Consider the following 64,717-nt stretch of genomic DNA (forward strand, 5'->3'; position numbering starts at 1 on the left):
CCTAGTTAAATAAAAATAAATAACCTCCTGCATGTTTATCTTTCAAACACATTTGAAATGTATTGTGTCCTATCATCAGTTAGTCCTATTAACTATTAACAGGATTATCGTTAAAAACAGTCCTCATAATGAGTCTATTGTTACAAAATGTAATGTTATATTGGCAGGCATCCAGTACAATGCAGCCACAGAAACTGAAAGCAACACCATGACTGTGGAGTGTCACTAATGGAAAAAGGGGGAATTCCCTGCTCCAGCTCTACTGTACATAGTTCGGCAGACAGCCTCTTGTATGGACATTGGTGGTTGGTTGACAAACTGTGACTTACAGTATTCCTCATCTGTACTACTGTACATGCACCTGCTCCATCCCCTCAAGATATTACATCATAATATTTACCTACTTGGATTCTGACTGAGGACCAGTTGAGTTCAGCATTGGTACCTTTTGTGGCAATCAGTGTGTCAGACAATCAACCCAAAAGAGAACCATGAAGAGATTAATCTTGATGACCAGAAAAAGTAAGGAGGAAGGATGAGAGTCCTCTGATGAGGAACAGTACACTACCTGCAGATGGTGAGATCCAGATTCTTACTATGGTCTACCTATTGTTTGTCATTCATCATGTTTGTTCCAAAAGCAAGAAGATATGTCTACATCGCTTGGGATCAATTAGTTATTTTAATGTAATGTATTATGACCAAAACAATCACTATTCAATTTATATTGAATCAACTTAGAGTACATGTACGGTATAATAATGGTAATTCGTTTTTTGTGCCGTGAGACTCAGAAGAAGGACGATACAGACTCAGAAAACTTTCTCCAAAGGTACTTTCACCATATGGAGGCGTCTGTGGACAAAAACTTCCCTAAACTGCCAGCAGAGGACACTATGAATCAACTGGAGTGCTACCTAAAGGAGGTGCAGAGAACTATGCCGGGGGAGCTTCTGAGGTTAATACCCCTGCTCAAAGAGGCTGAGTTGCTGAGGCATTTGATTGCTTGCTATCATCTGTGTACGTTTGACTGTCTACACCGGATCTTCCAGATTGTTGGCACAATGGCGCAGCAGGTAGCCTAGTGGTTAGAGCGGTGGGCCAGTAACCAAAAGGTTGCTGGATCAAATCCCTGAGCTGGCAAGGTAAGCATCTGTTGTTCTGCTCCTGAACAAGGCAGTTCACTGGTAGGCTGTCATTGGAAATAAGAATTTGTTCTTAACTGACTTGCCTAGTAAAATAAAGGAGGTCTTTACTGTGTTCTACACAGATACTCAAGGTACTCAGTGTAACAATTACATGTTTTGGGTTATTTTTCTAGTCAGGAGCTGCTAGGACACCCTGACCTCTGGAATGAGGCTCTCCAAGCAGTTGACCTTCTTCTGACAGACTGGTTCCCACAGGCTGAGAGGCAACTACTGGCCACTGTGCAGGTGAATCACGTATAGGATCATTAATGTCATCTCAAAACTAACAAATCAGTACAGGTGTTCTACTTCTTGAGGGTTAGATTTCTAACATGTATCGATTTTTAAACATATATTTGTGATAATATTCCAAGCAGTTCCTGTGAATATAATATTTAACTCATTTCGGTCTATCAGTACACCTCCTGAGTCTCTCTCTCTTTCTTTCTGACCCACCTTAGGAAGACAGCTCTACATCACTGAGGAGGATCCTTCATAATGAATAGTCAGTTAGAGAGGTGTGTGTCTGGGGAAGATGCCTTCATCCGCCTGCATCAGGATGTCATTCAGTTACTTCAACCAGCAGGGATGTGCACAGAGATTATACAGTGTATCACTGTAAGTCTATACTAAGACATTTCTCTCCATGTCTCTTTTCTTCCTCTGCGTAGTGCATCAATTCTGTGCTCCAAAGAGCAAAGATGATGAGCCAAACTCTGATGCTCATGGCACATATAGTCTGTTGGCAAGAGCTACAGGACTTCATAAAAAGTTAGGTCTCGCTTTTTCTTAGTCCCACAACTGTTTCATGGTCTATAACTGTTTGACCAGGCACAATGTTGAATGAATGTGCTAAACTGTGCAGGTATGTCATGTCAGGTACAATGCACTTCTTCAAGACTTTCAACACCTGCAATGAACTCAAGTGAGTTTCTCTATTCTTCTTATGCTGTTTGCAATCAGTAATGATATTGTTTTTTTCATTACAATGAGCATGACATAAAATCAAATCTCATGTATCATTGTTGGATCATGGTAATCATTATGATTATAAATTATTATGTTTTGCAGGCTGTATGTTCCAACGATTGCCAGAGATGACAAGTTGACTGTGTTAAAACCATTTCAACACTCAAGGGGTATTTCCCCTTAAATCCGTATCACAACCTATTATCAAAACACTGACAGTCTTCCAGGGGAGCTAGAGACATTAACCTGGAAGAACTGGCAGCCTGACTCACTTGAAAAACTGTTAACAATGCTGTTAATGCTGTACATGCTTCCTCAATAGTATCCCAGGGGATATTATCATCAAGGTCTGGTGTTTCCCCTTAAATCCTTATCACAACATATTATCAAAACACTGACAGTCTTCCAGGGGAGCTAGAGACATTAACCTGGAAGTATTGGCAGCCTGTCCTGTTAATGCTGTTTCCTTCCTCTTTCCAAAGTAATAGGCAGCTTACTGGTAAAGTGAGCATTTACCTGGAACTGATACACAAAACAAATCACAGTCGGCTAGACAAGTACTTAGTGTGTATACTTCCCCTTGTCGTTGACAAAATAGTAACAATGACTTAGAATGGTTGACTAACCAATTTGAGGGAAATCCTTGAGTAAGGAAGAAAACACTCAAACTTGAAGTGTGAACATGAAGAAGAAATGACAGAGAACTATACAGAGGTGCCTTACAGACGTAATGCATAGTCCTTTTTATTACATAAATAATTCAACATGCAAAATACAACATACAAATCTATAAGAACACAGTATTCTCATGGAGGAAAAAACTGCAGTAACCTAAAATAACCGTATTATATCAATATATTAAATGTCTACTCTTCACAGCACCCTCAAAAGCTCATAAGGTACAGCAATGTGAAATAAGTCCCTTTAAGAATGCCCATATACAAAAGACAATCTAATACAGTACAGCTTATCATTGCATGGTTAACACTACAGACTTGACTCAAGAGTGTTCAACAATCATTTGACCTGTCGTCACTAGTTATCACAGCCACAAAATCATAAACCACACCCATTTTTACAATTTCTCGTGTTAAAATATGATTTTAAAACTCTAGCCTTAACCACACTGCTAACCTCATGCCTAACCCTAACATTAAATTAAGACCAAAATGCTAGTGGTAACTAGTGGAAATCCTATACCTTGGAGAAAAACGACGGGCCATCCTGGGAGCTGGTGGTGTTCTGGATGTCCAGGAGGGTCTTCTTTATCCTCTTCACAGCTGAGGCAGAAAGGTTGGACTTGAGGCTAAGCAGGGCGGTCACCTGGACGTCACTGCGGGTCAAAGGGGAAAAGGGTGAGCTCATCGGTTGTACAATGCAAACACAGAATCATCTGCAGTGTGTTATTGGCCTTGTGCAATGAACTTTAACTGAATTTAGCATTATAACCTGAATTATTTCTGTATCAATATCAGCCATCACTACATAGTATGCAAAGGAGATACAAAATCTCATAGCTACAGTGTTGTGTAATAACAGTTATGTGAGTAAGAAGTATGAAAGTTCAACCTGAGATCAGGGTAAGCTTGACTCAGAGTTACTATTTCCAGCTGTATGGAGGAAATGTCTTGGAGTTTCAGCACTTCAGCAATCTTGGGCAGGATGTCACTTAGCCACTCCTCCCTGGAACCCTGTGAAAACAGTCACAATGTTATTTCCAGTGTGTGTGTGTGTGTGTCTGTGTGTGTGTGTGTGTGTGTGTATGTGTATTCTCACCGCTTCAGTGAACAGTTTGTTTAGTCTCTGGCCATCCTCACACACCAACCTGGCCGCCTGCTCCTGCATCCTTTTGTCTCTCAGCTTGATCTTCCTCTTCAGTAGCCTCCTCACGTACTCCACTGTCAGCTCCAAGTGCAGCTGGCCCAGCAGCTCCTGCATAACCATCCAACCATTCATTCAATCAATCAACTTCTCAATATATCAATAAATCAGCCATTCCATCTTTCAATCGCTCTGTCAATCAATTTACCTGATGGCAGGAGTCAGTCAAGCCCCTAACATCCTGGGTGTGTTTGTTAATTCCTTCCAACAGCTTCTCAAACACCTGTTTCTTCTCCAACCATATGGGCGTACCCAGACTGCTGTACTGAGACTGTGTGTGTGTGTGTGTGTTTGTTTATGTGTGTGTGTGTGTAGAGGAGGAGGCAGATAGACAACATATCAATATCAAGACCAATGACAGGCTAGTAGGTACATTCCACTTTATATTACTTCCTTTCCTCAGATGCAAAGTCAAACTTTTCACAAAGCCTGGATTTTAGATGTGTAAGTCAGCAATACCTTGAGGTCCTTGTGTATGGAGCTTGTTAAAGATCTGTAGCCACAATTTTTCATATCAGCTACTATGGACAAACAGCATTCCTTTATATCCACTGGGAAGAGATCTGCTTTCTTCACAATATAGTCCCTGTGTGGAATCATACAGGTAGAATGGCTTAATAAGATGGTGCTGAAGAGAATGTCGGACATTTTACATGCTCCTGACCAATTGTGCTATTTTGTTAGCTTTTTTGCGTTGTTTGTAACTTATTTTAAAATTTTATTTTGTACATAATGTTGCTGCTACTGTCTCTTAGGACCGAAAATAACTTCTGGACATCAGAACAGCGATTTCTCACCACGAACTGCAAGAAGCTTTTTCCTTCAACAAGACCGACGAGAAGGATATACTGCTCTCCCGTGAACAGGCCCAAATCCCATCATTTACGTGAAGAAAACACAGAGGAAAAGAGGACGCAGATCGGGCTGCCTTCTGAGATTCCGTAGGCGAGCGAGTAAACTCCCACTGCCTTCCGTTCTACTTGCTAACATGCAATCATTGGAAAATAAAATTGATGACCTACGATTACGATTATCCTACCAACGGGACATTAAGAACTGTAAAATCTTGTGTTTCACTGAGTCGTGGCTGAAGGAAGACACGGATAATATAGAGCTAGCGGGATTTTCCATGCACCGGCAGAACAGAGATGATACGTCTGGTAAGACGAGGGGTATTTGTATTTATTATGGATCCCCATTAGCTGCTGCCAAAACATTACAATACATTCACAACACACTGTGTGCCCTCAGGCCCCTACTCCACCACTACCACATATCTACATTATTAAATCCATGTGTATGTATAGTGCGTATGTTATCGTATGTATGTGTATGTGTGTGTGTATGCATGTGTCTGTGCAAATGTTTGTGTTGCTTCACAGTCCCCGCTGTTCCATAAGGAACATGTTTTTTTATCTGGGTGGGTGTGTGTGTCTTTTTGTCAATAACAGCTGGTGCGCGATGTCTAATATTAAATAAGTCTCAAGGTATTGCTCGCCTGAGGTAGAGTACCTTATGATAAGCTGTAGACCACACTATCTACCAAGAGAGTTATCTTCTATATTATTTGTAGCTGTCCATTTACCACCACAGACCGATGCTGGCTCTAAGACCGCACTCAACCAACTCTATAAGGCCATAAGCAAACAAGAAAATGCTCATCCAGAGGCGGCGCTCCTAGTGGTCGAGGACTTTAATGCAGGCAAACTTAAATCAGTTTTAATTTTCTTTTACCAGCATGTCACATGTGCAACCTGGGGAAAAAAAACTACCTCTAGACCACCTTTACTCCACACACAGAGATGCATACAAAGCTCTCCCCCACCCTCCATTTGGCAAATCTGACCATAATTATATCCTCCTGATTCCTGTTTACAAGCAAAAACTAAAACAGGAACTGCCAGTGACTTGTTCAATACGGAAGTGGTCAGATGACATGGATGCTACACTACAGGACTGTTTTGCTAGCACAGACTGGAATATGTTCTAGGATTCATCCAATGGCATTGAGGAGTATACCACCTCAGTCATTGGCTTCATCAATAAGTGCATCGACGACGTTGTCCCCACAGTGACCGTACGTACATATCCCAACCAGAAGCCATGGATTACAGGCAACATCCGCATCGAGCTAAAGGCTAGAGCTGCCGCTTTCAAGGAGCGGGACACTAATCCGGATGCTTATAAGAAATCCCGCTATGCCCTCAGACGAACCATCAAACAAGCAAAGCGTCAATACAGGATTAAGATTGAATCCTACTACACCGGCTCTGACGCTCATCGGATGTGGCAGGGCTTGAAAACTATTACGGACTACAAAGGGAAACCCAGACTGGATCCTGGACTTCCTGACGGGCCACCCCCAGGTGGTAAGGATAGGCAACAACACGTCTGCCACTGTCACGGCTGTTGAAAGGAGAGGACCAAGGTGCAGCGTGGTGAGCGTACATGTTCTTAATTTAGACAAGACGCCGAACAAAACAATAAACACTACAAAACAAACAGTGAAGCTAAAGGCTATGTGCCCTAAACAAAGTTAACTTACCACAAAGACAGGTGGAAAAAAGGGCTACCTAAGTATGGTTCTCAATCAGAGACAACGATAGACAGCTGCCTCTGATTGAGAACCACACCCGGCCAAACACAAAGAAATAGAAAACATAGAAATAAAGAAACTAGAATTTCCACCCTAGTCACACCCTGGCCTAACCAAAATAGAGAATAAAAGCCTCTCTATGGCCAGGGCGTGACAGCCACACTGATCCTCAACACTGGGGCCCCTCAGGGGTGTGTACTTAGTACCCTCCTGTATTCCCTGTTCACCCACGACAGCGTGGCCAAACACGACTCCAACACCATCATTAAGTTTGCTGACCACACAACAGTGGTAGGCCTGATCATCGACAACGATGAGAGCTTATATGGAGGAGGTCAGAGAACTGGCAGTGTGGTGTCAGGACAACAACCTCTCCCTCAATGTGAGCAAGACAAAGGAGCTGATCGCAGACTACAGGAAAAGGCAGGCTGAACAGGCTCCCATTAACATCAACAGGGCTGTAGTGGAACGGGTCGAGAGCTTCAAGTTCCTTGGTGTCCACATCACCAATGAAATATCATGGTCCAAACACACCAAGACAGTCGTGAAGAGGGCACGACAAAACATTTTCTCCCTCAGGAGACTGAAAAGATTTGGCATGGGTCCCTAGATCCTCAAAATGTTCAACAGCTGCACCATCGGGAGCATCATGACCGGTTGCATCACCGCCTGGTATGGCAACTACTCGGCATCTGACTGTAAGGTGCTACAGAGGGTAGTGCGTACGGCCCAGTACATCACTGGGGCCAAGCTTCCTGCCATCCAGGACCTATATAGGCAGTGTCAGAGGAAAGCCCATAAAATTGTCAGAGACTCCAGTCACCCAAGTCATAGACTGTTTTCTCTGCTACTGCACGGCAAGCGGTACCGGAGTGCCAAGTCTAGGACCAAAAGGCTGCTTAACAGCTTCTACCCCCAAGCCATAACACTGCTGAACAATTAATAAAATTGCCACCAAACTATTACATTGACCCCCCTCCCCACATTTGTTTTGTACACTGCTGCTACTCGCTGTTTATTATCTATGCATAGTCACTTCACCACTACCTACATGTACAAATTACCTCAACTAATCTGTACCCCCGCACACTGACTCGGTACCAGTATCCCTTGTATTATAGTCTCGTTATTGTTATGTTATTGTGTTACTTTTAATAATTTTTTACTTTAGTTTATTTGGTAAATATTTTCTTAACTCTTCTTGAACTGCACTGTTGGTTAAGGGCTTGAAATAAGCATCTACACTTGTTTTATTCGGCGCATGTGACAAATAAAGTTTGATTTGATCAAATTAAATGACTAAATTGTCATGGTGGTCCTATCAATTTAGACATCACATCACATAAAGAGAAAATAAAACATACCTAAATTGTTCAACACAGGAAAGATTGGCCATTATCACAGTTCTGCTGTTTCTATTGTTGCTTCCCTTGAGAACTTTCTCCTGGAATTTCTTGTAGCTGGAAGTGTGTAATTTGGTACATTAGTAATAGATCATCTTGATTTGATAGTATTTGGAGTAGAATACAACACAATGCATTGTTACTTCATGATTCATAACATGCAACTCTGTCCTGCAAAAAGTTTATATTACCTATTCAAGAAGTCCTTCAACAGGCACGCAATCATCTGGACTTTGGACGTGTCTCCCAAAACTGTCTCTACTGATTCGAATGCAGCATTAACAAACTAAAGGGACAGAGAAATAGAAAGTGAGCTGGTTAAAGATGGAGAATAAGTGACCTTTCCATTTGAAATGAATCTCTGTTGAAATAAACAACGTAATTTGTGACTAACTGAATAGTAAGAGCAATAAAGGCATGAAGATGCCAAATATTTCCTATATGATGTCTACCTGAATGACATCAATGGCCAAGGGGCTAAAGTAACAGTTGTCTCTGAGCTCTGGCACAGATCCCTCCCTCCAGGCTTGCTCCTCTACATTCAGCACCTTGTTGATCAATGTCTGCACCTCTGTCTGAAAATAGAGCATAAACAAAACAATTCATTATCTAACAAGGGATATATTTATCTCTGGGATAATTACTGTATACGTAACTTTTTTATGATCTACAATCAATTATTCACATCTAGGTGGGTAAAGCTAATATTTTCCTGGTCGAAAACATTAACACATGGGTCAGAAAGCTGTGCTCCAATTTGCAGGAGACATTTTTATTTAAATCATATTTACCTCTTGGTGAGTAAGATATTGATTCTCCAGTTGTGTTGTTAACTCTTCAGTCAACAGCTTTCCCAACGCTTCAGGGTTAATCGCCTTGGTCAGTTCCAGATTTTGTAGAATCCTAAGACAAAAACCAGGAGTTACTATGTTAATCAGTCACATCTCCTAACCTCCTTATATAGTATTTGAATAAGCAAACAAAAATAAGATATCACTCACTCTGGGTAGGCAACATTCACCCAATGCAGGAGGTAAGAACAGTCAACCATGCCCAGCCCATACTCTGCAATCTTTCTCATCCCTGCACTGAAGGCTTGGTGGTAAATTCTTCCATAGAGGTTGCAGATATCCATGTCCTCTGGGTAACAGCCCTTCACATCCTTTACCACCCTCAGCAGGTCCTCCTGTAGGCGTCTGCCCTTCCCACAGATGTCCCTCTGCAGGGAGGAGCGTAGCTTGTTGCTCTGTTCAGGGGGCAATTCGGCATTGACCATACACTCCTCCACCAGGCTCTGGATGACAGTGTCGTGGTGACGTCTACACTCACTGGGCCTCCAGGAAGGCCGTTTACTCTTCTGCTTCAGCCATCGCCTATCCTGCTCCTCCTCCTGTAGGATAGCCTTCACTGCAGACTTCAGAGCTTCCAGACTGTCTTCGTCCAGACTGAGGGAACTCTTCACAGCCAGGTCTATGTGGCTGAGGAGGCCTTTGTGATCTCTGGCGAGCTGCTCTTTCTCCTTCTTCTCTCTCTCTGTGGTTGGCTGAGCTACTTCTGAGATCTGTCCATATAGATGCTCCTCTCTGTCTATCAGCTGTTGGCCAGCAGCAGACAGGCAATTTCTCTCAAGGTTCTGCTCAAAAGTCAACAACTCTGAGGGAAAAGACAACAAAAACAGTGTAGTGTTTACAGTGTCTAAACTATTTGCCATAAAACATGTACGTACGACATGTTAGAACCAGTGGTGGGAAAAGTACCCAATTGTCACACTTGAGTAAAAGTATAGATACCTTAATATAAAGTTACTCAAGTAAAAGTCCCCCAGCAAAAAAATACTTACCTACTTGAGTAAAAGTCTAAAAGTATTTGGTTTTACATATACTTAAGTATCAAAAGTAAATGTAATTGCTAAAATATACTTAGGTATCATAAGTTAAAGCTAAAGCATATATAATTTCAAAGTCCTTATATTAAGCAAAGCAGATGGCTCCATTTTCTTGTTTTTAAAATTTGTACGGATAATCAGAGGTACACTCCAACCCTCAGACATTATTTACAAACAAGGCATTTCTATCTGACAGACCAGATGACCACCTGTATTCTTGATAAGTGCGTGAATTTGACAATTTTCCTGTCCTGCAAAGCATTAATTATGTAACAAGTACTTTTGGGTGTCAGTGAAAATGTATGGAGTAAAAAGTACATTATTTTCTTTAGGAATGTAGTGAATTAAAAGTAAAAATTGTCAAAAAATATAAATAGTAAAGTAAAGTACAGCTAGCCGAAAAAACTACTTAAGTAGTACTTTAAAGTACTTTAACATCACTGGTTAGAACTATTTACAGATGTGATAAACAAAAAAATCAGTCATGAGAAAAATTTACATTTAATATCTGGGATTTTTATGATAACCTATGATAACCTAGGAATAATAAAATGTAAAAAAAGAGATGGAATTACAGATAGAAGGGGAGAACTCATTGTAGGTTTCACTCACCCTTCTGGGGGGCAGCTATAAGACAGGATGTGTTGGGTACATCTGGAAAGGAGACGTTGCTGTTACTCTTGGAATTCCGTCTAAGGATAGGGGGCAGTGTAAAATGTTTAAACTTTCTTCCAGCTGATGTTGTCTTTCCACTGTGTTCCACTGGAGATTCTGGCTTAGTGGATCCTATTTCGGAGGTGTTTCTGGTCCGCAGGGTCCTCATTGCTACAGAGAGACAGTCAGAGACAGATGGTCACTTACTGCATTTGCAATGTGTTATAAACTGATTGTGTTCAATCTGCTGCATTGTTAAATATTGTAGCGACATTAACCCAACACCTAGCAACCTCAGCAAGAGGTTTGGACCTCTTAGCATAACGGTTGAAGTATTGGCTTGACTATCGCTTGACCAGGGTTCGAGTCTTGGTCTGGCCACACCCCTCCGGGTACTCTACAATATTTAAAGGCGTTTTTATGTCACATTATCTCTATCTACCCTTAACAAAATTTGGGTAAAAGGTTAGAAATACAGTCGGCATATATATATAATTGCTAAGTATATTTTGTAAATGAAAACATTTGACATCATAAGTAAACTTTCAGTATGTAAAGGCAAAAGAAAGCATGTAATAAAGACCTACCTGCTAAAGCCAGATAGAAAAATATGTGTGAACTGAAAGGAATAGATCTACTCTCCCGACAGGACAGATCACGTTTACAAATCGTAAAAGCACTTCCATTTATAGGCTGCAGCAGGACAGGGTGGGCTCGCGTGGCAGCCTGGTCTCATAGACTAGACATAATATAGTACACTTAAATCCGGGATACTCACATCAGCATGTTATGTTTGGTATGGTTGCATAAGACCACGGCCGACCCGCTCATTAGGCAGGATTAGGCGGCCACATTTTCTGAGCTAAACTGAACAAGACGCACCTCCAACAACAAAACATAAAACCTCACATAATTCTGCCCCAAAACAATGACAATTTCTCTCAACCAGTGGCATATGGGGTTTTTAGGTGAGCGCTGATGCCGCCCTGTGATAAGCAGTGCCCACTTTGTAAAAGGCAGGGGCGCAAAATATTTTGCTTGTCCATTCCCAGTGCGCCTCTCCAGGGTGCTGTTGGAGTGTCAAAGCTAAAATACCACCTCTTCAAAATTAACAACTCAACTCGACCCTGCCTACCCAATAGCAGTCAGTTATCCCTTGTCATTAATCCCCCAGATCTGATAGATGCCGCTCTGCTTTACCACTGAGCTAGTTTACAGCTAGGGACTGTTCCTCAAACTCAACAGTAAGGGCCATATAGTAAAGTGGCCTATCCTCAGAGCCTAGTGCCTATGCTGCCTCGCTCTCGTTCCACCTGGCGCCTTCTCAGGATCGTCCAGGCCAGAGCTTCCACCATAGCCCACTATGAGAGGCCACTATTTCGTGGATTGACTAAGCCCAGAATCACCCCTCTTATGACGCTGACCAATGCACTCAGTACCTATAGTTCGGTCTCAGGTTCTTTTATCCCAGCAACTCGGGTTCACAATGGACGAATTAACCAATGCTAAAAATCCTCAATCAATGAAGTCAATCTCAGAAACCTAGAGTAAAACGACATGCACTTGTATGACTCTTTGATGACACAGGGTTTCAGAACACTAAAGCAAGTTTATTCAAAATTCCAGAAACAGGCATAAAAAGTCCCAGTTAAATCAATCAATATTGTGATAAGCAAAAGTTAAGTGGATTAGATACCTTCAGCACCCTTATACTGCCAATGCAATATTTTTTATCTATTACAATTTTATGATAAGCACAGCATTAAATTACAAGAAAAATGGTTTCTTACCGACTACAACTATAAACAGTTTTTGTCGCCCCCCTCAGGATGATCCGTCTTTCAGTCGGTGTCTAAAAGCTTTAACAGCTACTTTAAAACTTATATCAATAAGGTAACCTTAAGGATTTATTCTAGAACTTTACTTTAACACTAAGAATAAAAACTAAGTATAATTCAAATCTAAATGTATCTTAAGCTAAAAAGCTACAGCAAAATCTTTCAGCAGACAAGAGGTTCTTCAAGCAAGCCCAGAGACTCTTCTCCACAAAAACATACAGTATTTTTATATCCTAATCCTTATTCTAATCCTATCCTAATAACCTATCTGTGTTCCTAACCACACCCCTAACACTTATATTCTCGCGGACGCTTCTGCAAATCTTACACCTGCATCTGCAAACTCTCAAAGGGGCTTTTTCAGACACCTGCTAACCCCCTTTTCCCTCACCCTTTCTAAAACCACAGGCTCCTCCCCTCCCCAGGCTCAAGCAAGCCGTGATTTAATTAACCTCTTTTCACCTAAATTGGATGCGTCCCCCAATACCAAATGATACGAGCCTTGCATCCACATGATTTCCTGCCTCCTTCTAACTAGTCTAACCTTGGGTTATTCTACACTGAACATATATATAAATGCAACATGCAACAATTTCAAAGATTTTACTGAGTTATATTTCATATAACGAAATCAGTCAATTGAAATTAATTCATTAGGCCCTTATCTATGGATTTCACATGACTGAATACAGATATGCATCTGTTAGTCACAGATACCTTAAAAAAAAGGTAGCGGGGTGGATTAGAAAACCAGTCAGTATCTGGTGTGACCATTTGCCTCATGCAGCACGACACATCTCCTTCGCATACAGTTGATCAAGCTGTTGAATGTTATCCCACTCCTCTAAAATGTCTGGGCGAAACTGCTGGATATTGGCAGGAACTGGAACACGCTGTCGTACACATCATTCCAGAGCATTCCAAACGGGCTCAATGGGTGACATGTCTGGTGAGTATTTAGGCCATGGATGAACTAGGACATTTTCAGCTTCCAGGAATTGTGTACAGATCCTTGCGACATGGGGCCATGCATTATCATGCTGAAACATGAGGTGATGGCGGCGGATGAAGGACACGACAAATGGTCCTCAGGATCTCATCATGGTATCTCTATGCATTCAAATTGCCCTTGATAAAATGCAATTGTGTTCGATGTCTGTAGCTTATGCCTGCCCATACCACAACCCCGCTGCCACCATTGGGCACTCTGTTCACAACATTTACATCAACAAACCGCTTGCCCACTAGATGCCATACAGTTGAAACCGGGATTCATCCATGGGCTTCCGAGAGGCACAGTCCTTCCGAGAACAACAGTCCTTTGCTGTTGTTCTGGGATTGATTTGCACTTTTCGCACCAAAGTACATTCATCTCTAGGAGACAGAACACGTCTCCTCCCTGAGCGGTATGACGGCTGCGTGGTCCCATGGTGTTTATACTTGCGTACTATTGTTTGTACAGATGAACGTGGTACCTTCAGGTGTTTGGAGATTGCTCCCAAGGATGAACCAGACTTGTCAGGTCTTGGCTGGTTTCTTTTGATTTTCCCATGATGTCAAGCAAAGACGCACTGAGTTTGAAGGTAGGCCTTGAAATACATCCACAGGTACACCTCCAATTGACTCAAATGATGTAAATTAGCCTACCAGAAGTTTCTAAAGCCATGACATCATTTTCTGGAATTTTCCAAGCTGTTTAAAGGCACAGTCAACGTAGTGTATGTAAACTTCTGACCCACTGGAATTGTGATACAGTGAATTATTAGTGAAATAATCTCTCTGTAAACAATTGTGTGCAAAGCTGTCATCAAGGCAAAGGGTGGCTACTTTGAAGAATCTAAAATATGTTTAGATTTGTTAACACTTTTTTGATTACTACATGATTCCATGTGTTATTTCAAAGTTTTGATGTCTTTGCTATTATTCTACATTGTAGAAAATAGTAAAAATAAAGAAAAACCCTTGAATGATTAGGTGTGTCCAAACTTTTGACTGGTACTGTATATTTTTTGTTGTTGAAAATGTATTCTACAAAAAGCGGGCTGCGGGCCGCCAGTTCCCCATCCCTGCAGTTGATGTTGGATGAATTTATTGTGATCGACTTCATCTATACTCATACTAGACAGCAGACACATGAGTACAAACCTTTGTGTTGCATGCTGCCCTGTCAATGTGGCCAAAAAGTATTAGAGGGGAACAAAAACTCTCACTTCCCTAACAACGGGAGAAACTTGTATTCGTGTATTTGTTTGTGGTTAAATGACATTATCAGATATTTTGAAACCTTGTTTTGACCACAAAACAACAGGACAGTGGACTGTGGGACTTTCTAAGGGAGTCTTTTCTATGTTGACATGTAATATGTGCACTGCAGCGACACATTTGAATAGCTTGAAAATAGGTAAATCAATGGTAAAGTTCATTCAACACTGAACATACAGTTTGAGCCCGACCATGGAGTTCATTTAGCATCAGGCCCATTATTAATTATGTTCTCAGCTTTCTTTTGCAACAACAGTGGGCTAAAGTGACAATATATAAAAAAAGAAGGCTTAATCAATGAGGTGTCTTAAATAACCTCTGACTGCATGAACAAGATTTACCATGTAAAGGTCCATTCACATTTAAATAATCATTAGACTATGTTTGCTTTTTGCGTAGTGATCATACTGGTAATCCTACAGTATGTTCTTTATAAGCCTCCTCAGGCCTTCTCAGACAGCTTGGTTAGGTTACCATCTCTGTGGTAGGCTCTTGTATCTAGGCCTGTAGTTTAGCTGTCTGGCAGGAGAGAGGAGAGGCAGGAGAAAGGCATGTCAGCCAGACAGTTTGTATTGGTGATGGTGACCTGCATATCAATGAAGAGGCCTCTTTTTTTATCTCCAGTGTTCCCTGCAGTTCCTAGTTTCTTCTTCAGCTCAGTGAGACACTGCAGGATTACCCGCTTCTCCCTGCCCCGCACCAAGCCCCTGAAGTACAGCACGGACGATAGGTGCTTCTTACTGCAGACAGAGGGGAGAGAGGGTACAGAATATCACTCTTGGAGAATCAGCAGGAGAAATGAACCGTCAAATGTTTTGTGAAATGAATTGGTCTAAAATTCCATAATCTCAACACCCAGAACCAAATCAGCTAGCTACTCAATTTTGTTAATGGGGCTGTCATGACAAATAATAATATATATATATATATATATATTTTAAGATAATACAATTTAAAAAAATAAATACAAATAATAATCTGTCAATCTTGCTTTGGAGAAGTTAACTAGAGTTAAAATTAAAAAATCGAATTAAATGGTTCACAAAAACCCAGACCAGGGTAATTGCCTGGGAAAGTACAGCACTTAAAGCCCTATTCCGAGAAACCAGGCACAAGAGTTCACTTCTCATCGGGGGTCTCCCACCTCTGTCTCTCCCGGCTGGTCCTGCCCCTCCTACATCCTGCTGTTGAGATTCAACACGGCTCTCTATCATATTTGGAGCAGCACTATCTGGCTCTCAATCTGTCACTGCCTAGTCAACACCCTTCCCCTGTCTGATGAACACTGCTGACTTTATCTTCCACTGCTGTTCTTCTCAGGGCCATAACAGTCAGAGTAGAATTCATATGATCTGTTTTTACTCTGATTATATTTTGTAAAAAAAATCACCAAAATCAACAGATACAAGATGTGGCCACAGGAAGATGCAGGATTACCTGATGTCTGGGTAGTCCGCTACTAAATGTTTCAGGTGGTTCTTTATGTCTCTCTTGTTCTTTTCCCCAATTATGTTACTCAGGTGGTCTCCTACTGGGTGGAGCCAGTCATGTGTTGTCTTCTACAAGAGGAAATTATTATGAGTGTGTCTACTAGTCATGAATGGTAATAACACATGTCATTTGTTTATGACAGCACTGAATTTTCAAAGTAGCATTCCTCAAAGCACAAAGACATAACGCTGAGACAAATTTATGTACTGTAGTATTTACAATTTTAGACAATGTTGAATGAACATGAAAAGTACAATTTGTGTGGATGTAAATTGGCCACAATTCAGTTTGTAGTTCAGGATTAAGAAGTGTTACCATTTCCTCAAACAAATCATTGAGTTCATCCCACTGCACCCTCATCTTGGTGGCTGCTTTGTCATGCTTCCTGTTCTTACAGGAGTAGTTGTTTTTCATCAGCTGGGAGACATACTCTTTCACCACATAGTAGTGCAAGTTGCTCACAAACATCTGATGCAGAGGAACACAGGCCAGGCACAGTGGAGGCCAGAGAAAGGGATTACAAATAGACATGAAAGTCTTCTGTTTATTCTTTCGCTTTCAAGTGACTGCCATGACTGATCATCTGAGTGACACCCATCCTCCTCCCCCTCTTTTCCTGCCATTTACTCCTATTGCCACATCAACTCAAATAATGTTCCATTCTATGCATGGTCAAGTTCCAGTATGGTAAGGTCAGGAAATTCTCGGGTCTTTTCCAGTAACTCCAACTTCCTATGGATCATCAGGGGCATGATTTACCTCGCTTACTTGAGTGTACAGTACCGGTCAAAAGTTTGGACACATCCTACTCATTCAAGGGTTTTTCTTTATTTTTACTATTTTCTACATTGCAGAATAATAGTGAAGACATCAAAACTATGAAATAACACATATTGAATCATTTAGTAACCAAAAAAAGTGTTAACAAATTAAAATATATTTTAGATTTGAGATTCTTCAAAGTATCTACCCTTTGCCTTGATGACAGCTTTGCACACTCTTGGCATTCTCTCAACCAGCTTCACCTGCAATGCTTTTCCAACAGTCTTGAAGGAGTTCCCACATATGCTGAGCATTTATTGGCTGCTTATCTATCACTCTGCGGTCCAACTCATCCCAAACCATCTCAATAGGGTTGAGGTCGGGTGATTGTTGAGGCCAGGTCATCTGATGCAGCACTCCATCACTCTCCTTCTTGGTCAAATAGCCCTTACACAGCATGGAAGTGTGTTGGGTCATTGTCCTGTTGAAAAACAAATGATAGTCCCACAAAGCACAAACCAGATGGGATGGTGTATCGCTGCAGAATGCTGTGGTAGCCATGCTGGTTAAGTGTGCATTGAATTCTAAATAAATCACAGACAGTGTCACCAGCAAAGCACCCCCACACCATCACACCTCCATGTTTCACGGTGGGAACCACACATGCAGAGATTATCCGTTCACCTACTCTGCGTCTCACAAAGACACGGCGGTTGGAACCAAAAATCTCAAATTTGGACTCATCAGACCAAAGGACAGATTTCCACCGGTCTAATGTCCATTGCTTGTGTTTCTTGGCCTAAGCAAGTCTCTTCTTCTTAATGGTGTCCTTTACTAGTGGTTTCTTTGCAGCAATTCAACCATGAAGGACTGATTTATGCAGTCTCCGCTTAACAGTTAATGTTGAGATGTGTCTGTTACTTGAACTCTGTGAAACATTTATTTGGGCTGCAATTTCTGAGGCTGGTAACTCTAATGAACTTATCCTCTGCAGCAGAGGTAACTCTGGGTCTTCCTTTCCTGTGACGGTCCTTATGAGAGCCAGCTTCATTATAGCGCTTGATGGTTTTTGCGACTGCACTTGAAGAAACTTTCAACGTTCTTGAAATTGTCCGGATTGACTGACCTTCATGTCTTAAAGTAATGATGAACTGTTATTTCTCTTTGCTTATTTGAGCTGTTCTTGGCATAATATGGACTTGGTATTTTACCAAATAGGGTCTATCTTCTGTATACCACCCCTACCTTGTCACAACACAACTGATTGGCTCAAACGCATTAAGAAGGAAAGAAATTCCACAAATTAACTTTTAACAAGGCACACCTGTAAATTGAACTGCATTCCAGGTGTCTACCTCATGAAGCTGGTTGAGAGAATGCCAAGAGTGTGCAAAGCTGTTATCAAGGCAAAGGGTAGCTACTTTGAAGAATCTCAAATATATTTTGATTTGTTTAACACTTTTTTGGTTATTACATGATTCCATATGTGTTATTTCATAGTTTTGATGTCTTCACTATTATTCTACAATGTAGAAAATAGGGGAAAAAAGAAAATCCCTTGAATGAGTAGGTGTTCTAAAACTTGACTGGTATAGTATATCCTGCATTTAAAACAATATGAACAGCACTTCCCCATTGCTAACCTGTACATATGGATGTCTCATTTGTGAACAGCGCTGGGCCAGCTTCTCTGTCCTGCTCAACAGCTGTTGAAAGTCCTCATCTGTGGAGAGCCACTTCCTCGTCATCATTCTCCTGAGGTAAGGCTGGAAAAAGAAAACAGACACATATTAACCCATCTATTCACTCACTAATTTGTTCATTCATTAATTTATTTGTTTGTTCACCCATCCATAACATTGACAGCAGGAGCGATTGAGAGAAAGCCTTTACAGAAACGTGTGCAAAGAAATCAGTAGACTACCAAACTAAGTAACTTCCAGGTCACCTGAGACAAGTAGGAAAGATGTCAATCACCTCAACACACTGCTCAACTTAGGGGTATTTGTAGAATGAGGACAAGACCAAAGGTCAATCAAACTTCCCCCCCTCACCTACCCTGACATCATTCTTAAACTGGTCCTCCAGGCCCTGGACCAGTCTATGGACCAAGCCATCCACCTCTCTGCTGAGATGGTCCACCTGTGTCGGGCAGCTCTCTCTGTAACCCTCCATGTGCTCCCTGGAGGAAGAGAAAGAGGGAAATGAAACAGGTCTGAGGTTAGGTCAGGTTATCATGCATACACACCTACGCGACAGAGTTTCTAAACCCAGAGGCGCCACATTGCGAGACTTCCCGAACAATTGCGAAACAGACCAAGGGAATGGTTTCAACAGGGGTTGTAAGCAATGTTCACTTCATTTTTGGGGGGCACTGAGCAAATTTAATCTCTGCTGAGTGCAAACTTGAAGATTCTGTGCAAATTCCAGTGTGCGTTTACTGTGAACCCCGAGGCTGTACCCGCTTTAAGTTACAGTTTCAGACAGTAGCCAATTAGGCTACTGTGGATGATCATAATGTAGGCCTACAAGAGTGGCCTACCATCAAAAGCAATGGAGAAAATGCATCCCATAACATGGAAATAGCTGTTCTATCATTCAGCCTACAGTAGCAGCCAATGTGTGGTGTTCAATGTAGGCTTACATTCCATGAGACTTTTGAAATAAACATGCAGGGCTAACATTAACCTGTTCAACCACTTGTCCTTCGGACAAGGAGGTGACTGAAATTTAGGTGATGTTTGATGCTAGAAACCACTTTACAAAATAAAATGCATTATTTTTACCATACCATTATTACAGAGAATCAGACAAATTATGCTACCCTCTGACTAATGGCTACTTAGCTTATTGAAACCTGTCTCAAAATACAACACTGCCCTTTTAAGAAAGAAAAAAAGCTCTTGATCTGACTTGCTTTTCAAAGATGTCTAGAAATGTACACGTTTTGTGCTCTTGTAAGAAGCAATCACTCCCCCATTGCTGACTACAAATGATCTATAACTGGGCTAATAACTCACTAACTAGCAAAGAATATGTACAAATGTGCACACGTGGCTACATACTAATATTGCGTTGATTCAATCACAATTCCCACAGTAAAAGGGAAACGTTGATTGTGTTAACTAAGGGGGAAACTCCTTCAATCTCGAGCTTCTCTGCACAGGCTGTCACGTCCTGACCATAGTTCTTATGTGTGTTGCTTGTTTTAGTGTTGGTCAGGACTTGAGCTGGGTGGGCATTCTATGTTGTGTGTCTAGTTTGTCTGTTTCTGTGTTCAGCCTAATATGGTTCTCAATCAGAGGCAGCTGTCAATCGTTGTCCCTGATTGAGAATCATATATAGGTGGCTTGTTTTGTGTTGGGGATGTGGGTGTTGTCTTCTCTTCTTTGTGTTCTCGGCACCAGATAGGACTGTCTCGGTTTTCACAATTTTGTTCATTTTGTGTATAGTGTTCACTTACTTGTCTCTCTTTATGAATTCATGGTAAACACTAGACCGCGCTGCATTTTGGCTCCTCTAAACCTTCACCCCAGGAAGGAAAGCCCGCTTACCACAGGCCTGATAATTTCTTCTGCCGAGGGCCAGTCCCGGGGAAAGCTGCGCGCCGCAGCACCGTGGCGCAGTTTAGATAGGAACATGGTGCTGTAAGACCATGTTTAACAATTTCTGATCACTGTTTTGCGGTCTGCTAACTACAGTTGAAGTCGGGAAGTTTCAATACCACCCTTAGCTAATACATTTGAACTCAAGAATTCACCAATTCCTTGACATTTAATTCTCTAGTAACGGAATTCCCTGTCTTAGTGTTCAGTATAGGATCACCACTTTATTTTAAGAATGGGAAATGTCAGAATAATACGTAGAGAGAATGATTTAGTTCCAGTTTGTATTTTCTTTCATCACATTCCCCAGTGGTCAGAAGGTTTACATACACTCAATTTCAGTATGTTCGGTTAGCATTGCCTTCACATTGTTAACTATGGTGTCAAAACGTCCATGCGGGTCAGCCCTTCCAACACACCTCGTCCGCACAATAAGTTGGGTGACATTTTGGCCCATTCCTTCCTTACAGAGCTGGTGTACACTGAGTGCAGTGTGAGGCCTCCTTGCTCGCACAAGCTTTTTCATGTTCTGCCCCACAACATTTTCTATAGTGTTGAGGTCAGGCTTTGTCATGGCCACTCCAATACCTTTACTTGTTGTCCTTAACGCCATTTCCACACTTTGAAGTATGCTTGGGTCATTGTCCATTTAGAAGGACCCATTTGCGACCACAAGCTTAACTTCCTGATCATCGTCTTGAGCATGTTGCTTCAATATATCCACACATAATTTCCCTCCCTCAATCTATTTTGTTTAAGGGCAAACAGTCCACTCCTGCAAGCAAAGCACCCCCACAAACATGATGCTGCATCCCGTGCTTCACTGTTGGGATGATGTTCTTCGCTTGCAAGACTACCCCTGTTTTCCTATCCAAACCATAACGATGTTCATTATGGCCAAACATTCTATTTTTGTTCATCAGACCAGAGACATTTCTCCAAAAAGTACCATCTTTGTCCCGATGGTGCAGTTGCAACCATGGTAGTCTAGCTTTTTATGGCGGTTTTGGAGCAGTGGCTCTTCCTTGCCTGCATGGCCTTTCAGGTTATTGTCGATATAGGACTCGTTTTTACTGTGGAATAAGATACTCTTTGTACCCCCGTTTCCTCCAGCATTCTTCACAAGGTCCTTTGCTGTTGTCGGGATTGATTTTGCACTTTTCGCCACCCAAAGTACGTCATCTCTAGGAACAGAACACGTCTCCTTCTGAGCGTATTATGAACGGCCATGCGTGTCCCATTGGGTGTTCTATACTTGCGTACTATTGTTTTTACAATGCAACGGTGGACCTTCAGCGTTTGGAATTGCTCCCAATGCAGAAACCAGACTTGTGGACCGGTCTTGCTGATTCTTTTGATTTTCCCCATGATGTCAAGCAAGAGGCACTTGAGTTTGAGTTAGGCTTTGAAATACATCCAAAGTCGTACACCTGTAATTGACTCAAAATATGGCAATTAGCCTATCAGTCGAAGCTTCTAAAGCCATGGAATTTTCCAAGCTGTTTAAAGGCCACAGTCAACTTAGCTGATGTAAACTCTAACACCACTGAAATAGTGATACAGTGACATGATCAAGTGAAATAATCTGGTCTGCTAAAACAATTTGTGGAGACATTACTTGTGTCATGCCACAAAGAGACTATCCCAACCGACTTGCCAAAACTATTGTTTGTTAACAAGAAATTTGTGGAGTGGTTGAAAAACAAGTTTTAATGACTCCAACCTAAGTGTATGTAAACTTCCGACTTCAACTGTATGCGTTTTTTTTTAGGAAATAAGGATAAACAGTATAAAGTTATATCTGACCATCATTATTTTGAGTCTCCTGTCTCCTTGAATATGAATAACTAAATCTGCAGGAGAGAATTTTGACTGTTTCTGTCCATCTCTAATATTGTGTTCCTAATTTTGTTACTGACAGAGACATGCTGTTGCTTGTTTCAGTGAAATTACCAGCTCTTTGAATGTGGAGAGAGGGGGGCTTTCTATTTTTAGAGCTTGAACTACTCAGGCAATTCTCTTACACTAGCCACGTTTCCCGGAAACCATGTGGTGTTTCTCTCTTTAGACAGGCAGTGCTATACTCCAGAGATGCCTGTTGGCTGGAAACAGCTTCCCAGCTAGCACATTTGGTTCCTTGGAAGTTGTGGGAATGTACGTTTTTGGTTTCCCATTGGTTCTGGGAACGAAGCCATACATTTCTTGACCAGTAGAACTTAAGTTTTTTTTGTTGAGAATGTAATGTACATCTTTTGTTGCAGGTTGGTTTTGAGAACGTTTTTACTATGGTTCCCTGAATGTTTTTCTGGGAGATTTTATTATTCAATTCTAAGTTATTTAGAGTTTTTTAAATAACTTCCTTAACTTTTATTGAATGTTTCAATAAGACATTTAAGAACACTGCTAGCTTCGTTTGGGTTAACTGTTTTGAACTCCAAGCACAGATAGGACCCATGGAAATTAATTTGCTTAGGCATTAATCATGCAAACACATTTATTTTCATTGTGGGACAGTGTCAGTGGTCTTCTGTTCTCTATCCATTGAATTAGTCTACAGCACCAACAGGATGAAGCTAGCAAGCTTCGTTTTTTTTAACTCATACAAATCTGTTCATTTTAATCTATTCAAACAGACCCCATTTCAAAGGAAACAAGTACTTAATAAGATCAGACGTGGCCAATTAGTCGGCGCGGCCAAGAAACCTGAACACACTTAACAAGATAAAGGATAGAGAGTTTTGTTGACGCTGAGAACGGATATGTATATGTTTTTCAATAACATTTACTTATGTTACTAATGTTTTTTTGTGTTTTCTTTTATATAGATGTTTTCTTAAATGTTACTTTAAATAGTACCATGAGGAAACCTGTATTGAAATTCCCACAGGAGAACGTTGTTTCTTAACCTTCTCTGAACTATTTGAGAGCATTCCCAATGTCAAACCAGTTGGAGAATGTTCCGAAAACAATACCAAAATGTTTATTAAATTAAACCATGTTTGGATGTTTGTCAAAGTAATGAAATACCAGGCAAATAATGTTATTTTGTCAAGTTTCTTAAATGTGCTGAGAATGTTCCAAAGCCAAGCAACTATCCTGTACCATTTCCAGAACGTTGTGGGAAGTTGTATGCAAAATCAAATACAATTTTATTGGTCACATACACATGTTTAGCAGATGTTATTGGGTGTATCGAAAATAATTAGGTTTCTAGCTCCAACAGTGCAGTAATATCTAACAATTTCACAACAATACACACACATCTAAAGGAATGGAATTAAGAAAATATAAATATTTGGACGAGCAATGTCGGAGCAGCATAGACTAAAATACAGTAGAATAGAATAGAATACAGTATATACATATGAGATGAGTAATGTGAAATAGGTAAACATTATTAAAGTCACTAGTGTTCCATTATTAAAGTGGCCAGTGATTTCAAGTCATATATATATATATATATATAGGGCAGCAGCCTCTTAAGGTGCTAGTGATGGCTATTTAATAGTCTGATGGCATTGAGATAGAAGCTGTTTTTCAGTCTCTCGGTCCCAGCTTTGATACACCTGTACTGACCTCGCCTTTTGGATGATAGCGGGGTGAACAGGCAGTGGCTCGGGTGGTTGTTGTCCTTGATGATCTTTTTGGTCTTCCTGTGACATTGGGTTCTGTAGGGGTCCTGGAGGGCCGGTAGTTTGCCTCCGGTGATGCGTTGGGCAAACCGCACCACCCTCTGGAAAGCCCTGCGGTTGTGGGTGGTGCAGTTGCCGTACCAGGCAGTGATTCAGCCTGACAGGATGCTCTTAATTGTGAACTTGTAAAAGTTTGTGAGGGTTTTAGGTGCCAAGACACATTTCTTCACCCTCCTGAGGTTGAAGAGGTGCTGTTATTATTTCTTTCTTTATTTCTGATAATATGTTTTTTATTGGTATGTAACTGGTATGAAAGTTGTATTGTCAATTTTGTTTTGTATTTAAACGCCACTTTAAATGTGTACATGACACTGCAACAAAAATTCACCATGGGGACAATAAAGTCAGTAAGTAAGTTGTGCCTTCTTCACCACACTGTCTGTGTGGGTGGACCATTTCAGTTTGTCAGTGATGTGTATGCAGAGGAACTTGAAGCTTTCCATCTTCTCCACTGTGGTCCTGTCGATGTGGATAGGGGGGTGCTCCCTCTGCTGTTTCCTGAAGTCCACGACCAGCTCCTTTGTTTTGTTGACGTTAAGTGAGAGGTTATTTTCCTGGCACCACACTCCCAGGGCATTCACCTCCTCCCTGTAGGCTGTCTCATCATTGTTGGTAATCAGGACTACTACTGTTGTGTCGTCTGCAAACTTAATTATTGTGTTGGAGGCGTGCATGGCCACGGAGTCATGGGTGAACAGGGAGTACAGGAGGGGGCTGAGCAAGCACCCTTGTGGGGCCCCTGTGTTGAGGATCAGCGAAGTGGAGGTGTTGTTTCCTACCTTCACCACCTGGGGGCGGCCCGTCAGGAAGTCCAGGACCCAGAAAGCACAGGGCGGGGTTCAGAGCCAGGGCCCCAAGCTTAATGATGAGCTTGGAGGGTACTATGGTGTTGAAGGCTCAGCTGTAGTCAATGAACAGCACTCTTACATAGGTATTCCTCTTGTTCCGATGGGATAGAGCAGTGTACAGTGCATTGTCTGTGGATCTATTGGGGCGGTAAGCAAATTGAAGTGAGTCTAGGGTGTCAGTTAATGTAGAGGTGATATGATCCTTGACTAGTCTCTCAAAGCACTTCATGATGACAGAAGTGAGTGCTACAGGGTGATAGTAATTTAGTTCAGTTACTTTCTCTTTCTTGGGAACAGGAACAATGGTGGACATCTTGAAGCATTTGGGGACAGTAGAATGTGATAGGGAAAGATTGAATGTCCGTAAACAGCTGGTCTGCGCATGCTCTGAGGACGCGGCTAGGGATGCCGTCTGGGCCGTCAGCCTTGTTAGGGTTAACATACTTAAATGTCTTACTCATGTCGGCCACAGAGAAGGAGAGTCCACAGTCCTTGGTAGCTGGCCGCGTCAGTGGCACTGTGTCAACTTCAAAGCGAGCATAAAAGGTGTTTAGCTTATCCGGAAGCAAGACGTCGGTGGCAGCGACGTGGCTGGTTTTCCCTCTGTAGTCCGTGATTGTCTGTAGATCCTGCCACATACGTCTCGTGTCTGAGCCGTTGAATTGAGACGTCACTTTGTCTCTGTACTGACGTTTTGCCTGTTTGATTGTCTTACGGAGGGAATAACTACACTGTTTGTATTCAGCTATATTCCCAGTCACCTTGCCATGGTTAAAATTGCGCAAATGTATTTATTTAATTTAACTAGGCAGGACAGTTAAGAACAAATTCGTATTTACAATGACGGCCTACACTGGCCAAACCCGGACGACGCTGGGCCAATTGTGCGCCGCCCTATGGGACTCCCAATTATGGCTGGTTGTGATACAGCCTGGATTCGAACCAGGGGGTGCGAATGCTACCATATATCCATGGTTTCTGGTTTGGGTAGGTTTTAATAGTCACAGTGGGTAGAACATCTCCTATACATTTCCTGATAAACTCAGTTACCGTATCTGTGTATTCATCGATATTATTCTCAGAGGCTACCCGGAACATATCCCAGTCTGCTTAATCAAAACAATCTTGAAGCATGGAAACACATGGTTCTGAGAACGTTATGTGCTAGCTGGGTTTAGTCTTCAATAGTTTCACTGTAATTTATACAGTAATATGATATAGTGTGTCACTGTGCCTGCATGTTAGTGTGTTTGAGTATGTTTGTAAGATAGATAAGATGCATATTTAACCATAATTCAACATTTATTGGTGTGTATTTTTTTAATGTTTATCTTGCAGGCAGGCTAAATGACCTAGTATGGGATCCAGGAAATGCCTGTGAAATAGTCATTTCATAGTCCCAGTTTTCCTTTAATGCTGAGACTTTGTCTTCTGAGCCAAGACTTCTGTTCTCAGGTAAATCTTTTAGACTGCGGTCTTATTTTTTATTTATTCACACCATCCTTTGGTAAATGTACCCCAAAGTGTCTGGAAAGCTGAACTGACTGTCTATCAACTGTTGTCCAGGACATTCCCGTCTACAGTGTGTTGAGGGCAGAGGAAAGGGCAGGGTCGTTGACCAGATGTAGTGAAGAGAGGAATCTGACTTACTTAAGAGCTTTAAAGCTGTTGATGTAGGTTATCTGATAGTCAGCCCAAAGTGAAGGGTTTTCCATACTGTTACAGCAGTACCTAAATTCGTTCTCAAATCTATGGAGATGTAGAGAGAGTGAAGGAGAGATAATGTCATGGAGTTATTAACAAACAAAGGACAAGGTCCAGTTTTATGTTCCAGTGAATAATGGTTAGGATAGAGATAGAAAGAGCAGACTCTGGACTGTTGCAGAGCATACCGCTTGGGAAACTGCTGTAACTCTTCTAGGCAGGAACAGACTATTCTCATCTCCAGGTCTGCATCAATCCTCTTGGAGTTTACAGCATTGCTCTTAACTTTCTACACAAAGAACAACATCAGTTTCAAGTCCTACAGAGTTATAGTAGCCTTAGTAGCCTGCCGCTATAATTAAAATGTAACTAAGTAGGCAATGTTGCCCTCTAACGGAGATATGATGCTATTGCATTATATAAAATCATGACAAAACAATACCGTCCAGATATCCATGTGTATGTCAGATTTAAAAAAGTGTTCATCGTCAGTCTCTGGTGCCTGTTTCTTTATCCACATGTCCTCATTTTCAATCTCTAATATTTTATCCAGTGAAGCTCTCATGTCCTCCTGGAAAAGACATGGAAAGCAAAAGAATAAAGGCTAAAGTACTAGAAGAGTTTTACAAAAACTTATATTTTGCTCATCAGTGTGGTACCTGCATTCAACCTGAATTCTTCCTAAACATCTATCCATCTGTCTCTTAGTGGAGTGTTCAATCCCTCACCTTTGCCCGCATGCAGTATTTCCCCTTGAGCTGGTCCAGGAAACCCTCCTCCAGGGAGAGGCCTATGTTCTCAGCTTCCATCTCTGGTCTCAATGAAGGACTACTCATTACCTTCTCACTGTTCAACAGGGATGGTGTCTCTCAGATACAATACTACTCATCATCTTGAGTCATATTTTTGTATATATATATATATATATATACAGTGGGGCAAAAAAGTATTTAGTCAGCCACCAATTGTGCAAGTTCTCCCACTTAAAAAGATGAGAGAGGCCTGTAATTTTATCATAGGTACACTTCAACTATGACAGACAAAATGAGAAAAAAAAATCCAGAAAATCACATTGTAGGATTTTATGAATTTATTTGCAAATTATGGTGGAAAATAAGTATTTGGTCACCTACAAACAAGCAAGATTTCTGGCTCTCACAGACCTGTAACTTATTCTTTAAGAGGCTCCTCTGTCCTCCACTCGTCCTGTATTAATTGCACCTGTTTGAACTTGTTATCAGTTATAAAAAGACACCTGTCCACAACCTCAAACAGCACACTCCAAACTCCACTATGGCCAAGAACAAAGAGCTGTCAAAGGACACCAGAAACAAAAATTGTAGACCTGCACCAGGCTGGGAAGACTGAATCTGCAATAGGTAAGCAGCTTGGTTTGAAAGTAAATTAACTGTGGGAGCAGTATTAGGAAATGGAAGACATACAAGCACTGATAATCTCCCTTGATCTGGGGCTCCACGCAAGATCTCCCCCCGTTGGGTCAAAATGATCACCAAGAACGGTGAGCAAAAATCCCAGAACCACATGGGGGACCTAGTGAATGACCTGCAGAGAGCTGGGACCAAAGTAAAAAGCCTACCATCATAAACACACTACGCCGCAGGGACTTCAAATCCTGCAGTGCCAGACGTGTCCCCTGCTTAAGCCAGTACATGTCCAGGCCCGTCTGAAGTTTGCTAGAGAGCTTTGGATGATCCAGAAGAAGGATTGGGAGAAGTCATATGGTCAGAGATGCAAACCAAAATAGAACTTTTTGGTTAAAAACTCCAATCTCGTCGTGTTTGGAGGACAAAAGAATGCTGAGTTGCATCCAAAGAACACCATACCTACTGTGAAGCATGGGGTGTGAGAACTCATGTTTGGGCTGTTTTTCTGCAAAGGGACACAGGACGACTTGATCCATGGAAAGGGGAAAAGATGAGGGGCCATTTATCGTGGAGATTTTGAGTGAAAACTCCCTCCATCAGCAAGGCATTGAAGATGAAACGTGGTGTGGTCCTTTTCAGCATGACAATGATCCCAAAACACACCGCCCGGACAACGAAGGAGTGGCTTCTAAGAAGCATTTCAAGGTCCTGGAGTGGCCTAGCCAGTCTCCAGATCTCAACCCCATAGAAAATTTTGGAGGAGTTGAAAGTCCGTGTTGCCCAGCAACAGCCCCAAAACATCACTGCTCTAGAGGAGATCTGCATGGAGGAATGGGCCAAAATACCAGCAACAGTGTGTGAAAACCTTGTGAAGACTTACAGAAAACGTTTGACCTCTGTCATTGCCAACAAGAGGTATATAACAAACTATTGAGATAAACTTTTGTTATTGACCAAATACTTATTTTCCACCATAATTTGCAAATAAATTCATAAAAAATCCTACAATGTGATTTTCTGGATTTTTTTTCCTAATTTTGTCTGTCATAGTTGACGTGTACCTATGATGAAAATTACAGGCCTCTCTCATCTTTTTAAGTGGGAGAACTTGCACAATTGGTGGCTGACTAAATACTTTTTTGCCCCACTGTATATATATATATATATACACACACACTTCTTACTCAAGACAATGACTTTAAGTCTTCCTCACCTCTCATAGTGATTGATGATCCAGTCCAGCAGGGTGTAGTAGTCCTTCAGATCTGTCACCTGCTGCTGAAGCCTCTTCAGGTGCTGGCTGACAGCACCATGGTAACAGCTCACATAGGTGCTGAACACATTGAAGCTGGGTGGGTAAGAGCCTTGCAGCTCTCCCTTCACCTTCTTCAAGTCCTCCACGATGGCCTTGCCCAGCATACCCAGGTGGATAGCCAGCCAGGAGGTATTCTGCTCGGGCCTGTCCAAGTGAACACTCTTCAGTGTGGCCTGTACACCCTCGCTCACAGCCTCTCTCCAGGCCCCCCGCCAACCCCCAGGCCCAACCATGCCCGCGACCCCAGGCTCTGCCTCCCTCTTCTCCTCCTCCTGGATGACATGGGCCACATGCACCAAGAGATCCTTGTTGCGAGAGGGAAAGGAGTTGGAGTCCCGCACTATTTCCTTCACCTTGTCCAGCAGGGCATTGTAAAGGAGCCTCAGGTCCTTCTCCTTCTTGGCCAGCTCCATAGAGGAGGCCTCCTCCGTGCACTCCTCCCTCTCCTGCTGGAACTCCTGGCACAGGGAGAGGAGGTTCAGATAGGCCTCCTCCAGCACCTCCATCCCAATCAGCTTATTGATCTGCATCACTGGAGTGTAAGAGCAAACAGAGTAAAGGCATTAATGCATAGAAGCTTATGCGGTTATACCTAATACACACATACTGCACAGACACAGCCATAGTGATCTACATCACAAATTATATATTTTGTGATCTCTACTGCTAAAACAAATAAAAATGGACAAGAGGATGAGTGAGAGAGAACGAACCTCACCTGAGAGGGGTGTGAGGGGTATCTCTGGGAGTATGTATGACTCTTTTATCTCTACCCTCTCCTTCTCTCTCTTCTCATCCACAGTGATCTCAGTGACAGGCTGGAGCTGCTCCTGTTTGAGGGCCTTGTCCTTCTTATTCCCCACAAGTCGCAAACTCCGTCGAATGGAAGCCCCCTTCTTTAGAAGAGAGTCCCCAATTGCCGATGGGTCTATAGATGGACAAGACAGATTACGGATTACGAAGACTTTACAAAGACTCAGAATATCCCAACGAGCGCTCTAGAATTCTCTCAGTAAATGATATGTATTTGTGCTTGTCTTTGAACAGTATTTATTGTCAACCATTGATTGAACAAGCTCTGGTTGGTTGGGTAAACAGTGGTGTACCTGAGCGTGTTCTGGTGTGCTTTTTCTGGAGTGAATCTTCTGCACTCTCTCCTCCCTCCCCACCTAGACCCTTCAGGGGAGAGGCCATAGGAGACCCAGCACTCAAACCTGAGCAAGAGAAAGTTCTCTATGACATTGAATAATGCTAGTAATTAAACAACTTTGCAGTGTAATAGTAGGTGTGCTGACCGTACACACACAATCACACGGACAGTCGCACAGTCACACAAACGCATACGCACACACAGAAGAAGTCACACAACCTTGACAACTAGTTAAGCAGCTTCTGTCAGATTCGTCATTAAAAAAATCTGTGTTATTGTACAAAGGTTAATTATGTTAGTGTATATCCTGCTTGGTTGGCAGCTGTTTCCGAGTTTTGTATAAACTTCATTAAGATAGGAATGTCAGTAATTGAGTAATGATGAAAGCCCCCTGCTCAGACTGGCTCATGTCCAGCTGAAATTCCCAATTAGAGAGTCCTTCCTGCCATTTCTACTGTCATTCTGTGTCTCCTGAGACGTCCTTTTCCCATGACCTTGAGAAGCCATTTCTTGACTCAAGAGCATATTTCATAACTCACTTAATTAGACAGAGGGACAAATCTGAGGAAAACTTACATGGTGAGGGAGGGGGTGGCAGCTGATGGGTTGGTGAGGTCACTTCAGGGTCAATACCATGTCCCCCCTGTTCTGAATTGGATTTGTCCTTTGACTCTTGGCTGTTTGAGGCCAGAGGACCCCTCTCTCCAACCCGCTTGATGCTCTCCCTGAATTGCTTCATCATCCCCAGTTTCTTCTCCTTCACCGGGCCGTCAGGTTGTGTCTTCACGTTCCTCTCCATAGTGGATTTGAGGGAGGATCTGTCCCCCTCTAGACCCTGAGCTTCATTCACCTCCTCCATGTCCCCAGGTTCCCCAATCCCTGCCATCTGATCTCTGCTTGGCATTGAATGTCCCTTGTTTCAGGCAAGGAGTTGTCTGTTGAATGTGTTGTTAAAAGTGCCTTTAACTTTTGGTGCCTGTCACAGCAGTCAGCAGGAACAGGAGCAAAGCTTATGTTTACAGCCAACATGCCATTTTCTATGGAAGGTAAGGGGGAAAGGGTGTGCCGTCGCGGTAACCAACCCGACCTGGCAAAGTACCTCAAGTTAAAAATAAGGGTAGCATTCCTACATGCATAAGAATCATATTATGGATACATTGTGTATAACCTGTAATTACCATGAGTCACTGATAAGAATGGATTTTCCACTTCTGACGTGAATGTGTAAGAGAGGTACAGATGTAGGATCTTAATTCGATCACCCTGTTGCAGGAGAACTTTCCTGCAATGCAGAAAATATCAAATGTGTAGTGTATTTGAGTTTTAAAAGGTTTCTGAAGTTTGTAATTTCCACTTTGACATTTCAGACTTAATTTTTCCTTACGAAAATTATAATTTAATTATAATCCACATAATAATTCACATTTCCTGTACCTGCAGGAATATTTTCCTGCTGTAGCAAACTGGTTAAAATTAAGTTCCTACATCTGTAAACTGAGAATAAAAACCTAAAAAACAACCTATACCCTGTGAGAGGGACTAGCTGTTGGGTCCAGTGGTGGTTTGTTTTGAAGGACTGAGTACAGACAACCAGGGTTGGATTACAGTTTGTTTACACTAAAATACCATTGTTATTGGTATGCACTGGTCCGAGGGCCTCTAACAGAAACAGGAAGGTACTGTCCAGAGGAAGAAGTGACAGACAGTGTGACAAGGGCAAAGAACAATCAAATGAGGCAGCAGGCAATGGTTAATTAGTAAAACACATGAAGGCCTACTCACTCTCTAATATAAATGTCTTTGTCTGTAAACAGTAGACACATGTAAATGTCTGTATAGAATTATGCTGTAATGGTAATCATTGAATATTTTCTGTACCACCTAATTGATTTGGCTTTTGAATATTCATAACAAACTAATGAATAAAACAAACTTACATTTTCCTGAGAGAGCCTATTTGTTGATATTTGCAGTAACATGCTCAAATTGCCTGTATTTTTTTAAAGGGAAGTTAACTTTATCTATTGAAATATGTCTCTGCTTAGCCCTATACATCACCATTTTTAGAGCAATACTTAGCACGCAGAGGCTAAACAATTGCATGACAAATGCACCATGAAGCATGAAGCCTAGTCTGTAAAAACAATCTGCCATAGCATAATCCTCTGCTCTTATTTTAGACATATAGACAGACACATTTAGTTTACAAGAATATACCCTTTCACAATTCAAAAGACACCACAAGATTTCAGGTAATATAGCCTCACTCACCTGAGCAACTCTACTGTCTGGAGCAGTGAGTGAGTAGCCTACCAGCCCAGGGGTTTTCACATGGGTTTACAGCTGTTTTCACTTTCATGTTCACCTCGCCAGGTATCTAAAGAGCAATCATGTGGTCACGAGACAACCTGCGCGAGGTTGGAAGTTGATACGACCTCAAGAAACATGAAAAATAAAATCCCTTTTAGGCAGCGTGCCAAGCAGCATGAGAGAAGCAAAAATCACCATGTGACTCAGAGACTCGAGCGGTTTATTGTTAGAAAATAAGTTAATCATTACACTGTATTTGTTGGTGTAAAATATTTGGTGTAGGCCTACGTCCATGGCAAATAAAATGACACCGATGCTGATAAACCGGACTGCACTATTTTCAGTCATAGTTTTGAGACATTTCAACGTCTACACTACGCAAAATAGGCGACAGGTCTATCTCTAAATAGCAAAACAATACTTAGAAAAGAGAACTAGCCAAGCAATATTCGCCTGTCATTCCTGTTGCTTGTCACTGGAGGGCGACTGTAGACAATATTTAGACAACTTCCCCAATGACCACATGTCAATTAGGCCTACTTGTTTGTTGATCTCATCAAGGCTGGAAATTACAGTATATATGGTATCATACTTGTTGCTGACCTTAAGGCTCAGGGGTGATAACTATTTAGCTTACTTTAGGTGGAATTCTCCTAATTGTTCGACATCTATCTATGATTGCCCCTATAGCAGGGATCATCACCTACATTCAGCCACGGAACGATTATTTCTTGAATGGATGGTCAGGGGGCCGGAACATAATTACGAAAAATTTGAGGACTGCAAATTGAACGCAATAAGCCCAAACAGACATAATATTGCATCTTGCCTATGCCGCTCTGTCATTGCTCATCCATATATTTATATGGATATATTCTTATTCCATTCCTTTACTAAAATGTGTGTGTATAAGGTAGTTGTTGTGGAATTGTTAGATTACATGTTAGATATTGCTGCATTGTCGGATCTAGAAGCACAACCATTTCTCTACACTCGCAATAACATCTGCTAACCATGAGTATGTGACCAATATAATTTGATTTGATCTTTGACTAAAACATAATACTTTTAAACATTGCATACATTTGTATACGTTGACATTATGCGTGGGAATACTTTTTAACAGATTTCCAAAATTAAAACCACATGAAGCTGATTTGCTGGTGTTTTTACAGTCTTTTATGTCCAACAATCAAAATAAAAGTGTTTTATTTATTTTTGCAAGTTGGGGAACCCTGCCCTATAGCCTTGGTATTTGCTCTGATAGGGTGAAGTGTATCCTATTCTATGCCTTTAACACAACACGTAAATATAGCATGAATCTTTTACCCCCCCCAAAAAATATATATATATTCCACATTTTGTTACGTTACAGTTACAGCTACCTGCCCGAATGCATAGTGCCAACTGCAGTCCCTGGTTCGAATCCAGGCGGTATCACATCCGGCTGTGATTGGGAGTCCCATAGGCACACAATTGGCCCAACGTCGTCCAGGTTTGGCCGGGGTAGGCCGTCATTGTAAATAAGAATTTGTTCTGAACTGACTTGCCTAGTTAAATAAAGGTTAAATAAAAAATATATACAAAAAAAATGTCAAGTTTAGTGGAGGAGGAATAATGGTCTGTGATTGTTTGTTCATTGTTGGGGCTCCTTGGTTCCATTGAAGGGAAATCTTAGCGCTACAGCATACAATGACATTCTAGTTGATTCTGTGCTTCCAACTGTGTGTCAGAGATTGGGGAAGGCCCTTTCCTACATAAGGGACTCAGCATGACAATGCCCCCTGTGTACAAAGCAAGGTCCATAATGGTTTGTCAAGATCGGTGTGGAAGAACTTGACTGGCCTGCACAGAGCCCTGACCTCAACCCCATTGAATACCTTTGGGATCAATTGGATCGCCCAACATCAGTGCCCGACCTCACTAATGCTCTTGTGGCTGAATGGAAGCAAGTGCCTGCAGCAATGTTCCAACATGTAGTGGAAAGCCTTCCCAGAAGAGTGGAGACTGTTATAGCAGCAAAGGGGGTACCAACTCCATATTAATGCCCATGAGTTTGGAATGAGATGTGCCACATACATTTGGCCATGTAGTGTATATTTTCAAATAATTTGTTATCATAGGCAAAAGGTTTTGTCCTACAGCCAAGGACATAAGTAAACATTTCTAGTCAAGATGTGGAATAGAGGGATATATAGTCAGTTGTACAACTGAAATGTGTCTCCTGCATTTAACCCAACCCCTCTAATTCAGAGAAGAGCATCCAAGGTTTTGGCATGCAGGGAACAGTGGGTTAACTGCCTTGCACAGGGGCAGACTGACATATTTTTAGTTTGTCAGCTCAGGGATTCAAACCAGCAACCTTTTGGTTACTGGACCAACGCTCTAACCACTAGGCTACCTGCCGACTCATGTAGAGTCAACAACTGTGTGTTCGTGGACATACAATGTTATCACTCAACTGTGTGTGTGTGTGTGTGTGTGTGTGTGTGTGTGTGTTGTAGTGTGTTGTGGTGTGAGCGAGCGAGCGAGCGAGCGAGAGAGAGAGAGAGAGAGAGAGAGAGAGGAGAGAGAGGAGAGAGAGAGAGAGAGAGAGAGAGAGAGAGAGAGAGAGAGAGAGAGAGAGAGGATTACACTTATCCGAAGCACTGTTCTTGAAGTTGGATTTAGCGTCAACAGCTTAACATAACTCATGGAATCACAGACTAACACTCCCATCTTCTCACTCATGCCTAAAACTTCCATACCTTTTTTGTTACAGTTAGCTAGGCTGGAGCACAGAAGGATCCTTGATAGGACCCATTTTGGTGCGTTTCCCCTTCACTATAGATGGCTATAACAGTAATATAAGGAGATTATGCTAAATCATATTCATTTTCACTCTGTCTTGTATGTTTTGTTAAGAGGATATCATTTACTGATTTCAGGCAGATGTGCTATTATTAGACTTACAAATTACCAAACCCAGTCTCAGGCTTGGATAACATTGGAGGCCACTTCGGTCTCCACAGAGTTATCGTAGTAACGATCAGAGACCTCTGTGTTGATACATTTTCTTTATTTTCTTTTTCTTAATATGCTTTGTAATTTTGTATATACAGTGTCTTCGGGAAAGTATTCAGACCCCTTGACTTTTTCCACATTTTGTTACGCTACAGCCTTATTCTAAAATGGATTAAATAAATACAAATTCTCAGCAATCTACACACAATACACCATAATGACAAAGCGAAAACAGGTTTTTAGATATAAAAACCAGAAATACCTTATTTACATAAGTATTCAGATCCTTTGCTATAATATTCTAAATTGAGCTCAGGTGCATCCTCTTTCTGTTGAGATGTTTCTACAAGTCCACCTGTGTTAAATTAAATTGATTGAACATGATTTGGGAAGTCACACACCTGACTATATAAGGTTCCACAGTTGACAGTGCATGTCAGATAAAAAACCAAGCTATGAGGTCGAAGGAATTGTCCGTAGTGCTCCGAGACAGGACTGTGTCGAGGCACAGATCTGGGGGAGGGTACCAAAACAATTCTGCACTATTGAAGGTCCCCAACAACACAGTGGCCTCCACCATTCTTAAATTAAATACGTTTGGAACCACTAAGACTCTTCTTAGAGCTGGCTGCCCAGCCAAACTGAGCAATTGGGGGAGAAATACCTTGGTCAGGGAGGTGACCAAGAACCTGATGGTCACTCTGACAGAGCTCTAGAGTTCCTCTGTGAAGATGGGAGAACCTTCCAGAAGGACAACCCTCTTTGCAGCACTCCACCAATCAGGCCTTTATGGTAGAGTGTCCAGACGGAAGCCACTTCTCAGTAAAAGGCACATGACAGCCCGCTTGGACTTTGCCAAAAGGCACCTAAAGACTCTCAGACCATGAGAAACAAAATTCTCTGGTCTGATGAAAGCAAGATTGAACTCTTTGGCCTGAATGGCAAGCGTCACGTCTGGAGGAGGCCTGGCACCATCCCTACGGTGAAGCATGGTGATGGTAGCATCATGCAGTGGGGATTTTTTTCAGCGGCAGTGTCATGTTTTGTCATTGATCATCATGTCTTGTCCCTGTGCTTCCCTCTGCTGGTCTTATTAGGTTCTTTCCCTCTTTCTATCCCTCTCTCTCCCCCTCCCTCTCTCCCTCTCTCGCTCTCTCTCTCTATCGTTCCGTTCCTGCTCCCAGCTGTTTCTCATTCTCCTAACTACCTCATTTACTCTTTCACACCTGTCCCCTATTTTGCCCTCTGATTAGAGTCCCTATTTCTCCCTTGTTTTCACGCTCTGTCCTGGTCGGATCTTGTTTGATGTTGGCTGTTCTGTGTCCTTGTTCCGCCCTGTCGTGTTTTTTTGCCTTCTTCAGATGCTGCGTGTGAGCAGGTGTCTATGTCAGCTACGGCCTGTGCCTTCCTGAAGCGACTGCAGTCTGTGGTCGCGTCTCCAGTCGTTCCTCTCTACTGACGAGAGGATTTCAGTTTCCTGTTTTGGATTTACCTTTGATAATATCCAGGAGTATCATTGTTTGTTTAAGACTGGAATAAAGACTCTGTTTCTATTACTCGCTTTTGGGTCCTCATTCACCAGCATAACAGAAGAATCCGACCAAGAATGACCCAGCGACTACGGATTCTCGCTACACTGCCGTCGAGATCCAGGGAGCAATGCTCGGCAGACACGAGCAGGAATTGTCTGCTGCTCGTCATGCCGTTGAAGCCCTGGCCGCTCAGGTCTCCGATCTCTCAGGACAGTTTCAGAGTCTTCGTCTCGTGCCACCAGCTACTTCCTGGTCTTCCGAGTCTCCGGAACCTAGGGTTAATAACCCACCATGTTACTCTGGGCAGCCCACTGAGTGTCGCTCCTTTTCCACCCATGGTGATATTGTGTTCTCTCCCAGCCCAACACATACTCAAGAGAGAGCTCGGATCGCTTACGTCATATCACTCCTTACTGGTCGGGCTCGGGAGTGGGGCACAGCTATCTGGGGCAAGGGCTGAGTGTTCTAACGTTTATCAGAACTTTAAAGAGGAAGATGATACGGGTTTTTGATCGTTCAGTTTTTGGAAGGAGGCTTCCAGGGCCTGGCTTCCTATGTCAAGGTGATCGATCCATAACGGATTACTCTATAGAGTTTCGCACTCTTGCTGCATCCAGTGACTGGAACGAGCCGGCGTTGCTCGCTCGTTTTCTGGAGGGACTCCACGCTGAGGTTAAGGATGAGATTTCTCCCGGGAGGTTCCTTCCAGCGTGGACTCTTTGATTGCACTCGCCATCCGCATAGAACGACGGGTAGATCTTCGTCACCGAGCTCGTGGAAGAGAGCTCGCGTTAGCGGTGTTTCCCCTCTCCGCATCTCAACCATCTCCTCCCACCGGCTCAGAGACTGAGCCCATGCAGCTGGGAGGTATTCGCATCTCGACTAAGGAGAGGGAACGGAGAATCACCAACCGCCTTTGCCTCTATTGCGGTTCTGCTGGACATTTTGTCATGTCATGTCCAGTAAAAGCCAGAGCTCATCAGTAAGCGGAGGGCTACTGGTGAGCGCTACTACTCAGGTCTCTCCATCAAGATCCTGTACTACCTTGTCGGTCCATCTACGCTGGACCGGTTCGGCTGCTCCTGCAGTGCCTTGATAGACTCTGGGGCTGAGGTTTGTTTTATGGACGAAGCATGGGCTCGGAAACATGACATTCCTCTCAGACAGTTAGGGAAGCCCACGCCCATTGTTCGCTTAGATGGTAGTCTTCTCCCCAGTATCAGATGTGAGACACTACCTTTAACCCCACAGTATCTGGTAACCACAGTGAGACCATTTCCTTTTTGATTTTTCGTTCACCTTTTACACCTGTTGTTTTGGGTCATCCCTGGCTAGTATGTCATAATCCTTCTATTAATGTGGCTAGTAATTCTATCCTATCCTGGAACGTTTCTTGTCATGTGAAGTGTTTAATGTCTGCTATCCTCCTGTTTCTTCTGTCCCCTCTACTCAGGAGGAACCTGGTGATTTGACAGGAGTGCCGGAGGAATATCATGATCTGCGCACGTCTTCAGTCGGCCAGAGCCAACTCTCTTCCTCCTCACCGGTCGTATGATTTGTTGTATTGATCTCCTTCCGAGGACCACTCCCCTCGGGTAGACTTATACTCTCTGTCGGCTCCCGAACGTAAGGCTCTCGAGGATTATCTGTCTGTTTCTCTCGACGCCGGTACCGTGTGCCTTCTTCCTCTCCCGCCGGAGCGGGGTTTTTTTTGTTAAAGAAAACAGGACGTACTCTGCGCCCCGTGCGTGATTATCGAGGCTGAATGACATAACGGTTAAGAATCGTTATCCGTTCCCCTTATGTCGTCAGCCTTCGAGATTCTGCAGGGAGCCAGGTTCTTTACTAAGTTGGACCTTCGTAACGCTTACCATCTCGTGCGCATCAGAGAGGGGACGAGTGGAAAACGGCGTTTAACACTCCGTTAGGGATTTTGAATACCGGGTTCTGCCGTTCGGTCGTGCTAATGCTCCAGCTGTCTTTCAGGCATTAGTTAATGATGTACTGAGAGACATGCTGAACATCTTTGTTTTCGTTTACCTGACGATATCCTGATTTTTTCACCGTCACTCGAGATTCATGTTCAGCACGATACTCGACGTGTACTCCAGCGCCTTTTAGAGAATTGTCTCTACGTGAAAGGCTGAGAAGTGCGCCTTTCATGTTCTCTGTCACATTTCTCGTTCTGTTATTCCGCTGAAGGCATTCAGATGATCCCGCTAAGGTCCAGGCTGTCAGCGATTGGCCCGTCCTAAGTCACGTGTCGAGTTGCAGCGCTTTCTCGGTTTCGCTAATTTTCTATCGGCGTTTCATTCGTAATTTCGGTCAAGTGCTGCCCCTCTCACAGCTCTGACTTCTGTCAAGACTTGCTTTAAAGTGGTCGGTGCCGCCAGGGCTTTGATCTCCTCAGAGAAGCGATTACATCCGCTCCTATCCTGTTACTCCTGAGTCACTAACAACTTCATTGTCGAGTTGACGCTTCAGAGGTGGGCGTGGGAGCCATTCTGTCCCAGCGCTTCCATTCTGACGATAAGGTCCATCCTTGCGCTTACTTTCTCATCGCCTGTCGCCATGAACGCAACTTATGATGTGGGTAACCGCGAACTGCTCGCCATCCGCTTAGCCATAGGCGAATGGCGACAGTGGTTGGAGGGGGCGACCGTCCTTTTGTCGTTTGGACTGACCATAAGAACCTTGAGTACATCCGTTCTGCCAAACGACTTAATGCACGTCAAGCTCGTTGGGCGTTGTTTTCGCTCGTTTCGAGTTCGTGATTTCTTATCGCCCGGGAGATAAGAACACCAAGCCTGATGCCTTATCCTCTCTTTAGTTCTTTCTGTGGCTTCTACCGACCGAGGAGGGGATTCTCCTGAAGGGCGTGTTGTCGGGTTGACTGTCTGGGGAATTGAGAGACAGGTAAAGCAAGCACTCACTCACACTGCGTCGCCGCGCGCTTGTCCTAGTAACCTTCTGTTCGTTCCTGTCTCTACCGTCTGGCTGTTCTTCAGTGGGCTCACTCTGCCAAGTTAGCTGCCACCCCGGCGTTCGGGGTACGCTTGCTTCTATTCGCCAGCGGTTTGGTGGCCTACTCAGGAGCGTGACACGGCCGTTTCGTGGCTGCTTGTTCGACTGCGCGCAGACATAAGTCAGGTAACTCTCCTCCTGCCGGTCGTCTCAGACCGTTCCCATTCCTTCTCGACCATGGTCTCACATCGCCTTAGACTTTATTACCGGTCTGCCTTCGTCTGCGGGAAGACTGTGATTCTTACGGTTATCGATAGGTTCTCTAAGGCGCACATTTCATTCCCCTCGCTAAGCTTCCTTCCGCTAAGGAGACGGCACAAATCATCATTGAGAATGTGTTCAGAATTCATGGTCTCCCGTTAGACGCCGTTTCAGACAGAGGCCCGCAATTCACGTCACAGTTTTGGAGGAGTTCTGTTCGTTTGATTGGTTCCGTCAGTCCTCTCCCGGGTTTCATCCCCAGTCTAACGGTCAAGCAGAAAGGCCAATCAGTCGATTGGTCGCATATTACGCAGCCTTTCTTTTCGAAACCCTGCTTTGGCAGAACCAGCTCCCTGGGGCAGAATACGCTCACAATCGCTTCCTTCGTCTGCTACCGGGCTATCTCCGTTTCAGAGTAGTCTTGGTACCAGCCTCCTCTGTTCTCGTCAGCTCGCGAGTCCAGCGTTCCCTCCGCTCAGGCTTTGTTCCAACGTTGTGGCGCACCTGGAGGAGGGTCAGGTCTGCACTTTGCCGTACAGGGCGCAGACTGTGAGAGCCGCCAATAAACGTAGGATTAAGAGTCCTAGGTATTGTCGCGGTCAGAAGAGTGTGGCTTTCCACTCGTAACCTTCCCTACGACAGCTTCTCGCAAGTTGACTCCGCGGTTCATTGGTCCGTTCCGTGTCTCTCAGGTCGTCAATCCTGTCGCTGTGCGACTGCTTCTTCCGCGACATCTTCGTCGCGTCCACCCTGTCTTCCATGTCTCCTGTGTCAAGCCTTTTCTTCGCGCCCCCGTTCGTCTTCCCTCCCCCCCCCCGTCTTCGAGGGCGCGCCTATTACAAGGTACGGAAGATCATGGACATGCGTTCTCGGGACGTGGTCACCAGTACTAGTGGATTGGGAGGGTACGGTCTGAGGAGAGGAGTTGGTTCCATCTCGGAGGTGCTGGACGTTCGTTGATTGATGATTTCCTTCGTTGCCGCCAGGGTTCCTCCTCGAGTGCGCCAGGAGCGCCTCGTGATGGGGGGGACTGTCATGTTTTGTCATTGATCATCTGTCTTGTCCCTGTGCTTCCCTCTGCTGGTCTTTTTATTAGGTTTTTCCCTCTCTTCTATCCCTCTCTCTCCCCCTCCTCTCTCCCTCTCTCGCTCTCTCTCTCTATCGTTCCGTTCCTGCTCCCAGCTGTTTCTCATTCTCCTAACTACCTCATTTACTCTTTCACACTGTCCCCTATTTTGCCCTCTGATTAGAGTCCCTATTTCTCCCTCTGTTTTCCGCTTCTGTCCTTGTCGGATTCTGTGTTGATGTTTGCTGCTGTGTCCTTGTTCCGCCCTGTCGTGTTTTTTGCCTTCTTCAGATGCTGCGTGTGAGCAGGTGTCTATGTCAGCTACGGCCTGTGCCTTCCTGAAGCGACCTGCAGTCTGTGGTCGCGTCTCCAGTCGTTCCTCTCTACTGACGAGAGGATTTCAGTTTCCTGTTTTGGATTTACCTTTGATAATATCCAGGAGTATCATTGTTTGTTTAAGACTGGAATAAAGACTCTGTTTCTATTACGTCGCTTTTGGGTCCTCATTCACCAGCATAACAGGCAGGGACTGGGAGACTAGTTAGGATCGAGAGGAAAGATAAACAGAGCAAAGTACAGAGAGATCTTTGATGAAAGGGGAGAAGGTTCAACTTCCAACAGGACAATGACCCTAAGCACACAGCAAAGACATCGCAGGAGTGGCTTTGGGACAAGTCTCTAAATGTCTTTGAGTGGCCCAGCCAGAGCCCGGACTTGAACCCGATCGAACATCTCTGGAGAGACCTGAAAATAGCTGTGCAGCGACGCTCCCCATCCAACCTGACAGAGCTTGAGAGGATCTGCAGAGAAGAATGTGAGAAACACCCCAAATACAGGTGTGCCAAGCTTGTAGCGCCATACCCAAGAAGACTCAATGCTGTAGTCGCTACCAAAGGTGCTTCAACAAAGTACTGAGTAAAGGGTCTGAATACTTATGTACATGTAATATTTTTATTTTTAAGAAGTTAGCAACAATTTCTAAAAAGCTGTTTTTGCTTTGTCACTATGGGGTATTGTGTGTAGATTGATGAATGGATAAAACTATTTAATCAATTTTAAAATAAGGCTGTAACGTTAGAAAATGTGGAAAAATTCAAGGGGACTGAATACTTTCCGAAGGAACTGTATAGGGTGGTGCGGTCTACCCAACGCATCACCGGGGGCGCACTGCCTGCCCTCCAGGACACCTACAGCACCCGATGTCACAGGAAGGCCAAAAAGATCGTCAAGGACATCAATCACCTGAGCCACGGCCTGTTCACCCCACTATCATCCTGAAGGCAAGGTCAGTACAGGTGCATCAAAGCCGGGACCGAGAGACTGAAAAACAGCTTCTATCTCAAGGCCATCAGACTGTTAAATAGCCATCACTAGCCGGCCTCCACCCAGTGTCCTGCCCTGAACTTAGTCACGTCACTAGCCGGCTACCATTCGGTTACTCAACCCTGCAACTTAGAGGCTGCTGCCCTATGTACATGGAATCACTGGTCACTTTAATAATGGAACACTGGTCTCTTTAATAATGTTAACATACTGTTTTACTCATTTCATATGTACAGTATATACTGTATTCTAGTCAATGTCACTTATTAGGACATTGCTCGTCCTAATATTTATATATATCTTAATTCCATTTGTTTTACTTTGAGATTTGTGTGTATTTTTGTGAATTGTTTTGTGTTTGATGTATTTGATACCATTGCACTTACACTGCTCAAAAAAATAAAGGGAACACTTAAACAACACAATGTAACTCCAAGTCAATCACACTTCTGTGAAATCAAACTGTCCACTTAGGAAGCAACCTGATTGACAATAAATTTCACATGCTGTTGTGCAATGGAATAGACAAAAGGTGGAAATTATAGGCAATTAGCAAGACACCCCCAATAAAGGAGTGGTTCTGCAGGTGGTGACCACAGACCACTCTTCAGTTCCTATGCTTCCTGGCTGATGTTTTGGTCACTTTTGAATGCTGGCGGTGCTTTCACTCTAGTGGTAGCATGAGACGGAGTCCTACAACCCACACAAGTGGCTCAGGTAGTGCAGCTCATCCAGGATGGCACATCAATGCGAGCTTGGCAAGAAAGTTTGCTGTGTCTGTCGGCGTAGTGTCCAGAGCATGGAGGCACTACCAGGAGACAGGCCAGTACATCAGGAGACGTGGAGGAGGCCGTAGGACAACCCAGCAGCATGACCGCTACCTCCGCTTTGTGCAAGGAGGAGCACTGCCAGAGCCCTGCAAAATGACCTCCAGCAGGCCACAAATGTGCATGTGTCTGCTCAAACAGTCAGAAACAAACTCCATGAGGGTGGTATGAGGCCCGACGTCCACAGGTGGGGTTGTGCTTACAGCCCAACACCTACTTACATCGCTGTCTGGACACCAGTCAAAAGTTTGGACACACTACTCATTCAATGATTTTTCTTATTTTCTATTTCTACATAGTAGAATAATAGTGAAGAAATCAAAACTATGAAAACACATTGAAATCATGTAGTATCCCAAAACATTTTAAACAAATGAAAATATATTTTATATTTGAGATTCTTCAAAGTAGCCACCCTTTGCCTTGATGACAGCTTTGCACACTCTTGGCATTCTCTCAACCAGCTCATCACTCAGCTAAGGATCCTGGGACTAAACACTCCCTCTGCAACTGGATCCTGGACATCCTGACGGGCCGCCCCAGGGGTGAGGGTAGGTAGCAACAATCTGCCACGCTGACCTCAACACTGGAGCTCCCCAGGGTGCGTGCTATGGTCCCAATCAGAGACAACGACTACACCTGCCTCTGATTGAGAACATATCAGGCAAACACAGAAACAGACAAACTAGACTACATACATAGAATGCCCACTCAGATCACACCTGACCAAAACAAAACATATAAAACATACAAAGCAAACTATGGTCAGGGCGTGACAGTACCCCCCCAAGGTGCGGACTCCGCCGTAAAACCTGAACCTATAGGGGGGTCTGGGTGGCCATCTGTCCGCGGTGGCGGCTCTGGCGCTGGACGTGACCCCATCCACCATAGTCTTAGTCCACTTTATTGGCGTCCTTTGGCGGCGACCCTCTTGAAGGGCCCCACTGGACTGAGGGGGGCCTCTGGACTGAGGGCAGCTCAGGACTGACGTGCAGCTCAGGACTGAGGGCAGCTCAGGACTGACGGCGGCTCAGGACTGACGGGCGGCTCCTGATGGTGGGCGGCTCTGGCGGCTCCTGACTGGCAGCTCTGGCGGCTCCTGACTGGCGGGCGCTCTGCGGCTCCTGACTGGCGGCGCTCTGACGGCTCAGGACAGACGGGCGGCTCTGACGGCTCAGGACAGACGGCGGCTCAGGCGGCGCTGACAGACGGGCGGCTCAGGCGGTGCTGGACAGACGGGCGCTCAGGCGCGCTGGACAGACGGCGGCTCAGGCGGCGCGGACAGACGGGCGGCTCAGGCGGCGCTGGACAGACGGGCTGCTCAGGCGGCGCTGGACGGCGGCGCTCAGGCGGCGCTGGACAGACGGCGGCCATGCGGCGCGGCCAGAGGGCGGCTCAGGCGGCGCTGGACAGACGGGCAGCTCAGGCGGCGCTGGACAAACGGGCAGCTCAGGCGGCGCTGGACAGACGACGGCTCTGTAGGGAGGAGACGGAGAGACAGCCTGGTGCGTGGCTGCCACAGACCCACCAGGCTGGGGAGACCTACAGGAGGCTTGGTGTTAGGGGAGGCACCTGAAGACGCGGCTGTGGGGGAGCACTGGAGCTTGGTGCGCAGCCCTGCACCACTCCCCAGGCTGGATAACTACTCTAGCCCGGACCCTCCCAGAGTGCAGGCACAGTTGAACCGGGCTGTGGGTGAGCACTGGAGATCTAGTGCCTACTATGCGCACCTCTCCCTTAGGCTCCACTCCCACATTTACCCGGCATGAACGGAGCGCAGGCATAGGACGCACTGCACCCTCCAGCCGCCCGGAAAGCACCACCAGAGCCGCGCAGATACCCTGGACCGAAACGGCGTTACCGCGACCAGACATGCTGAGCAGCACCATACCCCTGGCTGGATGCCACACTCGCATGACACTTTCGGGGGGCTGCCCTATAGCGCACCGGGCTATGGCACGTACTGGCGAACCGTGCGCTTAACCGCATAACACGGTCCTGACCAGTAACGCCGCTGCTTATAATAAGCACGAGGAGTGAGCTCAGGTCTGCTACCTGGCTTAGCCACACTCCCCGTGTGCCCCCCCAAAATTTTGGGGGCTGCCTCTCGTACCTTCGCGCTGCCGTGCTGCCTTCCTTCGCCGGTATCCCTCCTCACACTGCTCCAGAGAATCCCAGGCGGGCTCCGGCACTCTCCCTGGGTCGACCGACAACCTGTCTATCTCCTCCCAAGTAGTGACATAGTTCAGATCTCGCTCCCATGTCCAGGAGTCTGTGATCGCTGCTGCTGCCCGTTGCCACGCTGCTTGGTCCTTTTGTGGTGGGTGATTCTGTCACGCGCTGTTCTTCGTCCTCCTCATCTGACGAGGAGAATCGAGAAGGATCGGAGGACCAATACGCAGCGTGGTACGTGTTCGTCATTTTAATTGAAAAAACTGAACACTACAAAAACAACAAAATTACAACCGTGAAGCTAATAAACAATAGTGCTGACACAAACACTACACATAGACAATCACCCACACCCACAATGACAAAACAGGCTACCTAAATATGGTTCCCAATCAGAGACAACGACTAACACCTGCCTCTGATTGAGAACCATATCAGGCCAAACACAGAAACAGACAAACTAGACATACAACATAGAATGCCCACTCAGATCACGCCCTGACCAAACAAAACATAAAACATACAAAGCAAACTATGGTCAGGGCGTGACATTAACGTTATGAACAATGATGCGTGACATGTTCTCACAAGGACAATATAGTTTGAATAGTATTTTATTTACAGTACATGGCACAATTAGCTTTTACCAACTAGCTGCGGCTGTACAGCCTCGGTGCTAGGTGTCAAGGTATTAATTAGCCTAGTCTGTCACGCACCTGATCTGTTTCACCTGTCCTTGTGCTTGTCTCCACCACCCTCCAGGTGTCGCCCATCTTCCCCATTATCCCCTGGGTACTTATACATATGTTTTCTGTCTGTCTGTGCCAGTTCGTTTTGTTCGTTCAAACCTAGCAGTGGTTTCCCTTGCTCCTGTCTTTTTTGTAATCCCTGTTTTCTAGTTTCCCGGTTTGGACCTTTCCTGCCTGCCTGCCCTGATCCTGAGCCTGCCTGCAGTCCTGTACCTTTGCCTCTACTCTTGATTACCAACCTCTGCCTGACCTGACCCTGAGCCCGCCTGCTATTCCGGTGTCTTACACCCTCTCTGGATTATTGACCCATGCCTGCCTTGACCTGTTGTTTGCCTGCCCTTGTTTAAAGAAGAAACTTTTGTTTCTTCAACACTGTCTGCACCTGGGTCATACCTTAAAATGTGATATAGTCGCAAGCTAAGGCTAGCCACTGACCTCTCTTTACATGCCTTAATAGGATACCCTACTAACATACTTCAAATCAAATCAAATTTTATTTGTCACATACACATGGTTAGCAGATGTTAATGTGAGTGTAGCGAAATGCTTGTGCTTCTAGTTCCGACAATGCAGTAATAACCAACAAGTAATCTAACCTAAAAATTCCACAACTACTACCTTATACACACAAGTGTAAAGGGATAAAGAATATGTACATAAAGATATATGAATGAGTGATGGTACAGAACGGCATAGGCAGATGCAGTAGATGGTATAGATACAGTATATACATATGAGATGAGTAATGTAGGGTATGTAAACATTATATTAAGTGGCATTGTTTAAAGTGGCTAGTGGTACATTTTTACATAATTTCCATCAATTCCCATTATTTGAGTTGAGTCAGTATGTTGGCAGCGGCCACTAAATGTTAGTGGTGGCTGTTTAACAGTCTGATGGCCTTGAGATAGAAGCTGTTTTTCAGTCTTCGGTCCCTGCTTTGATGCACCTGTACTGACCCTCGCCTTCTGGATGATAGCGGGGTGAACAGGCAGTGGCTTGGGTGGTTGTTGTCCTTGATGATCTTTATGGCCTTCCTGTGATATCGGGTGGTGTAGGTGTCCTGGAGGGCAGGTAGTTTGCCCCCGGTGATGCGTTGTGCAGACCTCACTACCCTCTGGAGAGCCTTACGGTTGTGGGCGGAGCAGTTGCCGTACCAGGCGGCGATACAGCCCGACAGGATGCTCTCGATTGTGCATCTGTAGAAGGTTGTGAGTGCTTTTGGTGACAAGCCGAATTTCTTCAGCCTCCTGAGGTTGAAGGGGCGCTGCTGCGCCTTCTTCACAACGCTGTCTGTGTGGGTGGACCAATTCAGTTTGTCCGTGATATGTACACCGAGGAACTTAAAACTTTCCATGTTTACTTTCATGTTTAATACCTACAAGTTTATACTCCCAAAGGACCACGTGTATTATTCTTTACTTTAAGACTGGTTGGTCCGCCTTGGTGCTTAGTGGTTGCTGGCATGGGACCGCAGGTTGTACAGCCGAGCGAACACTGCAGGACGGGTATTAATTATCAAATGTTTCACAGTCAATTTTCAGTGTTCTGGCTTGTTAGGATGTTCAACCGAGGGTTACATTTATACAAATGTTAAATTATACTGGGTTTGTTTTCCTTTCATTATCATTATTGTTATTTTTTTTAAAGTCATCCCAAGTGGATGGGGTTGGTTGGGGGGGAGACATATTCCTCCTTTTTATATATTGTTTTACTATCCTTCAAATAGGCATATTGAACAAGATACATTTGAGAACTGAGGTGGTTCCCTCCAGAATCCCTTCCCTATGTGTAAACTTGATTATGTTCGCCTGGTAGCATGGTAGTATCTTGCTCTAGTCTAGGAGAGGTAGAGGCAGCCTTCCAACAGGGGGAAGGCCAGCATATGGGTCCAAGGTTTTCTTCTGGGTATTTTGTTGTTTTTAGCTGTTTTTTATTTTCTTTATATTTGATTACTCTGACCTTTCAGCACACTGGCCATGTGATCGTACTAACATTAATTTCTAATTACTATGACTATACCTAATTCACATACTCTAGGCTCCACATGCTTTATCAGCTGGAACTTAAAAGGAATTAACCATATGGTCAAGAGTAGCCGAATGTATGCTCATCTTAAGTCTTTAAGTCCAGACATTATTTTTCTCCAAGAGACCCATCTCTGGTTCAGCGACCATGATAAACTAAAAAGAGGATGGGTAGACCAAATATTTCACTCCAACTTTGGTGCTAAGGCCAGAGGGCCAGCTATCATTACCAGAAAAGGCACCCCGTTTGTCTCCTCCAAAGTCATTTCATATACTAATGGCAGATATGTTATAGTGATGGGGAAATTGTTTAGCACACAGGTTATTCTGGCTAACCCCTACGGTCCTAATTGGGATGCCGCTCAATTTTTCTGACCTCATTGCAACCCTTCCCAACCTTAACTCTTCATTTGATACTGGGCGGAGATTTCAATTGTGTATTGCATCCAAGTCTAAACAAATCCAGACCGAAACCCAACAATGTAATTTCTAAATCAGGCTCAGTAATCAACTCATTTCTAGACTTCTATAATTTGTCTGATCCATGGAGGGGGAGCAAACCCACTGCTGAACAGTACTCCTTTTTTTCTCAATATAAATTGTCCGGTGGCGATGTTAATGGGGGCCTGTTCAGCCTGCCTTTTCCTGTAGTCCACGATCAGCTCCTTTGTCTTGCTTACAGAGGGAGAGGTTGTTGTCCTTGCACCAAACTGCCAGTTCTCTGACCTCCTCCCTATAGTGCGTCTCATCGTTGTCAGTGATCAGGCCTACCACTGTGTGGTCAGCAAACTTAATGATGGTGTTGGAGTCGTGTTTGGCCACGCAGTCCGGATGAACAGGGAATACAGGAAGGGACTAATTACACACCCCTGAGGTGCCCCAGTGTTGAGGATCAGCCTGGCAGACGTATTGTTGCCTACTCTTACCACCTGGGGGCGGCCCGTCAGGAAGTCCAGGATCCAGTTGAAGAGGGAGGTGTTTAGTCCTAGAGTCCTTAGCTTAGTGATGAGCTTTGTGGGCACTATGGTGTTGAACGCTGAGCTGTAGTCAATGAACAGCATTCTCACATAGGTGTTCCTTTTGTCCAGGTGAGAAAGGGCGGTGTGGAGTGCGATTGAGATTGTGTCATCTGTGGATCTGTTGGTGTGGTATGCGAATTGTGTGGGTCTAGGGTGTCCGGGAGGATGCTTTTGATGTGAGCCATGACCAGTCTTTCAAAGCACTTCATGACTACCGACGTGAGTGCCACGGGGAGGTAATCATTTAGGCAGGTTACCTTCGCTTCCTTGGGCACAGGGACTATGGTGGTCTGCTTGAAACATGTAGGTATTACAGACTCGGTCAGGGAGAGGTTGAAAATGTCAGTGAAGACACTTGACAGTTGGTCCGCGCATGCTTTGAGTCGTCCTGGTAATCCGTCTGGCCCAGTGGCTTTGTGAATGTTGACCTATTTAAAGGTCTTGTTCACATAGGCTACCGAGAGTGTTATCACACAGTGACCCAGAACAGCTGGTGCTCTCGTGCATGCTTCAGTGTTGCTTGCCTCGAAGCGAGCATAACAAGCATTTAGCTCGTCTGGTAGGCTCGCACTTCTGGGCAGCTCGCGTCTGTGTTTCCCTTTGTAGTCCGTAATAGTTTTCAAGCCCTGCCACATCCGACGAGCGTCAGAGCCGGTGTAGTAAGATTCAATCTTACTACAAACCACTTCCATATCCGTATTGAGCGAGTCACTGGTACTTCCTGCTTTAGTTTTAGTTTTTGCTTGTAAGCAGGAATCAGAAGGATAGAATTGTGGTCAGATTTGCCAAATGGAGGGCGGGGGAGAGCTTTGTATGCATCTCTGTGTGTAGAGTAAAGGCGGTCTAGGATTTATTTCCCCCTGGTTGCACATGTGACATGCTGGTAAAAAGTTGGTAAAACTGATTTGAGTTTGCCTGCATTAAAGTCCCCGGCCACTGGGAGCGCCACTTCTGGGTGAGCATTTTCTTCTTTGCTTATGGCCTTATAGAGTTGGTTGAGAGCGGTCTTAGTGCCAGCTTCGCTTTGTGGTGGTAAATAGACAGCTACGAATAATACAGATGAGAACTCTCTTGGTAGATAGTGTGGTCGACAACTTATAAGGTACTCTACCTCAGGTGAGCAATACCTCGATACTTCTTTAATATTAGACATCGCGCACCAGCTGTTATTGACAAAAATACACACACCCCCACCCCTCGTCTTACCAGATGTAGCGTCTCTGTTCTGCCGGTGCATGGAAAATCTCGGCAGCTCTATGTTGTCCGTATCTTCACCACGTCTCGGTGAAACATAAGTTGTTACGATTTTTAATGTCCCGTTGGTAGGACAATCTTAATAATAGGTCATCAATTTTATTTTCTAACGATTGCACGTTAGCATGGAGAATGGAAGGCATTGGGAGTTTACTTGCTCACCTTCGGCTTCTCAGAAGGATCCCCGATCTGCGTCCCCTTTTCCAGCATCTTTTCTTCACTTAAAAGGCGTGGATCTGGGCCTGTTCCAGTGAAAGCAAGATATCCTTCTTGTCGGACTCGTTAAAGGAAAAAGTTTCTTCCAGTCCGTGGTGAGTAGTTGCTTTTCTGATGTCCAGAAGTTATTTTCGGTCATAAGAGATGGTAGCAGCAACATTATGTACAAAATAAGTTTTTAAAAAGTTACACAAAACGCAAAAAATGTATTTAAAAAATGCACAATTGGTTGGGAGAATGTAAAACATCAGCCATGTTCTTCGGTGCCATCTTAATTTGTCTCATTCTACTGTGTGGGAGTAGTTAAAAGCATGTCTAAGGTATCAAATTATCTTTGTACTCGTCCCCAGAGACTTGTGTTCGCAACAACAATGTTACCTCCAGCTACTTCCCTCCCCACAGGGGGGCCAGGCAGGGTTGCTGTTTATCCCCTTTCCTATTTGATATGGCTATGGAGCCTCTTGCTGTCGCCCTGTGTGCGTAGGAGAGGATTAAGGGAACACTAAGGACGACATAATTCACTATATGTCATTATATGCAGAATATCTTATTTTATACATTTCTAACCCTGTGGAGCCTATACCCTATCTCTTTGACATGCTACAAGGTTTTGGGACATTCTCTGGTTATAAATTAAACCTAACAAAAAGTGTGCTCTTCCCCATTAACTTCTTGACGCACGGATCCCTTTAGCGGGATCATTTTCATCAACAACCGCTGAATTGCAGAGCGCCAAATTCAAAAAGAATTGCTAAAAATATTTATATTCATGAAATCACAAGTGCAATATAGCAAAACACAGCTTAGCTTGTTGTTAATCCACCTGTCAGATTTGGAAAATATGCTTTACAGTGAAAGCAATCCAAGCGTTTGTGTGAGTTTATCGATCACTAGACAAAACATTACAAACACCTAGCAGCAATGTAGATTGGTCACGAAAGTCATAAAAGCAATAAAATTAATAGCTTACCTTTGATGATCTTCGGATGTTTGCACTCACAAGACTCCCAGTTCGATAAAGATTATTTTTATATTCAAAAACCTCCATTTGGTTGGCGCGTTATGTTCAGTATTCCACAGCCTTAGGCAGGTCATCAAGGGTTGACGAAAATTCCAAATAGTATCCGTAAAGTTCGTAGAAACATGTCAAACGTTTTTTATAATCAATCCTCAGGTTGTTTTTAACATAAATAATCGATAATATTTCAACCGGACTGTAAACTATTCAATACAAGAGAGAAAGAGAATGTTGAGCTACCACTTTCGAGCGCATCAACTAATGGAAGGACATCTGGCTATCCACTGACACGATTTTATATATCTCGCTTATTTTTCAGAATAAAAGCTTGAAACTATGTCTAAAGACTGTTCACACCCTGAGGAGGCCATAGGAATAGGAATCTGGTTGATATTCCTTTAAATGGACGAAAGGCAGGCAATGGAACAGGGATTTTTCAAAATAAGGTTTTATAAGGTTTTCGCCTGCAAAGTCAGTTACATTTACATTTAACTGACGCTCTTATCCAGAGCGACTTACAAATTGGAAAGTTCATACATATTCATCCTGGTCCCCCCGTGGAGAATGAACCCACAACCCTGGCGTTGCAAGCGCCATGCTCTACCAACTGAGCCACACGGGACCGTCTCTGTTATACTCACAGACAATATTTTGACAGTTTTGGAAACTTTAGAGTGTTTTCTATCCTACTCTGTCAATTATATGCATATTCTAGCATCTGGACCCGAGAAATAGGCAGCTTACATTGGGAACGTTATTTTTCCAAAAATACAAATTCTGCCCCCTAGCTTCAAGAGTTAATCAGTTAGCAGAAGGAATTGGGTATGCCAATTTCCCATTTAAGGTGGAGCATCAGGTCTTTACTTATTTGGGGATAAAGGTCACATGGTCATTTAAGACTCTGTTTAAACATAACTTCAAAACACCCCTGGAGCGCACTAAGCAGAATTTCATAAGGTGGTTGTCTCTTCCCATTTCATTAGCAAGTCACAAAGTCGATGTTCAAACAACTGGACAGCTACATTTCCAACTTCATTTGGAGTAAGTCAAATCCACGAATGACAAAGGTATATTTTGTCACGCCTTGACCATAGAGAGCCTTTTTTATTCTCTATTTTGGTTAGGTCGGGGTGTGACTAGGGGGGGTGTTCCTATCTAGGTGTTTTTATTTCTATGTTGGCCTGGTATGGTTCCCAATCAGAGGCAGCTGTTTATCATTGTCTCTGATTGGGGATCATATTTAGGCAGCTATTTCCCCACTGTGTTTTGTGGGATCTTGTTTGAGTTAGTGCATGTAGCACCTCTTATGTTACGGTTCGTTGTTTGTTTCCTTTTGTTTTGTGTAAGTTTCACATAAATAAAGATGTGGAACTCAGAGCACGCTGCGCCTTGGTCCGTCTCTACACACAACCGTGACAGAAGATCCCACCACAACAGGACCAAGCAGCGTGCCCAGGTGGAGAAGGTATCCTGGGCTTGGGAGGAGATAAAGGAGGAGAAGACATCCTGGACTTGGGAGGAAATCATGTCAGGACACGAAAGCCTTCCGTGGAAGCAGACGCAAGGAGAGAAGGAAGGACAGCGACGACGCTGGGGTACGCGGCACACGGGGTGGTCGGCGGAGCCGAGGCGTGAGCCAGAGCCAGTCTGGGAGAAGAGGGAGAAACTGGAGGAGAAGGAACGGAGAGAGTCAGAGATTGTCAGTGAGTTGATGGAGAAACTAGAGGAGAGAGAAATGAGAGAGTTGTTGGGTTGGTGTATGATGCACCACATTCGCTCTAAGGAGCGTGTCATCAGTTTACTGCCACCTGAGTCAGCTCTCCGTACTCGTCCTGAGGAGCGTACTAGCAGTCTGGTTAAAACTGTGCCGGCTCTACGCACCAGGTCTCGAGTGCGCCTCCACAGTCCGGTATATCCTGTGCCTGCTCCTCGCACTCGCCCTGAAAAGCGTGTCACCAGTCCGGTGCAACCTGTGCCGGCCCCACGCATCAGGCCTCCAGTGCGCCTCCCCAGTCCGGTACGTCCTGTGCCTGCTCCTCGCACTCGCCCTGAAGTGCATGTCACCAGTCCGGTGCCACCTGTGCCGGCCCCACGCATCAGGCCTCCAGTGCGCCTCCCCAGTCCGGTACGTCCTGTGCCTGCTCCTCACACTCGCCCTGAAGTGCGTGTCACCAGTCCGGTGCCACCTGTGCCGGCCCCACGCATCAGGCCGCCAGTGCGCCTCCCCAGTCCGGTACGTCCTGTGCCGCACTTGCCCTGAAGTGCTTGTCACCAGTCCAGAGCTACCGGCGACGGTCCCCAGTCCAGAGCTTCCGGCGACGGTCCCCAGTCCGGAACCTCCTGAGACGGTCCACGGTCCGGAACCTCCTGCGACGGTCCACGGTCCGGAGCCTCCTTCTGCGCCGGTGCCCAGTCCAGGCACGGCGTCCAGTCCCGCTCCATGGCAGGAGTCTTCCTCTATGCCGGTGCCCAGTCCAGGCACGGCGTCCAGTCCCGCTCCAAGGCCGGAGCCTTCCTCTGTGCCGATGTCCAGTCCAGGCACGGCGTCCAGTCCCGCTCCATGGCAGGAGCCTTCCTCTGCGCCGGTGCCCAGTCCAGGCAAGGCGTACAGTCCCGCTCCAGGGCAGGAGCCTCCCTCTGCTCCGGTGCCCAGTCCAGGCACGGCGTCCAGTCCCGCTCCAAGGCCGGAGCCTTCCTCTGTGCCGATGTCCAGTCCAGGCACGGCGTCCAGTCCCGCTCCATGGCAGGAGCCTTCCTCTGCGCCGGTGCCCAGTCCAGGCAAGGCGTACAGTCCCGCTCCAGGGCAGGAGCCTCCCTCTGCTCCGGTGCCCAGTCCAGGCACGGCGTCCAGTCCCGCTCCAAGGCCGGAGTCTTCCTCTGCGCCGGTGCCCAGTCCGGGTGCTGCGTCCAACCCAGCTCCATGGCCGGGGCCCTCCTCTGCGCCGATGCCCTATCCGGGCATGGTGTTCTACCTGGCTCCATGACCGGACCCGTGGTCTGGGTGGGGGCAAAGACCCGCACCGGAGCCGCCACCGACAATAGTCACCCCCCCCTACCCTCCCCAGTTGGTTTCAGGTTTTACGGCCGGAGTCCGCACCTTTGGGGGGGTGGGGGTACTGTCACGCCCTGACCATGGAGAGCCTTTTTATTCTCTATTTTGGTTAGGTCGGGGTGTGACTAGGGGGGGTGTTCCTATCTAGGGTTTTTTATTTCTATGTTGGCCTGGTATGGTTCCCAATCAGAGGCAGCTGTTTATCGTTGTCTCTGATTGGGGATCATATTTAGGCAGCCATTTCCCCACTGTGTTTTGTGGGATCTTGTTTTGAGTTAGTGCATGTAGCACCTCTTATGTTACGGGTTCGTTGTTTGTTTCCTTTTGTTTTGTGTAAGTTTCACATAAATTGGTCCGCCTTGGTCCGTCTCTACACACAACTGTGACATATTTAGAGAGACCTAAGCCTCAATTTTCTACACTACTATTGGTCAGCAAATATATCTAAATGTGTTTATTGGGTTTCTACATTTGAAAACAAGGATGGTCCAACTTGGGCCATCATGGAGTTACAGTCAAGCCTTCCAACTTCTCCGGTCTCCCTCCTGTGCTCCCCACTGCCCATGAACCTTGGCACCCATGTTTTGAATCCCATTGTCAAGAACTCCCTTAAAATCTGCTCCCAATTCCAAAATCACTTTAGGTTTAAACAAGCAAGCGGCTTCTCTCTATTAACATTTAATGATCTCTTACCAACATCGCAGATTGACACAGCGTTCTGGTATAGGAATGGTCTGGTGTTTTTTTGTGACCTATTTGTTGAAAACACATTGGTCTCATTCGATACTCTGAAGGTTGACCGTAATATTCCCAATACCCACTTTTTTAGATATCTGCAAACTCGCAGCTTTGCCAAAAACATTTCCCTTCATTTCCACTTGAGCCCACTTAGTGTCCAATTGATAGGTGCTTAGATCTTAACCCGTATCTGAAGGGCACAATCTCCAGATTATACAACATAATACAGAACATTAATCCGCCTTCCTTGGCAGGTACAAAATCTGCATGGGAGCAAGACATTGGTGTTGTCCTACCCGATGATATATGACAACAAAGTATTGAGCGTATCCACACCTCATTATTTTGCACAAGGCATGGGCTCATTCAGTTTAAGGTTTTGCACCACTTTCATTACTCAAATGACAGATTGTCAAAAATATATCCAAATGTTGACCCCAAGTGTTTGAGATGCCACCAGTCCAGCGACTGTGGGACACATGTTTTGGTCATGCCAATCTTTGAGTGGCTTCTGGGATCCCATTTTTGAGGCATTCTCACATATGTCATACAACTGTTAGCCACAACCCGTTCACTGCCGTTTTTGGAGAGCCTGTCTTTTACTTCGTTTTATTGAACTTTTTCCATTGTTTTTGTTTGTATTACTGTTTGTTTCTGTCATATTTAATTTACTTTTCTAGCATATCCTTGTATGATGCCTTGGTGGGTGGGTTGGAGGGATGGATGGATGGGAGGGAGGGAGGGAGGGATGGGAAAATGAGCTGTTGGGTTGTACTGTTTCTGTTCTCATATCTGAAAATCTATAAATAAAGTTTTTTTAAAGAAGTAAAACATTCACATCACTCTACCCTTGTCCTAACACAGTTAAACTAGGCTGCGTCTAATAGTCAGTATATCGGTGGAAACCCAACATTTATTCTCCCTTTATTCTCCCTTTTAAAATGGAAATCAGCTACTTTGCATTCAGGCTACAGAGCCCTACATCCATTGTAAAATAAAACTTCCATACCTCATCACCACCACCCAGACAGAGCCCAGACAGAGTGTGTCAGGTCTGGTTTTAGCTTCAGAGAGATAAACCTGCCCAACCAGGGAGATGGAGGTCACTTAGGAATGGTCCATCCTCTCCACAGTCACTCATGAACAGCACAGCAACCAGGAGAGGAATAGAGACACAATTTGTCACTTTAGTGCTGCATACTTTGTGTTAAATTATACATTCCCAGTACAGTAGAGAGCGAGATAGATTATCGACTGTCATCCCCAAAGCGAAGAGCTTTAAATAGCCTTGTCAGCTCTCTCAGAGGAGGCCTTTAGGATTGGGACTTTGCAGTGTTTAATGCTTAGTGATATGAATGTTTTCATATGTTGACACTGTGAGACCAGAATCACCTATTGTATGTGATAGTTACAGTTGTAGGTTGCCTGTCTTTATTTTAGGTACTACTCTTTATTTTGCTCACCACTTGGTGATGTAATTTATTGTAAAATAAAAATGTGTGATGCACCTGTCAGGTATTCCCTCCTCCTCCCGCTCCCCCTCTCCAGTGCTCGATGTCGCCGGTCTACTAACCAACGTCCCTGGCAACCATCATTACGCACACCTGGAGTTCATCATCACCTTGACTACTTTCCCTTTATTTAGCCCTAAGTAGCCTCAGTCATCAGGCAGTATTGGTTTATCTTCACGTACAATACGTTGCCTTGCATCATCATCATCATCATCATCAGTATTAAAGTTTCTTTCTGCACCTGCTTCCTGACTCCCTGCATATACAGTACGTGATAAAATACTGCCTCAGAATATGGAAGCAACAGAGGATAAAACCATCTTGCAGACGTTCAAGGAACAGGGTCATCTACTCCATCAACACCACGACCAGCTGGTGCAACTGGGTACGGCCATGGAGGAGCTCCTCCACGTTCTCTACCGCCTCGACACCACCAGCGAGGCTCTCCCTACCCCTATCAGAGGGCATCCTACCACTGGTCGTCACAGTGAGCCAGTCCCCCATCCTACCCAGCTATCTGCCCAGGTCGGCGATGTCCGACTGTCCCTTTCGGATAAGTATGACGGTACTCGATCGAAATACCATTGCTTCCTACTCCAGTGCTCCCTCTATTTTGCCCTTCAGAAGGGAACTCCCACTACCGAGAGGTCCAAGGTTGCCACGGTCATTTCCCTGCTGACCGGGCGGGCGTTGGAGTGGGCTACCGCCGTCTGGGAGAGAGGAGAGGAAGAGCTAGGTTCCAATGAGAGGTTCATGGCTCTATTCAGGAAGGTCTTCGACCATCCTCCAGAAGGCAGAGAGGAAGGTGAACGACTTCTCCAACTCCAGCACGGTGCCCAGAACACTGCGGAGTATGCCCTCACCTTTCGGACTGTGGCAGCCTCCAGTGGATGGAATGAGCCGGCTCTCCGCACTCTATTCCGGAGAGCACTGCGCGAAGAGGTCCAGATGAAGTTGACATGTCGGGATTCACAACACATCCTTGGACGCACTCATCCCGATGGCCATCCGTCTGGATAACCTTCTTCGGGAGTTCCGGCACCTACCTCTCTCCTCGCCCTCCTCCTTCAGCTGTCCTGAGGCATAGCCTGAACCCATGGAGGTAGGGGCCACACACCAATCTGTCCCTATTGCGGCCAGGAGGGGCACCAGCTTCTGTGGTGTCCGATGCGTCCCAACCCGGTGTCCAATAGGGCAGAGGGGCGGACTTCGTTACTGATCTCCCCCCATCTGATGGTTTCACCACTGTTATGGTTGTTGTGGACAGATTCTCCAAATCCTGCCGTGTTATCCCTCTCTCAGCTCTCCTTACAGCTCTCCAGGTTGCTGAGGCACTGTTCCAGCAGGTCTTCCGGCACTATGGCCTTCCGGAGGACATCGTCTCTGACCGTGGCCCCCAATTCACGTCCCGGGTATGGAGAGCCTTCATGGAGAAGCTGGGGGCCATGGCCAGCCTCACATCTGGGTACCGGCCTCAGTCCAACGGGCAGGTGGAGAGGACCAACCAGGAGCTGGGGAGGTTCCTAAGGAGTCACTGCCAGGACCGACAGGGGGAGTATGCCCGGTTCCTTCACTGGACGGAGTATGCCCAGAACTCACTCCTCCCCCTTGGACTCTGAGACAGAATGAGGCCCCTGCAGTGGACGAGTGGTTCCGGCATGTGGAATGCAGCCCACGTGAGGTTCCAGTGCGCTGTCCGCCATCAGAAGGATCAGGCGGACCGTCACCGCAGTGAGGCTCCCGTGTTCCATCCTGGTGATCGCGTCTGGCTCTCCACCAGGAACTTCACGCGCCGCCTGCCCTGCTGGAAGCTGAGACCCCGGTCTGTGGGGCACTTCAAGGTCCTCTGGAGGGTCAAGGAGGTAACTTACCATTTACAACTGCCCACCAACTACCGGATCTCACCCTCTTTTCATGTTTCCCTCCTTAGGCCGGTGGTTCATGGTCCCATGGCTGATGCCGCACACCGCGACACCACTCCGCCTCCCCTGGACATCGATGGGACCCCTGCCAATGCTGTCAGGTCCCTACTGGACTCCCAACGTCGTAGGGGCGGCTTCAGTATCTGGTGGACTGGGAGGGGTACGGCCCAGAGGCGCACTGTTGGGTTTCGGCGGCCGACATCCTGGACCACAACATCGTCCGGGATTTCCAACTCCGTCGTCTGGACAGGCCCGCTCCTCGCCCTCGGGGCCGTCCTCCTGGTCGGCGTCGTCCTACAACTGGAGCTGCTTTTCAGGGGGAATATTGTCATGCCTACTCCCGCTCCCCCTCTCCAGCGCTCGACGTCGCCGGTCTACTAACTACTGGTCCTGGAAACCATTATTACGCACAGCTACTCACCATCATTACGCACACCTACTCCCCATCATTACACACACCTGGACTTCATCATTACCTTGATTACTTTCCCTTTATTTAGCCCTCAGTAGCCTCAGTCATCAGGCAGTATTGATTTATTTTCACATTCAGTACGCTACCCTTTTGTTCATCTACCTAGCATCATCATTATTAAACCCTCTTTCTGCACCTGCTTCTTGACTCCCTTGTGTATACGTGATAGAGGTGAATCACACAAAGTGCTTTTTAATGTAATTCTGTCTATCAATGTTCTGCTCATGTATGTGTCTAACTTCAGCATGATATGAAAATTAGCCCCCCTCCCACCTTCAGCAGTACAGGAGAGTGTCAGGAAACCTGAATTATGCAACAAATCAAGTCTGTTTAATTCCTCCAGTCTCTCTGTGCCATGACTCATCCTGTTCCCTCTCTCTACTCAGCGGAGGAAGGAGAACACCCAGGTGAAATGTGTTTCTCTCCAGCCCTATGTTGTCAGAGTAGCTTTTATGAAAATGTGTGTGAGTGAGAGAAAGGGCAAAAAGAGCTGGAGAAGAGGGGTGAAATGTTTTCTCTCTCTCTAGGTTGTCAGAAGAGATTTGTGGGATGTGTTTCGAGCCATGTTCAGTGGAACTTTCCTCAGACAATTCAGACCGTTGGGCTTTTACACCAGCCATGGTCACAGATAGAGTTGAAGTCAGAAGTTAACATACACCTTAGCCAAATACATTTAAACTCAGTTTTTCACAATTCCTGACATTTAATCCTGGTAAAAAATCCCTGTCTTGTGTCAGTTAGGATCACCACTTTATTTTAAGAATGTGAAATGTCAGAATAATAGTAGAGAGAATGATTTATTTAAACTTTTATTTCTTTCATCACTTTCTCAGTGGGTCAGAAGTTTACATACACTCAATTAGTATTTGGTAGCATTGCCTTTAAATTGTTTAACTTGGGTCAATCGTTTCGGGTAGCCTTCCACAAGCTTCTCACAATAAGTTGGGTGAATTTTGGCCCATTCCTCCTGACAGAGTTGGTGTAACCGAGTTAGGTTTGTAGGCCTCCTTGCTCACACACGCTTTTTCAGTACTGCCCACAATTTTTCTATGGGATTGAGGTCAGGGCTTTGTGATGGCCACTCCAATACCTTGACTTTATTGTCCTTAAGCCATTTTGCCACAACTTTGGAAGTATGCTCTGGGTCATTGTCCATTTGGAAGACCCATTTGCAACCAAGCTTTAACTTCCTGACTGATGTCTTGAAATGTTGCTTCAATATTTCCACATCATTTTCCTCCCTCATGATGCCATCTATTTTGTGAAGTGCACCAGTCCCTCCTGCAGCAAAGCACCCCCACAACATGATGCTGCCACCCCCATGCTTCATGGTTGGGATGGTGTTCTTCGGCTTGCAAGAATCCCCCTTTTTCCTCCAAACATAACGATGGTCATTATGGCCAAACAGTTCTAGTTTTGTTTCATCAGACCAGAGGACATTTCTCCAAAAAGTGCAATCTTTGTCCCATGTGCAGTTGCAAACTGTATTCTGGCTTTTTTATGGCGGTTTTGGAGCAGTGGCTTCTTCCTTGCTGAGCAGCCTTTCAGGTTATGTCGATATAGGACTCGTTTTACTGTGGATATAGATACTTTTGTACCCGTTTTCTCCAACATCTTCACAAGGTCCTTTGCTGTTGTTCTGGGATTGATTTGCACTTTTCGAACCAAAGTACATTCATCTCTAGGAGACAGAACGCATCTCCTTCCTCAGCGGTATGACGGCTGCGTGGTCCCATGGTGTTTATACTTGCGTACTATTGTTTGTACAGATGAACGTGGTACCTTCAGGCGTTTGGAAATTGCTCCCAATGATGAACCAGACTTGTGGAGGTCTACAATTGTTTTTCTGAGGTCTTGGCTGATTTATTTTGATTTTCCCATGATGTCAAGCAAAGAGGCACTGAGTTTGAAGGTAGGCCTTAAAATACATCCACAGGTACACCTCCAATTGACTCAAATTATGTCAATTAGCCTATCAGAAGCTTCTAAAGCCATGACATCATTTTCTGGACTTTTCCAAGCTGTTTAAAGGCACAGTCAACTTAGTGTATCCTCACCGACTTGCCAAAACGATAGTTTGTTAACAAGACATTTGTGGAGTGGTTGAAAAACAAGTTTTATTGACTCCAACCTAAGTGTATGTAAACTTCCGACTTCAACTGTATCAGCTGGTGGCAGGAGCATGTGAGCAACAGCCTTAATGGTTGCACTATAATCCACTGAGAGCTTTACCATTTGAAAAGAATACATTTACTTTAATAGGAGCATTTTCACAGTAGTTTAAATGGTCTGTCTTGTGAGAAAGGTCACATAAGTAAACAGACTTATGGAGGCAAAAATGTAGGTGTATTATGTACGATATTAGCATAGGCTACTGTCAATCATCTATAAATGTACTGTTTGATCAGTACATTTAGCGTATGATAAAATTATACCAGGTAGTGGTAGTGACATTTACTCAATGTACTTTATATTATCTTATTGTGCTGACTATTTCAATTATACATATTTTTTTTATACTATCGATATATTGTGTGACCATGATACTCTAGAGTAGGTTTCAGAAGCCTCCTTTATTACCTGGCACCAACATGCGCCCTTTGTCCTGATCTGGTCCACATTCTGATTGTGCCCACATTTACAGAAATATGTCTACACATGGTATTAAAATGTTTTTCATATCCATTCACTGTGTCAGTATTGTGACCCGATTTACTGGTCCCTCCCTGTATGCAAATTATTTGACAGCTATTCTTTCAAAATAATATGTATTTATTTTATACACATATTGATGCCATAAGTCAATGGTGCCACCTGTAAATTATTTTAGAAGGCGGGATAATGATGATTTAAATGGTTTCACTGTCCAGATCAGTCTACACTTGTAAGTGTACAATGCGTGCCTGACTACCTACGAAAGTAGTCAGGAAGATCTGATCACAATCCACTCCTTGCTCCCCTCCTGGCACTGAGGATGGTCATGGATGGTCAAATGGTAATATCCCAGCTGTTAGATGTGCCACCAGAGAGGAGGATCATCTCCCTGTATGAGATGGACATGCCAGCCATTGTGATTGCATTTGACAAGCAGACTGGGCTGTAAGATGCCTGGATGGGCTCAGTGAGTAATCCAGTCAAAACAGAGCTCTGTGTGTCCGGAGAGAAAATTGTGAAAGTGACAGAGGGGAAAGAGGGCACAAGAGCAAATAGGAGATGAGGAATAACCATAGACTTAAACCATAGACTTAGCTAGAAGACTCATATTTTTATTTGTCCCATTAGGTGTCTGTGAGAGCAAGGGCAGTGCCATTGATGACTGAAACAAATATTGTGTGTCATTCATTTATTGTTGCCACCAGTGGTGTAAACAACTTTTAGTTTTACCCGACTATATTCCTAAAAAAAAGTATGTACTTTCTACTCCATACATTTTCCCTGACACCCAAAAGTACTTGTTACATTTTGAGAGGTGGAGGGTGACAGGAAAATGGTCCAATTCACGTACTTATCAAGAGAACATCCCTGGTCACCTCTACTGCCTCTGATCTGGCGGACTCACTAAACACAAATGCTTAATTTGTAAATTATGTCTGAGTGTTGGAGTGTGCCCCTGGCTATCTGTAAATTAAACAAAACAAGAAAACTGTGCTGTCTGGTTAGCTTAATATAAGTATTTTCAAATGATTTATACTTTTACTTTTGATACTTAAGTATATTGTAGCATATATAATTACTTTTGATACTTAAGTATATTTAAAACCCAATACTTTTAGACTTTTACTCAAGTAGTATTTTACTGGGTGACTTCCACTTTTACTTTTACTTTTATGTTAAGGTATCTTAACTTTTACTCAGGTATGACAATTGGGTACTTTTTACACCACTGGTTGCCACTAGATGGCGGTGATTTAGCTTAAAGCCACTTACAAACAATAGCACCCAATTTGAAGAAGAAGACAATGCTCTGATCATTGGCTGACCGCTCCCAACCCATAGGAATCCCCAGCCCACTATTTTAAAATGGTGGAAGCCCGCAATGGTAATGTCCTTGGGAAAATGGGTTATTTCTAAGGAGAGATCTCTTTCCATCTCTATAGGACTAAGATAGAGGGATGGATTTAGCTTAGAGGTAACAAAAATTATAACAAAATATTTTATGAAAATATTGTGTATTTAGGGGTGTTGTAGTAAATCTTTCAGCACTGAAAATCATATTTTCCAACAACACGAGCAACGAAGCAAAAACAAAAACTGCTCTTCAAATGTCATATAATACCCAAAGATCGATAAGCTCACATCAGAGGGATTCCAGCCTAGCCTGAGCCCATCCTGTAGCAGGAAGGTGGTCTTTTCCAGGCTGTTCTGCAACAACTATCCACCCTCATCGGTCAGTGTCACCGACATAGGTGGCTGGCTGGTTTCATAATCAATCCACTCAAGTTAAGCTGTCTGTTTGTGACAAACACAATGTATTTCTATTCACCAGCTATGTGGAGACAGAAACATACAGCTGTGTTTGGAGGTCGAAAATAAACTTTGGAATATCTGCCAACCTTGTGTGACTGCATATTGAAAGTCAAGAGCCATCTGTTTTATGTGATGGCAGGTAAGCTCTGACATGCCAGATACAGGTATGATAGTATACATCTGCCCC

At 44.5% G+C, this 64,717-nt stretch overlaps 1 protein-coding gene across 3 annotated transcripts; it reads right to left on the minus strand.

Annotated features, from left to right (window-relative positions):
- Window positions 1-10,661: 10,661 nt before the first annotated feature.
- Window positions 10,662-33,063, minus strand: LOC111963359 (exocyst complex component 3-like protein 4). Of its 3 annotated transcripts, none has more exons than XM_070443380.1 (15): window positions 32,899-32,988; window positions 31,204-31,562; window positions 30,584-30,691; window positions 30,196-30,405; window positions 29,376-30,009; window positions 27,506-27,623; window positions 27,220-27,348; window positions 26,966-27,066; window positions 26,724-26,822; window positions 18,987-19,110; window positions 18,572-18,694; window positions 16,482-16,634; window positions 16,113-16,234; window positions 15,262-15,415; window positions 10,662-10,746 (listed from the first exon to the last, which is right to left on the minus strand). In XM_070443380.1, exons 2-15 carry the CDS (start codon window positions 31,529-31,531, stop codon window positions 10,741-10,743), a joined length of 2,409 nt encoding a protein of 802 aa, XP_070299481.1. In that variant the 5' UTR covers window positions 31,532-31,562; window positions 32,899-32,988; the 3' UTR covers window positions 10,662-10,740. The 3 variants fall into 3 exon arrangements, with proteins under 3 accessions (XP_070299481.1, XP_070299480.1, XP_023842514.1); XM_070443379.1 differs by lacking the exon at window positions 10,662-10,746 and adding an exon at window positions 31,806-31,909 and having other exon boundaries at window positions 14,618-15,415; window positions 31,204-31,714; window positions 32,899-33,063; XM_023986746.2 differs by lacking the exon at window positions 10,662-10,746 and having other exon boundaries at window positions 14,618-15,415.
- Window positions 33,064-64,717: the final 31,654 nt, after the last annotated feature.

Source organism: Salvelinus sp. IW2-2015, linkage group LG4q.2 (assembly GCF_002910315.2).
Source record: "Salvelinus sp. IW2-2015 linkage group LG4q.2, ASM291031v2, whole genome shotgun sequence".
Lineage (NCBI taxonomy): Eukaryota > Metazoa > Chordata > Actinopteri > Salmoniformes > Salmonidae > Salvelinus > Salvelinus sp. IW2-2015.

Bases quoted from the DNA above. Each gene is read 5' to 3' on its own strand.
- LOC111963359 (XM_070443379.1), bottom strand. From the start codon at position 31,531: ATGCCAAGCAGAGATCAGATGGCAGGGATTGGGGAACCTGGGGACATG. The intron at 26,823-26,965 runs GTATGCTCTGCA...ACATCTCCATAG, and splicing joins TTACAGCAGTTTCCCAAGCG to ATTTGAGAACGAATTTAGGT. The intron at 18,695-18,986 runs GTAGGTGAGGGG...TTCTTTTTCCAG, and splicing joins AGTTTAAGAATGATGTCAGG to CCTTACCTCAGGAGAATGAT.